Source organism: Amblyraja radiata, chromosome 1 (assembly GCF_010909765.2).
Source record: "Amblyraja radiata isolate CabotCenter1 chromosome 1, sAmbRad1.1.pri, whole genome shotgun sequence".
Taxonomy (NCBI): domain Eukaryota; kingdom Metazoa; phylum Chordata; class Chondrichthyes; order Rajiformes; family Rajidae; genus Amblyraja; species Amblyraja radiata.
This window is the reverse complement of record NC_045956.1, coordinates 77,705,809-77,777,897: the sequence shown is the minus strand read 5'-3', so window position 1 is coordinate 77,777,897 and position 72,089 is coordinate 77,705,809. Positions and strand designations below refer to the sequence as shown.

The window sequence follows — 72,089 nt, the reverse complement described above, 5'->3', positions numbered from 1 at the left end:
CAGATAAGCACCCATAGACAGGATCGAACCCGGGCCTCTGGCGCTGTAAGGCAGCAACTCTACCACTGCGCCACCATGCCGCCCCATTTGTAACACCATCCTTAAAATATATTGGTTCCTTATTTTATTTCACACCCACTTTCTCCATAAAAGTTTCTCGCATATATGAAACACGTAAGAAAATATCTAAAAGTTTTCTCAAATATTGCCATATTGTTCTTTCATGCATTTCCTCAAAGGGAAAATACCTGATAGAATACTTCAATAAACAGCAATAATTTTTATGCAATTACGCAAACAATATTGTGCTTATTTAGAATGCCTTATAATAAACAGTTTCACTGAATTTATGCGCATCTGCTTAATAATACAATGGACCTCAGTACTGAAAACGAGGAGGCTGCCGCTTCACTGTGTTTCCTGAGCAGTGATCGACTGTGACTGCTGGGAATGTTTTTCTATGCCCACAGGATTCCCATACCAGCAACAGTTTAGAAACAAGGTTTGTTAGTTTTTATGTGGCTATTTCATCTGGATATTACATGTTATAGATTTAGATTGAGGCAGCATGGTGGTGCAGCGGTAGAGTTGCTGCCTTACAGTGCCAGAGACCAGGGCTCCATCCTGACTACGGGTGCCGACTGTACAGAGTTTGTATGTTCTCCCAGTGATCAGCGTAGGTTTTTGGAGATCTTTGGTTTCCTCCCACACTCCAAAGATGTACAGGTTTGTAGGTTAATGGCTTGGTGTAAATGTAAAACTGTCCCTAGTGTAGGATAGTGTTAATGTGCGGGGATCGTTGGTCAGTGTGGACTCAGTGGGTTGAAGGGCTTGCTTCCGCGCTATATCTCTAAACTAAACTCAACTAAACTATCACACAGAACAAGCCATTCGGTCCATCCATCCATGCTGATACTCGTGCCCCTTTCCAGCCCCCTTTTATCTTTCTTCGTCCAAACCTACAGCCAAAACCCTTATTTATTGAACAGAAGGCCAGCAGAGAAACTTCAACTGCCCCACCAGTCTCGGGTGTGCTTGTACCTACAGTTACTCTGGCAGACATAAGATCAGCCGTCCTGAGAGTGACTCTGCGGAAAGCAATTGCTTTGGATGGAGTTCCCGGACGGGTCCTCGGGACTTCTGAGGACCAGCTGGCAGAGGTATTCACACACATCTTTAACCTCTCACTACCCCATTCTGGGATCCCCACCTGCTTTAAGGAGACCACTATCAGGGCCGGCCCTAGGCCGATTGGACCGATTTTTCCAAATTGGGCCCCGCGCCCAATGGGGGCCCCGCATTAATTTTCCGTATTTCATATGGAAATACAAATTCGCTATGTTAAATAAAGATTTTAAAAAAAACATTCGCCATACAGATTTTTTTACAAAACGAGCATGGATAACAAATGATGTGTTAACTGCTGCTGTAACACTTGTAAACAGGCAGTAGTTAGCAAGTAGTTAAACAATGCATTCCTAGGTAAATGCATTATATTGTGTCACTAGCTGCCGCAATAACCATAAACAAGCAACAGATGATGCTGGTTTACAAAAAACACCAAGTGCTGGAGTAACTCAGTGGGTCAGGCATCAGCATGAATGTTCTCCATCCCTGTTCTCCAGAGATGCTGCCTGACTGCAGAGGTACTCTAGCACATTGTGGGTTTTTTAGCTTGAAATAAAAGTTGCCTTAAATTACCTTGATTGCTGTGGGGAACATCATGAAATCTAAGAACTGGCGAAATAACAAGGGAATGTTCCAATGTGCTTCACAAGGTGATAGGAGATAGCTTTGCCACCTGCATGATGCCTTTGTCAGTTCAGTTTGAAGGATTTATTTACAAATCTTTCAAAGAGTCAGAAAAAGCAAGTTGTGTTGAATGGTCTCCATCTATGCTATCGTTAAAGGGATCGAGTGACATGCACGTACAGCCTTTGTGCAAAAAGCAACCTACTGCTCTTAGTGGCTTGAAGTCATGGCCCCGATCACACACAAAATGCCATCACTACCTCCCTGGTCAGCTTTGATCTACCGTTGCAAAGTTGCATGGGCACATGAAGTCCTGTACACGATGTTGGGGATGAGTGGGAAGCCCATTTTTCATCACCACAGATAAAAATGGTGACTACTATCAAGTCAAGTTCATTCGTCACATACACATTCGAGATGTGCAGTGAAATGAAAAGTGGCAATGCTTGCGGACTTTGTGCAAAAAAAAAAACAAACAAACAACCAAACAAACTATAAACACAATCATAAACACACACATATTCTTTTACATATTAAATATTGGAAGGAAAAACGTTCAGTAAAGTTAGTCCCTGGTGAGATAGGCATTTACAGTCCGAATGGCCTCTGGGAAGAAACTCCTTCTCAACCTCTCCGTTCTCACAGCATGGAAACGGAGGCGTTTGCCTGACCATAACAGCTGGAACAGTCCATTGCATGGGTGGAAGGGGTCTCCCATGATTTTATTGGCTCTGGAGTTGCACCTCCTGATGTATAGTTCCTGCAGGGGGGCGAGTGAAGTTCCCATAGTGCGTTCGGCCGAACGCACTACTCTCTGCAGAGCCTTCTTGTCCTGGGCAGAGCAATTCCCAAACCAGATAGTAATATTTCCGGACAAGATGCTTTCCACAGCCGCTGAGTAGAAGCACTGGAGGATCCTCACAAAACACCTTGGGATACCTCACCCATCCTCTTTCTTCTCAAGACAGAACGCAGTAACAAGAAGAATGGGCAGGGTTGCCAGACTCTCCTGCAGAAATACAATTACGAAACCAAAATGGGTAGAAAGAAATTGCATTTGTTCACCTCTGACCTCTCTAAGTTAACATAATTGGCACTGTTTGGAAATGCATAGATATGTAACATTGCTCGGAGGTACACAAAAAAGCTGGAAAAACTCAGCGGGTGCAGCAGCATCTATGGAGCGAAGGAAATAGGCGACGTTTCGGGCCGAAACCCTTCTTCAGACTGATAGGGGGTGGCGGGGAGAAGGAAGGAAAAAGGAGGAGGAGGAGCCCGAGGGCTGGGGGATGGGAGGAGACAGACCGAGGGCTAAGGAAGGGGAGGAGACAGCAAGGGCTAACAAAATTGGGAGAATTCAATGTTCAAGCCCGCAGGCTGCAGACTCCCCAAGCGGAATATAAGGTGCTGTTCCTCCAATTTCCGGTGTTGCTCGCTCTGGCTCTGGTAACATTGCTCAGTCGTTACACTCACCATGTCCAGCAGAGGGAACTGTTATGTTATACAGTGAACCTGAAATGTTACAATTGACATTGAAGAGGCTTTTAGATAAACACATGGAAGTGCAGGGAATAGACAGATATGGATCATGTACAGGCCAGATGAGATCCGTTTAACTTGGCAACTTGTTCAGCACCAACATTGTGACGAAGAGCCCATTCCTGTGCTGTACTGTTCTATGTTCAATGTTTAATGAAAATAATTATAAATAAATGGAAATCTGAAATAAAAACAGAAAATAATGTTAACATTCAGCAGGTCAGCGACATATGTTGAAAGAGAAATTAAAATAGAAATAATGTTTTAGGTCAAAGAACTGGTAAAGTGTCTTGAAGCTGAAACACTAAAGGGCCTGTCCCACGAGCATGCGACTCCATGCGGCAAGCACGATCTAAGCGACTCCATGCTTCTCTGTTTGACGTTCCATAGATCCTGCTTGGCTGATTAATTTTTTCCAGCATTTCTGGGTTTTGGGTTTCATTTTTGATGTTTGTTATTTATTAGTATTTAGCAAAATCGATATTTTGATTTTTATAACAAATGTCAACCAGGAGATGCATAAACTGTCACTCTTTATAAGGTTCAACTAAATTGAAATCTGTAATACTGACATCTGCCTATTTAGAGTCATGTCACCTTATTATAATTTCATCAGACATCGCACAAACAGATAGGGCTGGACAATAGTCCATATGTCCACTTTGAAACCCAATTGTGAATAGATGTGCATATTGTATTTGGTTGACTTCATTGCCTTTTTTAGATTTTACTTCGGAGATATAATGTGGAAACAGGCCCTTCGGCCCATGCCAACCAGCGATCCCTATACACTATCACTATCCTACACCCTAGGGACAATTTACAATTTTTGTACCAATGCCAATTAACCTACAAACCTGTATGTTTTTGGAGTGTGGGAGAAAACCGGAGCACCCGGAGAAAACCCACGTAGTGATGAGGAGAACTTTCAAACTCTGTACAGAGTTTTCAGGATTGAACCAGGGTCTCTGGCGCTGTAAGGCAGCAACTCTACCGCTGCGCTTCCATGCCGCCCACTCGCCAGCTTAGAGTTTTATCAATCTAAAAAATCAAAACATATCCAGGGTTTTGCTATGTTTATCAGGGTGGCGCAGTGGTGCTGTAATTGGTGCTGATGCTTCATAGCTCCAGGTACCTGAATATGACCCTGTGACAACATGCCTTTTCTCTCTGTGATCACATGGCTTTCGAATGCTCTAGTTTCCTCCCACACCCCAAAGGCGAGCAAATGTAAGTTGCCTCTTAAGTGTAAATAAGTGGCAAAGAATTAAAGGTGAGTTGATGGATAGAGAATATGTTCCAGAGAGATATGGAAATATGGATGGTTGTGTGTCTGGTGGGATTGTTGTCCTGAGAGTTAACATTGATCCCATGGGCCAATTGTCCTCCTTTTGTGTCAGAATAAGGAAATAAATACTTATTGGGTGGAGCTTGAAGAGCAGCTGCCTTATAACTCCAGCAACCCAGCTTCAGATGGCTTCTGCTGTTGTCGGTGTAGAATTTGCATGTTTTGCCTGTTACTGCCTAGGTTTCCTCTCACATCTTAAAGTTATTCACCTTGAAAGGTTCAAAGGGCATTGTAAATTGTCCCGAGTGTATAAGTGGAATCTGTGGAGAATGTGATGGGAATAAAATTGGATGAATATGGGATTAGTGTAGATGCCTGCTTGATGATTGATGTGGCCTCAGCAGCATTTCAATTTCTTTTGGGCTTACTCCTATATTTACTACACAGCAAAGTACGATGGTTGGACAGTTTAGTTGTGCAAATATTTGGAAATAGTAAAACGTCTAGAACTAGGGCTCAGTGTCAAGATATGCCATGCAAATAAATGTAAGACATTTAGAACCAAGACTGTTAAGAACTTTCTTCAATCAGGGGATATTAAAGCTACGTAATTTTCTATCCCAGAGTGATGTAGAGACTAAATCATTAAATATATTCCAGAAAGATACCGCTATATTTCTTAATGCCAGAGAGGTAAATGATATGGGGAGAAGATATGAACAGAGTACAGAAGTGGAAGATGAGCCATGATCATGTTGAATGGTGGAGCAGGCTCCTATTTCCCATGTTCCTATTTATCGTGCATGATCTCTGGTGAGTGCAAATGTGTCAGCTTTGAATCTAGTGACGTGTTCAAATGTTGCTTCAACATCACTGTTGGTGAGGGAGCTGGTGGCTGTGTGCACACATGGGGGACCCAGCATGGGGGGTCCATCGAGAGCATAGGAGGACCCGGTGTTGGGGGGCCGCCGGGAACAAGGGGAACCTGACATGGGAGGGTCACCGAGGACAAAGGGAGACCATTGGGGACTAAATGAAATGCTTGTGTAACTTTGTCGGTGCTCTTTACGGGGCGATTTTACTTCGGAGTCACGTGAGTGACTACGTGAAGAACCCGTCCAGCACGCATGCGCGACATGAGCGTTCACGCAGATGCAACAGCGACGAACGGGAGTACGGTCGCTCCCGCTACAAGCTGAAAGAACGGACCGTTAGGTAAGTACTTACCCACAGGTTAGATTTTACAAACTTTGCTCCTCTTTGTTGCTCCAGGGAAACTGGAGAGAGCAAAGCAGCACAGAGGGAAGCGGCCCCCGTTCGACTCCAGGGAAGGAGCGTTCCGTCAGTGGAGAGGGGAGAGGCGGCACCTGGACCGCACACGCTGCGGTCCACAGTCAGGGTACTGAGCCGATGCCCAGTCCGCTAGCAGCTGTCTGACCAACAGCAGTGGACTGGAGGGAAACTCAAAAACCGGCCGGTAACCCCTGCATACTCCCGACAAGGAGACTCGCCGCCCGAAAACCGCAGAAATGCCGCCTGAAAACGGCAGGCAGCCTCTAGAGCAAAGTCAGCAACCAAACCTCGGGCTGGAGACAGACACGGAAGATGCAACCGGCACTTCAAACTACCACCCGAGAGCAAGTAAGTGTCTCTTCTCCAAGCCGAGAGTAAGGTCATGGAGTAAAAAACTCCAGCGAGACTTGCCTCGGGAGCTGGGGCAAGCTCGCCAAGGGAGCTAACACTCCCGCTCCAGTGCACTAACAGCACTGGCCATCTCCCTTATCGAGGGATCGATGGCGACCAGGGCTGGGTTGGTCAAGAAGAGGGGTCACTGGCTGAACAACATCGGGAGTATGCTGGAGGTACAGGATCAGGAAGAGCTGCTGGGTGTGGCTGCTACGTGGCTACACCACGAGCGAGATGGCCTTTTCAGTCTAAACTGACGGCCAGCTAACTACCTGATCTTTCCAAAAATCCTCTCCAAAACAGGTAGTCATGAGGCGTTGGATTTCATTACGCCTCCCCAAAATCGCATTTACTCAAAGTGCCCACCATTATTGGGGGGTACATTGAGCATAGCATTTTAAAAACCCAAATATCTTAATTTGCATTTGATACCCCTGACGCCGGCTATCATTTTCGCATGCTCATTCCAGAGGGGCAGGGTAGTATGGCAAAACATCTGACCCTACAGTTCACAGTATGCTCCGCAACTTCTCGAAGGAAGTCATAAAACCTGCCCTCAACCTAAAAAATTCACAGGACTGTGAGAATGCCGACCTCACAACCACAGATCATGCTATCTGGCAAAGTTACCAAACCAAGCCTAAAAAACTGGACAAAGTGTCCAACATATTCGGCATCAAGAGGGCAGGGCCTGGAATGAGCACCACACAAAACCAGACAGCAGTACCTCCACGCGTCCACTAGTAGGAGTCTACTTAATGGTACTGGTGAAAGCTCGGGGCCCGCATGCCAGTCCCCGTAAGCCTTTTCAGGCCAGGGTCCAGAGCGGGCCCCATGGAAAATGCGCCACCCCCCAACAACACCATCCCTACAGACAAGGAACCAGAAACCGAAGAAATGAACACACCACTAAACAACAGTGAAGACAGATAAGTATGGTTCCTACCATCACATAAAAGGTGAAGGGTTTGTATTAACAGGGGGGGGGATCACACCTGGGTTGGAAGCATGAAGAACTATCACACTTGGTAGTTATATACCAAAAGTATTCAAGGATAAAAATTGAATTAAGAAACTTGCCACCAGTTCAGCATGCACCCCAAAGGGGTCTACCCTCCCACTAAAAAGAACATGAGGGACTGGCTAACTGGAGAAGATATACAAAGGGGTCATAAAGAAGTCTAATATGAATCTTTGGTACCAAAAACACAACACCATTGCCATAAGGAGATGGTGAATGTCGCACCATCATTGACTTAACCACTTGAGTATTTTCACCAGGTTACACACTTTATGGAAACTTGTAACTGCTAACCATGGATTTCCTAGTATACTTAATGGCAGACATCGTCTTAAAAGATGCATACTATTCAGTACCCATTCATAAAAGATTTTCGGAGATACCACAATTTACCTGGATGGGGTAACTATGGCAGTATAAATTTATTGACAATGGCTAATATGAGCCAAAACTGTTTCCAAATATTCAAACCAGCCCTGACACTATTAAGGAACATATCGTCATGGCATGTCTCTATGATATTAACGACAGACAAATCCATGGAAATAGCTAATCAGCAGCATTAGCTACTAAACTTATTTAGCCTGGGCTCTGTCATATAATCCAGATAAATCTACGTTGACACCATCCACAACTATTGACTCTCTGGTATTCAATTAACTCTATCCACTCATCTATAACATTGCCATAAGGAGAGTCAGCGTATGACACAACCTGTAACAATTAATGGTAACAATCAACCAACCATTCAACAAAGTGGCTAGAGTAATTGGGAGTTAGTAGCAGCATTACCAGCTACTTAACTTGAACCTTTCCATTAGAGCTAAGGTGCTAGTGTTTAAACTAAATACCTATACCCAGAACATGGTGGCAAATGGACTAATCTGGAGTCGTCATCACTATAGACACTGGGCATAAAACCTAGTTGGAAATATTGAGTACGTTCTATTGGTAAAAGCATATTGTTCAGTGGTGCACCATTTTGCATGTTCGTTTATAAATTAACAACATCACAGTGGTGGCATATACCAAACAACTTGGGCGGAATAAAATCGATATCATGTGACAATTTAGTTAACAATTGGTAACCGTATGTCGTCAAACATATTTGACCATCAGCAACTTACCTACCAGGTGAGCTAAATACTGTAAACAGACATTAAATCAAAGTATTTGCTGAAATTACAAAGCAATATGGAACACCAGATATCGATTTCCTTGTATTTCAATAGAATCACCACGTACCGATGTATGTCGCATGAAACCAAACTTTGAGGCAGCGGCAATGGATACATTCCCGCTGAACTGGGGGGGGGAATCTAACCTCTATGCTCTCCCCTTTTTTTCTACCTCATCAGTCAGGTACTACGGCCTCATCAATCGGGTACTTCGCAAAATACAGATGGACTCTGTTTCAGGTATTTTGATAGTACCCGACTAAACCCACAGTCATGGTTCCCAGTGGTCCTCGACATGGTCATTAAAACCCTAATGATTTTCCCAGTAGCCCAGACTTATCAACCCACCCAGTTGCAGGCATAAGCCACCCATGCCACGATAAATTAAACTACTGGGTTGCAGATTTGAAAAAAACTCTGCTGGGCCTGGGTTGCAGAATTGGGAAGACCACTGCTGGGCCTGGATTGTCAGACAGCACTATCGACACGATGACAGCATCCCATCGCATATCCACTAGGGAACATACTTGGCGAACATCAAGAAGTGGGAAGATACTGTTCAAATACAAGAACTACATATTCAACTACAACAAAACCTGTACTGGAGTTCCTGGCAGGTCTTTACCACAATGAAGGACTCAGCTACTGCGCCATCAACACAGCCAGAAGTGCTCTGTCAGCCTACTTAACTCGGACACCAGGACAACAGGCCATAGGGTACCACCCACTGGTGATCAAATTCAGGAGAGGTATATTCAACTCTAATCTCCCAGACCTAGGTACACCCAAATCTGGGATGTCAGTGTGGTCCTGACGTACCTTAGGGGATGGTCACCAGCCAGGTCCCTCACCCTGGAACAGCCTACCCTGAAGACGGTCATGCTGATGGCCTTGTCTCAGCACAAAGAGTCCAGTTCCTCCATCTACTACGATTGGACAGTATGGTTATAACACTAGACCGTGTCACATTTACCATTCAGGGGCTGGTCAAACAGAGCAGACCAGGAACATCAGGTCCAGTCATGGAATTCCAGACATACCCACCTGAACCACGGTTATGTGTCATGACCCACTTATTGAACTACATCGACACAATAAGAAATCCCCGAGGGAGAGAAAAAGCCTTATGGGTCAGCCACAAGAAACCTCATGGTCGGGTGACGAGCCAAACTATCTCAAGTGGCTCAAGCAGGTACTGGGAGTTGCTAGAGTAAATACTAACGTGTATAAATCTTACTCCACCAGGGCAGCATCCACATCGGTGACTAAGAGGATGGACGTGCCTATGGACCACATCCTGGCTACAGCGGGGTGGTCTAGGGAGTATACGTTCCAAACTTTTATAACAAGCCGCTGGCAGAACCTGTATCGTTTGCAGAAAAAGTATTAGAATCTGCAAATATATAATTTAAGCCCGGGGGAGCATTTTGGCCTTGTTATTGTTAATAACACCATTATTGTTTTACAAACAGATTCATGGTTGATTACAATAACATACTTCCTCCCTCGAATGACTTCGGCAGCGAGTGAAGTATGAACTGTTACACGGTTTAAAATCACAGAGCTTTAAAATCTTCACGTAGTCACTCACGTGACTCCGAAGTAAAATAGTAAGATTAAACGAGAACTTACCAGTTTGAAGTTTGATCTGTATTTTATGAGGAGTTACGATGAGGGATTACGTGCCCTCCGCTCCCACAATTATAGAGATCAACTGGTATTTTAGTTCTCCTTTTCTTTACTATGTTTATTTCAATTATTGTGTTTTCTGTGATTCCACACCGCTGCTTTGAAGTATGTCGCGCATGCGTGCTGGACGGGTTCTTCACGTAATCCCTCATCGTAACTCCTCATAAAATACAGGTCAAACTTCAAACTGGTAAGTTCTCTTTTAATCTTACTATTATTTGCATACCTTGGTTATGCAAAACAAAGAATCTCACTGTGACAATAAAGTAAAGTATCAAATATGGATCTCTTGAGGTGGAAGATGAGTTTTGAGTTGGTTCTGCTGCAAGTTTTCTTACGTAGATTACTGTGTGAGCAGCCTATTCTTGTCTGGCTTCAAGACCTGACATTATAGCATTCCATCTGTTGTACATAGTACACAGTATCAATCGTGATTCTTGTGTCTCATAAAAGGACATTGAACACACAACCCTTCTGACTCCTAAACCATATGTAGTTTCAGAAGCTACATATTGGGAAGATGAAATTCCCAACATGTTCAGTGTCAGGCTAAGTCCTGATCAGAAAACCCAAGTTAATGTGTAAGCATCCACTGTCGGAATTATTTCAGCTCAGATCTACAACTTTCCCAGACAATAGTAGGTGAGATCAAGGGTGATTTTTATAAGCATTTGGGGCTTCAGGGTGTCTTTAAACATTGCTCTAAGATTATATGATTATTAAATTATCAGGTGAACTTTATGTCTAATATAAAATAAATAAGCATGGAAAGATTACACTGCTGAAATTGCCAGAGCAATATGTAAATATAAAAACAGGTGTAATTATCCTCTCCATTCACCTTCCCATTGGCCTCTAACCTTAATCAATCATTCCTACTGGTCATGGATCCATGAATGCCAGCAGTCTTTTGATACCTTCTTCACTTGTGTGGCGCTTGATCAATACTAGTACTAGCAAGCTATTCATTTTGCAGGGGTGCATTCACAAGATATAATATTAGCCTACTTAGAGTAAAATGTTATTTAAGTGAAATGTATTCTTTCTTGAGGGAAAGACATATTGAACTGCTGTACAAAAAGGCAATGCAAGGTATTCAAACAAAGGATGTCACTGACTTGTCACATGTGACAATAAAGTATTCAATAAAGTATTCAATTCATGAGGATACATTGGTTTCTACGTAAATGAATGGACCACTGTAGGTTGTTCCTAGTTTCCAGTAACGTGATAGATCATTCTTTTCCCTCTTCAAAATCAAACCACTGCATTACTTTGGCATCTTTGGAAGTGTAAACATTTGGATGAGGTGTTGCGGCTCCATCTGCTCTCCTGAGATGAAAAAGACCGGACATTAATGATATGGCGAATACTTGAGCTCAAACAGAATGACTATAACAATATTGGATTATTATCACAGTGCTGTTTTGCGAGAGCCTGCAGTGTCCGCAGTGACTGTACACAAAAAGTACTTTGGTGTTTGTCCCGTTAATAAAAGGCAAGTGTAAGTCATATTTAGACAAAAAAAAAAAAGGACAGCAAGTGCAGGTCAGGCAGCACCTGTGAAGGACATGAATAGGTCACTTTTTGGCTCAGGACCCTTCTTCAGAGTGAAGAAGGGGAAATAAATCAGGAAGTGAGGAGGGGCAGGACAAAGCATGGCAGATAATTGGTGAAGGCAGGCAAGGGGAGGTTATTATTTAGACAAGTTGTATTTGAAACAAGTTGCAAGTTATATAAGAGACTTATTAAAATTATGTTTCCCATAAGAATGCCACTTAATTTTTCCTGGGAAAAAAATTAACACATCCACAATTGCTTCTTCATCTATTTAAAAAGTCTCATCTTGTATGTGTGTATCTGTGTGTGTGTGTGTGTGTGTGTGTGTGTGTGTGTGTGTGTGTGTGTGTGTGTGTGTGTGTGTGTGTGTGTGTGTGTTTCTTTCTACCTTTGTCAAAACACCACGTGCTAGCACAGAAATGTTCACAGATTATTAATCACATTAACCCAGTCGACAAAATAAACTGCTTCACTTCACATCTCTATAACTAAAAGTCTCATCTGGACCACTTCCTGTCTGTGCTGTATATTGATTTTAGAAAAAACGCTACCATCTATCGCTATGATTTTTTGGCCATCTTATTCACAGTCCTCTTCCGCTGAGGCGGCCCTGAGGATTTCTCCGATCTATGAAAAAATAAAAAAGTTATGAATGTTTAACAAATCTTGAGATCAGCTGATTGATCCTCTCGCCTGTCAATCACCATGATGAAGGTAACGCCCCTTCTGGGGGGGCAGGACTATAAAACACCAAATGTCTGAAAGTGAGTCAGTCACTCTGGAAGATCGCGAGGGAGAGACCACAACTGTGATTCTGTTGTGAGTCTACTGAACTGTGACCCTTAATGAGCTTTATGTGGGTTATGTGCTTTATGTGGTTATGTGCTTTACGTGGTTATGTGGTTAACCCTTTATGTGCTTGCAATAAATGATTCGGTAGCCAGCAGTGTGCTTGCAATGAATGATGATTTGTTAACCCTTAATGTACTTGCAATAAATGATTTGTTAGCCAGCAATGTGCTTGCAATGAATGATTTGTTATCCCTTAATGTGCTTGCAATAGATGATTTGTTAGCCAGCAATGTGCTTGCAATGAATTATGATTTGTTCACCCTTAATGTGCTTGAAATAAATTATTTGTTATCCCTCAACAAAATTAAATGAGTTGTTTGGCCTACCCTGTGCTTCTGCTTTTGCTTTGCCTTTGCTTTGCTTGAGCTCACCTGAAATGAAAGCAAATGGATTGTATTGTTGGCTGGCCCAGCCTGCCCTGTGCCTGACTTGACTTGACTTGACTTGAAATGGATTGACTTGACATGAAATGGATTGAATTGTTGGCCCTGCACTCACTGTGCTTGACTTGACTTGACCCACAACACCCATGCCAGTGTTCCAGAACCCCCACCACCCCACTGGCCACCAATATTAGAATTGGTGGAGAGGTGGAATATTGCATTGGGGGACCAGCCCTCCCGTGTGAACCTGGGTCCCAACGCGTCCCACTTAGTCTAGTTTCATGCTATATTTCACAAGTTATAGCATTTTAAAAAGCAAGTACGTTTATTGGCCAAGTATTCACATACAAGGAATTTGCCTTGGTTCTCTGCCCACAAGTAACAATACAGTGACAGTTACGAATGACTCAGAAAGCACTAAACATTAATAATAATAAAATATTAATGATAAAACACCATTGATCAAGCATGTGAACGAACAAAATACCAGATCAAAGGGAGGTTACAGATTTTTGGCTGTTGAGTAGAGCAACTACTCGTGGATAAAAACTGTTATTATGTCTGGCTGTGGCAGCTTTGACAGTCCGGAGTCGCCTTCCAGAGGGAAGTGATTCAAGGAGTTTGTGGCCAGGGTGAGGGGGTCAGAGATGATCTTGCCCGCTCGTTTCCTGGCCCTTGCAGTGACCCGCTTCGAGTGACATAACATGCAGCCAATAGCCTTCTCAGCTGATCGGACGATTCGCTGCATCCTCCAGGTGTCATGCTTGGTTGCTGAGCCAAACCAAACCATGATGGAGAAGATGAAAACAGACTCTACGATAGCCAAAACCTAATTTTTAAATGGCAAACGTCCTTCAACCCGCTTCGAGTGACATCACAAAGTTGGGGGGGGGGGCACCAAGGGACAGTGGGCAACCACCAGCTTCCAATGACATTGGGGGAGGGCCGCATTTAAATTAACGTTCCACTTTTTCCGACCCGGGCTTCTACCCGCGACACCCCGGCTGGGGTTTTACACGGCCATCAAGGAGACATCGAGGCCGCGGTGGTAAAGTAGAAATCGAGACCACAGCGGTGAGGCCTCGCGACAATGGGGCTGCGGCGGTGGTGAGGCATCACGACGGTGGAGCCTCGCGGCGGCAGTGGGTCATCGCAGCGGTGGTGAGGCCTCGCAGAGATGAGCAGCGGTGGCGGTAGGGGAAAGGATGGGGAAAGAGAGATGAAGGAGTGATTGGGGGGGGAGGGGAGGAGAGGGGAAAGATCCTGGGGAGGGATTGAGGGAGAGAAGGGGTAGGGAGGGTAGTTTCCACATCTACATTCCCTCTCCCTCCCCCTCTACCCTCCCCCCTCTACCACGTCCCAATCTACCCTCACTCTCACCCTCTCTCTCTCAACCCTCCCCCTCTCCCTCCTTTCTACCTCCCTCCCTTTCCCCCTCCCTCTCCCCCCTCCCTCTCTGCCCCTCTCCTCTCTACTCCCCTCCCCCTGCCTCTCTATCGCCCCCCCCCTCTCTACCCCCTCCCTCTCTACCCCATCCCCCTCCCTCTCTAACCCCTCCCTCCCTCTCTCTCTCGACACCCCATCCCTCTCTACCACCCCTTCTTCTCTACCTCCCTCTCTACTCCCCTCCTACTCTAGGGACTGAAGAGGAAGGGTGAAGAGGAGGAGGGAGTGCTGGGGGATGAGTTGCAATGAGCCGCGCCTGTGCAGTTGGGGGCTATGCATGAGTGGTGGAAACTTGTGTTGGGGGAACGCATTGCGTTGGGGAAGCGGGTGAGTGGTGGAATATTGCGTTGGGGGAGCAGATTCAACGGGTCTGCACTTGGTCTAGTAATTCATAAAAGTACATTTGAGACATGTTTTCTGTGACATACTTGGTTTAAAATGTAAACCAACCCGACTGAGCAGGAAGCAGTGAGGGTCCAAAACAAGTTGGAGGAAATGGTGGTATTGGTGAGGGGTGTCAGGATGAGGCAAAGCTGGGTAGTGGAAGAGGAAAGGGGATGGATGCTGGCATGTGGTGGGGCGTGGAGATTACAGGTATTCACAGGCGGGCCGTGCGGGCAACATTCAGCACCGGGAATCCTCAATTACACTCTACATCCGTCAAGTCACCGGTTACTAGCTGTGTCTGAGGAAGGGCATCGTCCCGAAACGTCGCCGATCTATGTTCTCCGCAGATGAGATGGTGCCTGGCCCAACATTTTTGCTTCTTAAACCAGCTTCTGCCGTGCCTTGTGTCACCTTTTATTTTCTTGGTTTCAAACCGAAGGTTGTCAGTCTGATAAACTTTCTTTGCGCGGCGCGACGCGACAGTATTTACCCGAGGTACACAAAGCTGGGGAAACTCAGCGGGCGAAGGAAATAGGCAAAGTTTCGGGCCGAACCCATATAACCATATAACCATATAACAATTACAGCACGGAAACAGGCCATCTCGACCCTTCTAGTCCGTGCCGAACACGTATTCTCCCCTAGTCCCATATACCTGCGCTCAGACCATAACCCTCCATTCCTTTCCCATCCATATAACTATCCAATTTATTTTTAAATGATAAAAACGAACCTGCCTCCACCACCTTCACTGGAAGCTCATTCCACACAGCTACCACTCTCTGAGTAAAGAAGTTCCCCCTCATGTTACCCTTAAACTTCAGTCCCTTAATTCTCAAGTCATGTCCCCTTGTTTGAATCTTCCCTACTCTCAGTGGGAAAAGCTTTTCCACGTCAACTCTGTCTATCCCTCTCATCATTTTAAAAACCTCTATCAAGTCCCCCCTTAACCTTCTGCGCTCCAAAGAATAAAGCCCTAACTTGTTCAACCTTTCTCTGTAATTTAGTTGCTGAAACCCAGGCAACATTCTAGTAAATCTCCTCTGTACTCTCTCTATTTTGTTGACATCCTTCCTATAATTAGGCGACCAAAATTGTACACCATACTCCAGAATTGGCCTCACCAATTCCTTGTACAATTTTAACATTACATCCCATCTTCTATACTCAACAATTTTAACATTACATCCCATCTTCTATACTCAACCCCTTCTTTAGACGTATGGACAGGCGTCTGAAGAAGGGTTTCGGCCCGAAACGTTGCCTTTTTCCTTCGCTCCATAGATGCTGCTGCACCCGCTGAGTTTCTCCAGCTTTTTTGTGTACCTTCGATTTTCCAGCATCTGCAGTTCCTTCTTAAACAGTATTTACCCGAGGTCCCGCTTCGCACGGCTCTGCCGGCCGGGGCGAGGGAGCCGGGAATGGGGAGAACCCGCAACAACATCGCACGCAGCGAGGGAGGGAGAAGGCACCGAGAGCGGCGGCAGCCCCAGCCCCAGCCCCCGCCCCTGCGCTCGGGAACCGGTGTCCGACACGACACGTGATGGGCTGTTTATGGCAGACTATAGAAGGCAGGGCGAGGTGTTGCAAGCGGGTGATCGTGTGCGGTGAACTCACTGATCCGGTGCGGGTGCGGGAGCTGAACAGGCGCGATGGGATCCGAGTTATTCGGCAAAGAGCGGACCCTGGAGCTGAGGCAGCGGCACATCGGGTGAGTGAGCTGGGCAGGGAGGGAGGGAGGAGGTTGTCATTGCACCTGGAGCAGAGGGATTGACATTTCGAGTGAGTGAGTGAAAGAGTCCGGCAGTGGGTAGAATGAATGCACCTGGACCTGATGCAGCGGCTGCCCGGACCCTTGGGGTGGACGTTTCTACTTGTTTCCACCACCTCCGAGGTGACTGCTGAGGTAAGGTGGCTCCCACCACAGTGGGGACTTGCTGCGCTTCTCCTGCCCTTTACATCCTATTCCCACTGAGCGGAGTTTTTGGTTCTCGTTGGGCTCTCGGATGCTCCTTTGCCATTTCAGTCGCCGTCGTGGACCAGAGATTCCCATGAGGATGCCGTGTGCTGTGTGATGAGGAGGCTTTGCGAACACGCCTGAATCCCGAACCCTCTGCGCATCTGTTAACCTGCTGCTGTGGCAGCGATCAGAGCGTCTGCTTCCTGGATTCTGGACCTTGGGAACGAAGTGGCCTAACCACGACGGCGGACTTTTCATCAGCGCTGCCAATGCATTTGGAGCACTTTGCAAAGATAGCATTGGTGCTGACTCTCAAGTGCCTTGAAATATCTGCTGTCAGTGGGCTGTTACCTTGAGGTGTACAGGAGGGAGTGGGTCACTGGTTGTATCTCTGCAGGACTTTGAGATATTTGCTGTAGGTAGCCTATGACTTTGATATGTACAGGAGGGAACAGGTCACTTGCCGGGTGGACCATGCGTTTTCCCTCACTTGCTGTGCAGTGCTGAAGGCCGTGGTGAATTTCATCATCAAAGTCTGCCTTCACCACAGGCCTTTGTTTTTGGAGGGTAATATTGTTCAAAGGGCAGTGGTGGGAAGAATTCTCTTTTTATTACAGGTCACCAAGTGCTGGAGTAATCAGTAGGTCGACAGTAACTGGGGGAATGGACAAATGATGTTTTGTGTTGGGACCATTCTCCATCGACTGTCCATTCCCTCCACTGATACACTGGTGCACTTTGTATTTGGCTAAATAATCCAGAATCTGCAATCTCTTGGTCTCTCCTTAGTTTGCAGATCATTAGCCCACTCCCATATGCGTCACTATACGTTTGACAGTACCGTCATGTTTGGCCTCCAAATATACACATATGCATGCAGGTTCTATGTTTAATTTGGAATCTGGTTTGGCACAGATCTCTTGAACCAGTCTGACCCTGTGCAGTATTTTTGCATGTTCTGGATATTGCAGCTTGATGATGGTGGTTAGAATGACGTTGGTTTTGAAAGGGTGGCGATGTACATTGAACAGTTCCTATTTGTGTTGTGTATTAGCCCTTGCCTCAGCAGGAAATTTGTTGGAGGTGGGGTGCAGGTTTGCAACAAGAAAGACTGAGTAAAGTTGTGGCAATAAAGCTGTCTTGATTCCAGGTCACCAAGAGATTGAGTCGTGGGTTAAGGTTACAATTTGCAAGCCTTCATGTGGCAGATATAGGAGAGTAACAACTTTCTGAGGATGGTCAAATTTGGAATGACACTCCACAGTTCAATTCAGTTGACGGAGTGAGAGGATTTCAGAGGTTAAAAATTACAGATTCATACAGCACAGAAACAGGGCCTTCGGTCTAATTCCTCCATGCTGACCAAGATGTCCCACCTCAGCTAGCCACATATGCCTGTATTTGGCCCATATCCCTCTAAACTTTACCCATCTATCTATCTGTCTGTATCTTTTAAGACATATGGACATATATTGTCATGTATATTGGTTGGTACCATTTCCCGGGTTGAAGGTGTCTCTCAATGGACAGATTCCACATGGAGTTTCAAAGGCCCAGCTCTTCAGACACTGGGAAAAGGATGCATGCCATGATTTCCCCTGTGATGGACACCAGAGAGGTGTTCAATGGAATCCGGTCTCTTCCTGCTTGAAAGTGGTCAATGTGAGGCCACCTAGCATGTCTTCCTCATCCCAGATGTGGAAGATGAAACAGTGAATTTGTCTGACGTTCCCCTCTGTTTAGTCGTGGAATTTCAGTAAGGCATACTGTCTGCTCCCAGGGTGTTGTTCTTTCGGTGCAGGTAGCCCCTTTGTCCAGGGAGAACAATGAGAAGATGGAAGACAATGATGACTCTTCAAGCTCTTCTTCTGATTGTCTGAAGACTGGGTGACAGTGAGAAGGTAGCGGGTGGTACCCAAATTGCACACTCTAGTATGTACAGATTACCCAGGAGGCAAGCAACATACAGACTCTCTCGCACCACCCTGTAGCCTAGAGTAGACCATCTTGGGAGTAAGAAAGGAATATTAAAGCATGTCGAGGAGTTCAGTGAAAATACATGAAATAGGGAGAATACACACTACATTAAATATCCATTTAGTACATGATTTTGAATTTTTTTACATCCCAATTTATACATGAAATGACACACAGTATTTCGGGCACCGAATAGGTGGGAAAAGAAGCAGAGCCAATGTTTCCGGTTGAAGATCCTTTGTTAGATTTGGAATAAATTAAATTTTAATTATTTATTACCTTGGAATAAATGTTACTCGACTCTGGCACCCATGCCAGCAGTCCCTGAGTCGTAGGTCTGATCTCCCCGTGAGTGGTGCTGTAAATTCGAAGATTTGTCACTTGATGCAGGCAGCAATAATTTGTTCTGAGGAGCTATTTATTCTGCAGGGACCACTGGCCCATGTTTCCTCTTGTGTGTGATTTTCACTTGACCTATCTTCAGTTTGCCAAATTGATCACATGTCCATCCCACTACCAACCACTCAACCCCACCCCCACACTCTGCTAATTGGACTTAAATAATTTACACATTCTGACTCAGTATCTCTCATTATAAACTCCCTTTGTAATTTAAACATCTCCTTCCTCTTGCCCTCTCTCAGCATAGTGGTGCTGCTGACAGAGCTGCTACCTAATGGGCCTGTTCCACTGTTGGCGAAAATTTAGCAGCGACCAGAAAGAAGCTACGACGTTTTGCGCAACTGAGGAGACTACTCCCGGCGACCACCGGCGAACATGTGGCAACAAACTAGTCACCTGTAGTTGCCTAAAAAATTGCCTAAGTGGGACAGGTCCATTACATGGTCCTCAATAGCATTTTCCTGACAGAACACCCTTGATGATCCCTGTGTCTCCCCTCCAGCCACTTGGCATCTCATCTGCTGCCAGCAAAGATTAAAAATTCTCTCTCAGGGCCCCATAGCAACCTAGGATTCATCAGGCCATGCATATTTAACCCCTTCAAACCCACTAAGACATTTAATACCTCCTTTATAATGATGTTATATTCCAAAATTTGACTGTCAACGTCCTCTATGAATTCCACAACTAAAATGGCCTTACCCTTTGTGAGCCCAGATTAGTATTCATTTACAGTAAGAACTCACATACCTGGCACCATATTGCACTTTGATCCCTAAATGGTCTCCAAAATGCTTTCCCACTGGCACTTCCCACTACCATTGCCCATCCCCAGTAGGTCTAGCTTAATACTTGCTTAAAAAAGCTCTCTTGGGCATACTTTAAAGATTCCATCCCTCTTCACCTTCCGCACTAAACCAATCCCAACTAATATTGGGGAGGTGCCCAACTACTACAGCCCAATTAGTCTTTTGCTTTTTTGCACATTATTTTCATAGCTGCTGCCATGTCTCCTATGGACGTTTAGGAGACTTGTAGTGTACTTGTAGCAGAGTGATCACTCCCTTTTATTCCAAAACTACCATATGTCCTCATTTAAAGATTTAGTATATTCTCCCTCTTTACAAGGGTAATGGATTTGCTAATCAGTATGCAGTGCTGCCTCTTCTTTTACATCCCTCTGTTAAGCCTGAAGATTCTATATACTTCTTCCTCGTGTCCGGCCATCTTCCATATCACATCTTTCCGGTCGGTCAGTGACGGTTGACGGTCGGTCGTTGCAGAATTGACTACTTCAGTCAGTCACTGTGGTACAGTTTCTGTCGTCAGCATTGCCCGGGATGCACCACGTGGAGACTTCTGCTTGCATCCCATTCTATATACAGAAATGATAAGTTGTTGGCCCTATTCGCCTTTCAGTCACGTCACTGTGATAATAATAATTCCCATGCACTGTTTAATGCTCTCACTTCCTAGTAAGACTCCTATTGAAATAGCTGCAACTTGGCCTTGATTCATTCAAATTCTTGGAAACAGTTGCATAACTGGTTTGTTTTAACAAGTTGTTTTTCCTTTAGGGACGCCACAAATACCTACCAGGAAAAGTCTCTCTTGTGTTACATGTTCATACTGATCTTTTCTTTTTTTCAAAACATTGGCAGCACTTCAACTCTTGACCACTTTTTGTTATTCAGGCCATCATGCAAAGTGTTCTTTGCAAAGGACCCACTCAAGATAATCCGTGCCCAGGGCCAGTACATGTATGATGAGAATAACAAGAAGTATTTGGACTGCATTAACAACGTGGCTCATGGTAAGTCGCCTCTTTCTGAAACTCTATATATTGCAACACTATAATATTGAGACATGATCTCCAGCTCAGTGCTGAGAACCCAGTTTAAAATTCAATGAGATAAAATGAATACACCAGATACGCTTTCAGCTCAGAACTGGTTTTGAATCTATGATTTAGTATATGAAAGCAGAAGTTGCAACACGTTGTGACTAACATGCAGTCAATTACCAGAGGGGGAAAGCAGCACCTTTTGTATTGAAATAGATGATCTTTTATCATCTTTGTGTGGGATGTGGAACAATACAACCTGTTTACTTTTGGGATTTTTGAAGCTCGGTGTGGTAAATGTTTTCAGGTAAACAGCACAGTGTTGTTGACTACACTCCTCTCCCAAAGGAATTAGATTCTGACACAATCTTTCACATTGCAAAGAGATTTATGGTGCATGGTACAGTAAACCCTCAACTTTCGCAGCGAGTGGGTCACCAGTTGCCTGGGCTGATGAGTAAATAAATTAAAAGCTCCTCAGTCTGTCAGTAAAGATGCAGCGAATCAAAAGCAAACTGGCATCTTTTAGCAAACTGAGACCTACAAGCTGAAGTTTACATGCTATTCATGGAAAGGCCATTATTGTTAGGTGAAAAAGTCCAGGTTATTTAATAGCCTCAAAAAGGCTATTAAGTGTTACAGACTTTTTTTTTAGTCATGGTATATAACAATATGGTGCACCATATTGGTGCATATACCACTATGATATACCAATTAGGGTGGCACAGCAGTAGAGTTGCTGCCTTACAGCACTTGCAGCACCAGAGAGACCTGGGTTCGATCCCGACTACTGGTGCTACTTGTACGGAGTTTGTATGTTCTCCACATGACCGGGTGGGTTTTCTCCGAGATCTTTGGTTTCCTCCCACACTCCAAAGACCTACAGGTTTGTAGGTTAATTGGCTTGGTATAAGTGTGAATTGTTCCTAGTGTATGTGTAGGGTAGTGTTAATGTGCTGAGGTCAGTGCGGACTCGGTGGGCCGAAGGGCCAGTTTCCATGCTGTATCTCTAAAATAAACCTCTATGAAGTTAAATGTCATTATTTTGTTTTCCAGCCACATGACACACATGCATATCAAAGGTGCGTACCAGCACACTTTTCTCTACAAACAAAACCACGGGTTAGTCCTGTGTTTGAAAGGCAGTCTGAAAATACTTACCCTACTGTTCGATGTAGCGAACTAAATCTTTGTTAAGCAGCAGTTTAAATAATATAAAATCCTTCATTGTAGCAAAGATTTGTTAAGTGAAATACACTCTAGGGGAAAGCTGCGCAGCAATTTTTTTCTTGCAAGAGAGGTTTAGACAATGGCGTGATTAATGAAATGTTGACAAATCTAGCGCTGGATTCCTGTAACTTAAATCGCAAGTGGGCGATTACAAACACTATTAGACATTCCGGCATTTTTTTGTACCAAAATCGAATTGCACTCTTTGTTGTTTGATTAAGTTGTTTTTGTATTTGAATAGGCTTTTATTCTTTGTTTTAGTGGGGCATTGCCATCCAACTGTGGTGCAAGCTGCTATCAAGCAGATGGAACTGCTGAACACTAACGCACGATTTCTACATGACAATCTGGTACAGTACGCCAAGCAACTCAGTGAGACCCTCCCGACTCAACTATCTGTTTGCTACTTCGTCAATTCAGGGTAATGTCATCCTCTGCATCTCCCTCTTCATTAGATTCCATAAGTACATTCTCTATTCTCGTCAGTTTTCCATGAATACATGTTATTTTGTTCTAAATAGTGTATCGTGGTTCAAACTCTTGATTAGTAGCGTAATATTGAATGGAATATTTGTCGAGGAAAAATACAATAATAATAGATCTTTGCTTACAAGCAATTTGAGGCAGTATATATTAAGATGATTTATCCTCAGGTTCTGTACATTATTGGTAATGTCAGAATCCATTGTCCATTCCTGAACATTTAAGTTAAAATTACATTTTTTTTTTTGCAATTTAAAAACACAAACACTCGCACAGACATACCCATATGGAGTTTCTACTTCCTCAATAATGCATATAAATTATATTAGCTGCAACTTCCGTTCTTGCAATACCTCTGATTGTCATTGATTGATGTGTCCTCTGCAAAAGATTGTGCAGCAGCATTAGTAAACTCAAGGGGGTGATACTAAAGAAAAACAGGCTGTAATGATGCCCGGCATTTGTACTGCTAATCAAACGTAAAGGAAATAAATATAAATTTGACAAGTTTGTATTTCCTTACAATGAAGCTAGTTAATCAAGCTCATCAATGTTTTCAAAGGTGTTCCGTACAATGAATATATTATATTTTGTTCAATCAGCTTTATGGTACATTTTCACACAAACCACTCTTGATATGCAATCAAAGATTAGGTGATTACGCAAAATAAAATGAAGTTGGCATTTAACACACCCTCTAATAAAATTGCAGAATACGTATCAGGTCAGGCAGTATCTGTGGAGATGTAAACTGAGAGTTAATCTTTCAAGTTGAAGACCTTTTGTCAGAACATGCTGATTCCTGTACTCCCAGTGTAAAATCAAACTTGAATATTTCCAGGAAACCACATTACATGTTGTCCTTTTGGTGCCCATGATCTTGGCAGCATAATGGGGCTGCATATGAGTAGTTGTGTCACACAGAGTTACCCAGAGAGTTGTGGAATCTGTGGAATTCTCTGCCACAGCAGGCAGCGGAGGCCAATTCACTGGAGGTTTTCAAGAGAGTTAGATTTAATTAGCTCTTGGGGCTAACGGAATAAATGGATTTGGGGGAAAAAGCAGGAACAGGGTACTGAATTTGGATGATCAGCCATGATCATATTGAAGGGCCGAATGGCCTACTCCTGCACCTATTTTCTGTTTCTATGTTTCTAGTATCATGTTTTAAGATCACTATTGTACACTTGCTGTATCTACTCTTCTGATCCTGTGTGTGTGTGTGTTTTTAACAGCTCTGAAGCTAATGACCTTGCTCTTCGATTGGCTCGCCAGTATACTGGTCACCATGATATCATCACCCTCGAGCAGTAAGTAGTAGGAATTAGAGAAAACGCTGAAAAGTCTTTGATTCTGGAGTTTAGAGTTACTTCATAACAGAGTGATCTGAATAGAATTCCCTGCCTCAAGGCCTGGATTGACACAAAGCTTGAGTAATTCAGCGGGACAGGCGGCATCTATGGAGAGAAGGAATGGGCCTTCTCAACATTTCAGGTTGAGGCCCTTCTTCAGACTGAAGAGTTACTCCAGCTTTTTATGTCTATCTTTGGTTTAAACCAACATCTGCAGTTCTAGGCCTCTTGGCCTGGATTGATATGCAGCCTATCATAATCCATAATTCTCCTTGTTTTGCATTTGGGCATCTCCATTAAAGGAGGTTTACATAAATGTAATCTGTTAATAGTTCCTGGTCTCCCACTTTTCTCTCTGCAAATGTTTAGCTTTTACCAAGTATCTACGTAGATCTCTGTAACTGGCAGTGCTTGGCAAGATGATACTGAGAGTATTCTATTGGGGAGCTTTGTCTTTACCGTTAAGGTTGTGTAATATTAGATGTTATGAAAGCTCATGCTGAATGTCCACGGCCCTCAATTTTGGCCCCTTGCATTTCACTAATCTTGTTACACCAATGGCGATCGTTCTCACAACGAACAAGTCCAACTCTGAAGGTCTCTCCCCAAAGGAGGAAAAGGATTGGGAGATATAGTGATTCATTCATTCATTGTTCTTTATCTCTCCACATCACCGTCTATACCTCTCGTTTCCTTTATTCCTAACCAGTCTGAAGAAGGGTCTTGACCCGAAACGTTACCCAATTTCTTCTCTCCAGAGATGCTGCCTGGCCCGCTGAGTTACTACAGCTTTTTCTGTCTATCTTCCGAGAAGTATAGGGAGATCTCTTTATTCAATGTACTTGTTTTGTTTGATACGGCACCAGTGAAACACCTGGGGGCAATTTCCTGCAGAGGCTCTGCTCTGACTGAACTATCCTAGCTTGGCACGTATTACTTTTTCAACTGCAGTTCAGCAAACCTGCTATTGAAATGCAAATTCAGTTGAAGCCAGTGAGGCAACACATTCTAGAACACATTATTGCTCAAACAATCCCACTTGGAGGCGCTGGTTGGGCAGGTTTCATTATTTAAAAGAGATCTTCCTAATCATCAGCAAGCCTAATTGATGGTAATATGTCAGTGTCATTTGAATTCAGTGTTGGCAATGTGCTGGCGAAGTTATAGCTGGCTCAGTGCATTACAAGCTGATTTTGTTATCCACATTCACATTCAGCAGATAATACCAAAACTGACGGAAGTGAAAGGAAATTTGGAAGAGCAACTTTATAACCTAGTTTCCTAGACTTCCCATGCTTCCAGAAGTCAGGAAATAAAACAGAGGAGGTCTGCCACGTGTTCTCCTCCCTCTTGCTGATGCAGTCACTTAAAGCCAGGGATATGGCTGAAAGTGCTGACATTTTAGCTGTTTCAAAACATGGACAACAAGTGGTGACAAAGCAACGAGGGTTAAGCAGCATATTAGTTCATTTACTCAGATGTCTGGATTATTGATCTGGAGACGAGTTCAAATTCCACAATAGGAGTTGTAGAGGTTATGTACAAGGAGATGAATGCATCTGGAATTAAGGAGCCAACTCCATTATTGGTGAACATCAAAATATTTGGTATTCTGAACATTGTGTGTGAGACTCCCTTACACAGACCATTGGTGCAGGTACAGGACTGAGTATTGAAATGCCGGATACTTGGGTTGAACTTTGATTTCTTTCACTCCCCACACAGTGCTTACCATGGACACGTAACATCTTTGATTGACATTAGTCCTTACAAATTCCACGAGCTTCATGCAGAATGTCAGAAGGAATTTGTGCACGTTGTGAGTATTGGTAATAGTTTACCATTCCAGCTGTTGCAAATGTGTTAGTAAATAAAAAGAGGGATAGCACATAATTCACTGTGGATATGTGGGCAATACACTTCTGGCTTTACAACAGGAGCTGGGGAGGCTTAGAGGCTTGGCGGATACCCTCATGGTTATAGCCTAGAACTGAGAGATATACTATATAGCACTTCTCTTTTACTGCGGATCTCCTAAGTAGTTGTTACAGCAACTGTGGTGCCACATTTAGGTTCAGTGTATCTGCACTGAGCAGAAGGAAACTCGTAGACCAGCTCGCATTTTATTTTCAGCCTCCTGAACAGTGAAGGAAAACGGGCTCCGGATAGAATTAGGCTTTGATTATGACTCCATAGGTTTACACATGGAGCATGATCCAGGATTTGGAGTTGGGGGGGGGGGGGGGGGGGTTGCTGCCATTAAATCCTCATGCTGGTACATTAACCAACATTTTCTGAAAAGTATTGAAGGATTATTTTTTTTTTAATGAACCAAGCTAACACAAACGTCCACCAAAATGTTATGTATTTCTTTTCAGCTAATAGCCACTGAAAACAGATCTAACAGTCGTATTACTGTTAATATTGTTAAGAAATTGGATGCCAAAACACTTGAATTTGTTTTAGATTTTAGTGCACTTGGATTAGTAAAGGGAATTTGTGCCTATCTTTCCGTAGGCACCCTCTCCAGATGTTTACAGAGGGAAGTACAGGGAGGACCATCCTGATGCAGCTTCAGCCTATGCAGGTGAAGTCAATGCACTGATTCAAGCAGCCAGAAAGAAAGGACGCAAGGTTTGTAGCCAGTCAAACAAAATGATTTGTGCTATTGTAAGATTAACAGTATCTATCTATTTTCTAGAACAGAATTCAACATTGCCTGGAGTGATTGAGATTTAAAAATCTGTCTTTTTCTTATAGCTACCAGGCCTGCTTTTGATGGCATTGATACAGAATATATAATTGAACAGAGTTTTACTTTAATTTTGTTTTGCAAAAATATTTATCCGTGCTTGTTTTGTGTCATCTGATGTTGACTTGAACCCGGTTTGAGAGCCTGAGAAAGTGAAGAGTTCAGTTGCACATATCTTTAATTTTTTTATTTAAAAATTACTGCAGAGGAAAATGCAGTTGGTACAAATGAACCAAGCTTGTGATAAGATTTTAAGGATGCAAACTTGCTGCATTTAGTGCCAATATTTCAATGTTTCATTAAATCTGTGTCTTTTAGCCTCGAGATCTTGGATCAAACTAAAATGAATATTTTAGTCCAATACAAAATCATCCTTAATTTAACACGTATTGATAAGGTTACTCGAGCAGCACCAACTTCAGTTAATGTAAAAATGGATGAAAGCAACTGTCATGATGGAAGCTCTTTTTATGAGTTTGCCAGTCAAGGCATCTCTACTCGATGTCATACTCCATTATAGTATTTTGAAGGTTAATGCTCAGAATTGAAAGCAGAGATGAAACTGGAGTATTCCCATTGCAATTTAGAGAATGATGGAAAAGAAGGAGGAAGTGGGTGGTAGGATGGAATGATTCTTCTCATCCCCCTCCCCAAATGGTTTGGCAAAAGTTTTACGTGAGCCTTCAAAATAATGGCAAAGGCCAGAGATTATTCGCTGTAGGCTTTGTACTAAATACGACATTGCCAGATGATGCATCATAACACTCAGGCCGGTTTCTTCCAAGTGCGGCTTTGACAGCACTGAAGCCAGGACAATGATATTCCAAAAACTCTGTTTGATTCATGGACTTTGAAACGTGGATAAAATAATTGGTTGTTATGTGGTAACCAGTGCCGTTGATTAGTGTTTTGAAATTACCTCAGAGCTGCTCCTTGGATTTCAGTCACACTTCCCAGCGAAGTTCCCACTTCCCACATTGTACTTCCCACTGCAGATCAGGAGAAACTCTGAGGAAATGTTTGTTTGATAACTCGATACATTGATTGTATTTAATCATGAGGCAAGTGATTTGTGGCAGTCAGTGTTTTGCCAATTGAATTGAATTGACCACTACGCAAACATTTTGATTCCTCTAGAAGTTTTCTTTACACAATGAGTAATTTTATTGGGCATTTCCTAGCCACACCAAATCACTTGTCCCCACTGTCCTTCCAAAGGATAGGTAGATTGTGACTATATATCTTTCTTCACTAATGGATAGTTTTTATTCTCTCTCTTCTTTTTCCCCTTTTGTTGGCTACTTTAATAGGTAACCAGGAAGCTGTTCAGCCACAGAGACAGTAACGACTAATTCTACGTGTGGCAGTAACATCTCTGGTGTGCACTAATGTGCGTGAAGCACCAGCTTGCTCTGTTACTCTGTAACAACCAGATCAAGGCCAGAGACGAGGTTTATTTCCAGGAGGACCAGCTGCTGTGGAACTCTGAACCTTTTGCCTGTTATTTGATAACAAATACAGACAGAGGAGTTGGGAGTCTATCTGATGTTGGAATGTGATCGTGTACAATGTGCAAGGATGGATTCTGCCAAGGAGCATCAAATGAAACAGGTTGCACATAATGTTTTTGACAAATAATAAATATTTTCCCTTTGTGGTAATGTGTGCCTAACCAGTCTGGGGTTGAAATTCCAGTATGATAACCTATGCCAATTAACAACTTTGTTGAAGCAGCACACACCAAAATTTTCCTTGGAACCATTAACTGATGTCTTGAAAGTAATAGGGATCTGTTGGATTTCAACCTCAGGGACTGCAAATTTGTTCATGACATTTTCTTTTCACAAATGGTCCTGCAAGTTTAACGAAATAGTGGAATATGGTGGTGACCAGAGTTTGCTGAAGGTTGTCAAAGCCTTTTTTCTTTTTTATATATAGTGACTCAGACTGATTAACCGTTCTATCCCCTGGTTTCTGATTGAATTACCGCTTCTTTTTATGTTGAAAGCTGGAGATGTGTGGTTTTCATATCATCTTATTTTGTGCAGATGGCTGCATTTATTGCTGAATCCATGCAGAGTTGCGGAGGTCAGATAATCCCACCACCTGGCTACTTCCAAAAAGTGGCACAGTAGGTACACAGTTTGTGTTTCTTTAAGAATAGGCTTGATATAGCTCTCTATCTATGCTGTAATTAAAATTCTCTCTTGCCTGAGAGTAAGAATGGGTGGCACTTTGAAAAAGCACCTCTCTGAGTTGTAATACACGTATTGGGTTGTGATAATTTAATAATTATAGATGATGCATAATGTATTTCGCAAGAAATGTAACCCAACTACCTCTGACAACTGGCAAGAATGTTCCAGTGGCCAATGATTTTAGATACTATGAAGTTTGAAATAGCGATAGTAGAAGAAGTGGTGAGGGTGGCAAGAGTGGTGCGTAAGAATGAAGAGCAGGGATAGACCTTCTAAACCTACAAACTTGGTCCATCATTTGTTCGATTCCGAGCCGAGCTACTGGTCTGCTGCCCAATTTCCATGCCCCTTGTGTCCTCAATTAACAGAATGTATCAATCACTCTATGACTGAGCCTCCACATTCCATGATAGACACATTGATGGAGTAACTCAGCGGGACAGGCAGTGTATCTGGAGAGAAAGAATGGGTGACATTCAGTCTGAAGAAGGGTCTCGACCTGAAACGTCACCCATTCCTTCTCTCCAGAGACGGTGCTGAGTTACTCCAGCATTTTGTGTCTTTCTTTGGTTTAAACCAGCTTCTGCAGTTCCTTCCTACACACTCTATATCCCATGCATTGATATTGCAGAGCCAGAGGGAGGGTCTCTGTGGGAGCCTCACATTAGCATTCTTAGACTTCAGTTCTAAATCTGCTGCACTGTCATCCTCAATGGTTACAACACCAATCAGTTTATAGACTAAGCATGATTATGAAATGATAATTTGAGGTAATTAACAGAGTGTTGCTATTGTAGAGGAATATTTCTGTGTATAGACTGATTATGGAAAGGATGTGTTTGCTGCCTTTTGCTTGTGTCTGTTCGAACTGGATGGCTACTTCTATTTTCAGATACGTGCATAGTGTTGGGGGAATTTTCATAGCTGACGAAGTCCAGGTTGGCTTTGGCCGTGTTGGGAAATATTTCTGGGCCTTCCAGTTGCAAGGAAAGGACTTTGTTCCAGACATTGTCACCATGGGCAAACCCATCGGAAATGGCCATCCCATGTCCTGCGTGGTTACAACCAAGGAAATTGCAGAGGCATTTGGAGCATCCGGATTTGAATATTTTAACACGGTGAGTCATTGAACGTTCTAGTTCAATTAAAATAGTAGAGCAGAGCATGTAGAACAGTAAATCAAGTCTAAAACTGATGATGAATATCCTCGAGTGCTCTGGTCCAGTATAATTAAGCAAAAAAACCTGAATAAGGGCTAATTCAAGCTTACCTGCCTTTGATTATTGTCCAAGGTTCCACTAAAGTGAAGTATACTAGAAATTAGATACTATTAAGTCCAAGGAAAAGGCCTACAAAGTTGCCAGAAATATAAATAAACTTGAAGATTGGGAAAATTTTCAAACTTGGCAAAGGGATAAAGAAATTGGTAAAGAAAGACAAGAATATGGGTCGTCTGGCAAGGAACATGAAGCTGGATTGCAAGAACTTTATATGGGGGGGGAAAGGGACAAGTGTAGGGACATTATAGGCAGACTGAAGCGTTTATAATAGGGATAATCACATAAGGCGCACAAAACTTACTGGATATATATTAGAACATCCAGAAATATGAGAACAAGAAACTAAGTATTAATCAAGAAAAGTACAGTGTATCCCTGCATTGCAGTGATGTGTACCTATGGGAGGTTTTACTCTCAATACCATTTCCCCCTCAGAACAGTTTGGCTGGCAAGATTTAGTCCATTGAATTTTTAAAGGATAAAGTATTGAGAAGTTGATTTTCCCAGCTAGAGACTCTAGAATTACTGAAGAAGGGTTTCGGCCCGAAACGTTGCCCATTTCCTTTGCTCCATAGATGCTGCCGCACCCACTGAGTTTCTCCAGCATTTTTGTCTACTCTCTAGAATTAGGACAAGTAAGGGGGGAGATTTCACTGTCTCAGGATAAAAGGTCAACTGCTTATCATCCAGATGAGAGAATTCTTCACTGAAGGGGCATGAATCTTGGGTATTCCCTCGCCGGGTCATTGACTGTATTCGAGATGGAGATCAAAAGATTTTTAGACCTAGAACCAAAAGGAAGTCGGGGTAAGCTCTGAAGGTGGGTTCAGTAGAAGAAAAGCTGACATCTAACCGAATTACAGAGTTCGTACTTCTTGTACCAACTCCCATGGATTTCTCTGATAGCATTTGATGGCACATCTCAGCTAATTGTAGCAGTAATTATAGCTCATCCACACTTAAAAGAAGCATTTATGTTATGTGCTGAAGTAAATTAAGTCCTTTTCATTTACAGATAGCATGTTTTCAGGCTCTTTCATTGTTCATCATCAGACATGGGAGCAGAAGCAGGCCATTCGGCCCATTGAATCTGCTCCACCTTTCGATTATGGCTGATCTATTCTTCCCTACCAACCCCATTCTCATGGCTTCTCTCCATAACCTTTCATGCCCTTACTAATCAAGAACCTATCAATCTCTGCTTTCAAAGTATCCAATGACCTGCCCTCCACCACTGTCTGTAGCAATGAATTCCATAGATTCACCACCCTTTAGCTAAAGAAATTCTTCCTCGTCTCCCTTCTAATGATGCATCCATTTTTCCTGAGACTGCCCTCTGATCCTAGACTCTCCCTCTACTGGATACATTGTCTCCACATTCACTCTATCTCGGCCTTTCATTATTTGGTAGGTTTCAATGAGAACTTCCCTCATCCTTCTAATTATAGATGATGCATAATGTAGCGAGTACAGGTCCAGAGCTGTCAAACGCTCCTTTCTTGCTCAAGACCACTTTTCTTCACAAAAAAATTAACTAAACGATATGGTACTAATCTCTTCCAAGGACGTAGTCTCTCCTTTTACTTCATGTGAAAGTGCGTGTGTATTGGGGAGGAAGAGAGTTGAAAAGGTCTTTCTCAATGTATTTTGTTAGTAGGTTGTAGCTCGAGTCCAGGAGCAGCTGCTACAAGGATCACTCTCCAAAATGCCCACTGTTGACCTTTAAGTGATGTGAATGCCGTTGACCTTGCATATTTACCAAATGTCCCATGCACTTGGCCAATAAATTCAGTCACAGTTTTTTTTTCCTCAGGGCCATGCATCTGAAAAGTGCTTATTTCCAGGATGAATGATTTTTATTTATTTATTTATTTCCATACTTCCAGGCCAAGTTGCATCACAACAGAAACTCAATCAGACACTATTTACCTCTGCTCCATTAGCACAATTTCCGCATCAGTTCAGCATTGTGGTCCTGCCTGGACAGTGAATATCACCTGGGAAATTGGGCCACATGATTTCGTAAAGTGGAATTATTGGTCCCTCTCAGTCATGCTTTCATGAGGCTGCTGCCTCTGCAAACTTAATGGGAGCCTCCTAAAGCAGATTCACCTGGGTCATCTTGCAGCATTCCACCCTCCACAGCCCCTAGTCCTGAACTATGAACCCAGGCAGTCTCTTCAGGTCAGACTCCAATTGGACACACTGGTGGCTGGTCCTCTTCCCCATCCACATTCCCCAGAGCCAGCCTGAGTTGCCACAGAAGGCTATGGAGGCAAAGTCAATGGTTATATTTAAGGCAGAGATAGATAGATTCTTGATTAGTACAGGCGTTAGAGGTTATGGGGGGAAGGTAGGAGAATGGAGTTAGGAGCGAGAGATAGATCAGCCCTGATTAAATGGCAGAGTAGACTTGATGGGCCGAATGGCCTAATTCTACTCCTATCACATGATCACATTAGTCTTGCCGCACAACATGCAAAGTAAAGTGCTTTGTTGCCTGACAAATTTGGACAACTATTGAAGCTACTGCAAAGGCAGATCCACAACCAAATGGCGATCAACATCCCGCACAACCGTGCTGGTGACGGCGGTGCTGATGACGGCGGGTAGATCTGCTGCCTCGCGGCTTCACAGACCCGGGTTCAATCTTAACCTCCTGTGCTCTCAGCGTGGAGTTTGCATGTTCCCCCTGTGACCACGTGGGTTTCTCCCAGTTTTATCCACATCCTGGGTCTCAATGTATTTTGTTAGTAGGTTCTAGCTCGAGTCCAGGAGCTTGAAAAGCCTAAAGGAGAATAACCTGATGGAATGAATCCGAGGTTATTGAGAGGGGCAAAATAAGAGATTTAAGGGGTCTTGAATAAGATTTTTCTATCCTTTCCAGTGTCCCAGAGGACTGGAGAACAGACACTGCTCTTCCTTTGTTTAAGATGGGAAGTAGAGATAATCCAGGAAATTATAAGCTGGTGAACCTCATGTCTGGCAGGGAAGCAATTGGAGAGGATTATTTGAGATATAATTTACTTGCAAATGGACGAGAATAGGATAATTAGTGACTGCATGGCTCCTTCAGTGGCAGGTCATGGTTTACTAATTTGATTGAGTTTTGAGGAGCTGACAAAGATGATTGAGGATAGGGCAGCGGAAGTTGTCTACATGGATTTTTGAAAAGCAATTGAAATAAAACATAGTAAAGTCCCTCAAGGTAAGCTGATCACAAAGATTACTATACATGAGATCCATGGTGACTTGGTAATTTGGATTTAGAACTGGCTTATCCATGGAAGAATAATGGTGGAAGGGTGATATTTGGGCTGGAGGTTTGCGACTAGTGGAGTTCCACAGGGATCTATGCTGGGATCTCTATTTGTGATATATAAATGATGGATATAAATGTAGGTTAGTAAATTTGCAGATGACACCAAAATTGTTGGAGTTATGGACAGTAAGGAAAGCTATCAAAGAATATAGATCACTTACAGATATGAGCAGAGGAATTGAAGATGGAGATTCAACCGAGCAAGTGTGGAGTGTTGTGCTTTTAGAGGTCGAATGTAAGGGGAAAGTATACAGTTAATGACAAGACCCTTAACAGCACTGATGTATAGAGGAATCTTGAGGTCAAGTCGATTACCTCTTTGAAAATGGCACACAAGTGGATAGAGTGGTATAGAAGGAGTATAATATGCTTCATCGATCAGGGCATTGAGTGAAAGAGTCAGGAAGTCGAGTGGCAGCTTTAGAAAGTTTTGGTTAGGCCACATTTAGAGTATTGTGTGCAGTTGTGGCTGCCTCATTACAGCAAGGAAGAAGAGGCCTTGGAGAAGGTGCAAAAGAGGTTTATCAGAATGTTCCCTTTCTTAGAGGTATTACCTGTATGGAGAAACTCTGTTTTTATGGAGTTGAGGGGAGACCTGATAGAAGTATATAAAATTATGAGAGGCATTGATAAGTAGATAGTCAGAACCTTTCTCCCAGGGTGGAATTATCAACGATGAGGGCATAGCTTTCTGGTCAGAGGAAGAAAGTTTAAAGGAGATGTGTGTGGCAAGGTTTTTACACGGAGTGCAGGAATTGTGCTGCCACGAGTGGTGATGGAAATGGATATGACAGTGGCGCAGGGATATGCAGGGATAGGAATCATGTGCAGGCAGAGGTGTATGTTTGGCACAGACATTGTGGGCTGATTGGTCAATTCCTGTGCATTACTGTTCTATGTTCTAGTGTAAATGGGTATTGGTGGTTATTGATGGCCTAAAGGACCTGCTTCTGCGCTGTCTGACAGATTCCATGACATATCGCACCGTATTAATGACAACGACGAGCTTCTCGCCCAGCAATTGTTCTGGAGCTTATTCTTTGTTGCCTGACAAATTTGAATCACAGTAAAAAGTCAAAATCCAGTCAAGAAACGGTGCTTTCTATAGTTTACTAAACAGATTCACCAAGTTAAAGCAATTGGCTTTCAAATGAATCAACATCCCCCAACCACAAATAACAAACATTTAGAACGAACAAAAGGCTGAGAAATTAGCTAAAGTTTTCACACCTCGTGGTGTTCAAGCACTTTGGTGCATTATTACACCATTTGGGACAACATCCTTCCTCTCTAGTGAAAGCAACCATTTTCAGAGAAGATATAAAGTGCACTTGTTAGCTTATGATTATTTTTTTTAAATAAAAAGCTATTTTGTACCCAATATACTGTTTGACTTGAGGTGGAGATTCTGTGGTTCTGATCTTGCTATCCCATGTTTCAGTTTGGAGGTAACCCAGTCTCCTGTGCCATCGGTCTGGCGGTACTGAGCGTCATTGAGGAAGAGGATCTGCAAGGCAATGCCACAAGAGTAGGAAATTACCTGATGGATTTACTGAGAGAACAGCAAGCCAAGCATCAGCTTATTGGCGATGTGAGGTAATGTTTGCTAGCAATAGCTTGGCAACACTAACTTCCATACAAAATGACATGTAAGAAGTAACGGGTTATGGTGGTGACCAGTCAGAGACTCCAATGGCAGAACAATGCTCATTGGCTTATGGGAACACTGAGAATGAAGATATTTGAGGAGAACCTATGCTATAGGGTTTCCCTCTCATCACACTCTATCTTTGACCCACCCAGAGGCAGAACATGTAAATCTGATTTGCCATTCATGGCATATTTGATAATGTATTATTGTGAGTACGGTAATTAAATAAACCCTGACACACATTTGGAACTCTGTTTCATGCATATTACTCTGCAAATGGCCACATTAAGAACCCATGTAAATATATTACATTTATTCACTCTGGTCACCCTGCAACCACCACCTCCCGACTCCCTCGATGTAAATATGAGGGCCAATGGTGCTGCCTTCTGCTCTTGTCATATCACAAATCACATTACTGGGGTAGGGGAGACGTACCCACTGTCCCACCCCACTGCCCCTTTCCAGTAGGCTTTAGAAACCGTTTGGCATAAACACAACCCAATGCTTAGAACCCCATAAAGTGTTTGGGAATTTGCTGGATTTCAGCTGCTAAAACTGTGCAACCCTCCAGTCCACAGCACTGAGCTTACCAGTGGTTGTCCTGCAGCGGCAGCACAGATTGGGGTCAGTGCTGGCACCATTGGAGTAAGTTTGGCTGTTCAGTGTGCTGCCAATATCACAGTTGCTCATCCTTGGGGGTTAAGGTGACTGGTCTGGGATTGCATTTTCAGTAAACTTGGTAAGCTGTTGCTGAGCATCCATTTGCCAAAAGCTGGAACCCCAGTTGTAAGATTTGAATACTGAGCCCTGCTGTAGAGATGAGGCTGAAGCTGGTGCTCTGTCCTGAAAGCAGCAACGTTTCATTGCAGCTGTGTCGATCCAGGCGAATGGTGATAATACTGACCTGGCTCTTGTAGATAGCAGCAAATCACGACTTGGCCTAGTTCTATTGGCAAGCTTCTGGCTTGTGCTCCCCCAAGATTCTGATGTTAAAGGAGCGCAGTGACAAAACTGCCATTAAATTCGGTTTTTGTTGTGGTAGATGGTACTGGATGTCTATTATCACAATGGATGTAAATACCAGAATCATCACTGTACAGCCCAATTTGTGGCTTTTTGACTAGATTATTGAAGCTGCTGAATACCCCGAAGCAAATGTCCTGTGATTGTGTTGATGATGAGGGCCCACCAGTAACTAGAAACCTGCTGACACCGGCTTTGTTTACCATCCCTGTTTCAAGGTGGATAAACTGCAATGCCTATAGCCCTACACCAATTCTATTCTACATACTAGGGACAAAATTACAGAGGGCCAATTGATCTACAAATTTGCACTTTCAAATGTCTTTGGAATGAGGGAGGAAACAGGAGCCCCTAGAGGAAACCCACGCGGTTACAGGAAGAATGTACAATCTCCATACAGACGTGGCACCCGAGTCAGGATCGAACCGGGTCTCAACCGTTGCGCTATTGTGCCGCCCCTTTATATTTGTTTTTAATACCTTGTGTGAAAACTAATTTTTACACAGCTTACACTTCGGTACATAATTCTGTAAACAATGGCACGCTTGGCGTAAGTGCAAAGCTTCACTATTTTCTGGTTGGTATTAAAACTGAGTTGGTGAATGATGACCTCAACACCACTTGGAAGGCATATCAAAAATATCGATGGATCTTGGCAGTGAATGTCTGATAGATCTGCTGTTGTGCAGCTGGTTAAATGTTCTACTTCTCCGATGAGCTTATTATTCTTCTCCCTCCAGAGGTGTGGGCTTGTTTATTGGAGTTGACCTGGTTAAAGACCGTAGGAAGCGAACACCAGCCAAGGCAGAAGCACAGCACATAATTTACAGGTAACAAGCCAAAGTTCTCTGTACTGTTTACTGCAAATTGAAAACCCAGAAACAAGTTTTGATGCCTGGAGGAATTCCAGGAAAATACCATGCTTAAAAGGCGCAGTCAGCAGAGTTTAATTGATCTTTCAGTTGTTGTCAGCATTGGGTGACAATTTCATTATATGTTTTCCATGCAGTATGTTGTCAGAGATGTTTTTAAAAACTCAATGGTTGGCGTGGGGACAAGATGAAAAACACAACTTCTTTGTGACGTTGGTGGGAAGCTCGTCTTGATACTTGTAGAAAAGGGACTGCAAAAAAAGACAACGTTCTGGAGTAACTCAGCAGACCAGGCAGCATCTCTGGAGAACATGGATAGATGACATCTTGGGTTGGGACCCTTCTTCAGTCTGAACTGAAGAAGGGTCCTGACCTGAAAGGTCACCTATCCATATTCTCCAGAGATGCTGCCTGACCCGATGGGTTACTCCAGCATTTTGTGCCTCTTCATGGTGCATGCCAAAATCAAATTTGACTCAGAATCTCCACTGGTGCAGCCAAACAGCAGAGCTCAATAGGAGCCCCTCCAGAACCTTCAGTAGGGAGGGGATTCTGCCTGATCTGAGCCAACTTAGCTAGGCATGGATCTCGGAGAAGTCTCAAGCAAGCCACTGATAGACTGGGTTCCTGTTTTGAGCTGCAGAGGTGAGTGTGACCAGTAATTGGTTACCGGGTCTCTTGTATGTTTAGTGATAGGAGGAACCAAATACAGAGTCCTCCCTCAACACCTCCATTACCACGTGGAGAGTCAGCTGTCAGTGACACAACATGAGATGCAGCCTCCACAACAAATCAGGTGAACCCCCAGGAGCAGTTGGCGGATATATTCTGAATGGTTCTCTGATACTGCATCCCAGCGATGCACGAGGGAGGGGAGCTGTTCCACCTCATCTAGAATGGAGGTCCATCAGCCGTGTGGGTTAGAGGAAGCACACGGACATAAGGATGCCTGAAGTACCTGATGGATTTTGAAATTCTTTATGGACATAGGGCCTTCGTGCATCTGAAATGGATTGAGTTCTACCAAACGAGTTCCATGCTCATTGAGTAGAACTCAACTCCATGTAGAGAGAGAGAGAGAGAGAGAGAGGGAGAGAGAGAGAGAGAGAGGAGAGAGAGAGTGAAGAGAGAGAGAGAGTGAAGAGAGAGAGAGAGATGAGAGAGAGAGTCTCTCTCATCTCTCTAGCTCTCTCATCTCTCTCTCTCTCCTCTCTCTCTCTCTCTCTCTCTACTCATCTTCTCTCTCTCCTCTCTCTCTCTCTCTCCTCTCTCTCTCTCTCTCTCTCTCTCTCTCTCTCTCTCTCCTCTCTCTCTCTCTCTCTTCTCTCTCTCTCTCTCTCTCTCTCTCTCTCTCTCTCTCTCTCTCTCTCTCTCTCTCTCTCTCTCTCTCTCTCTCTCTCTCTCTCTCTCTCTCTCTCTCGGAGAGAGAGAGATTTTTTTTTTCTGCCTCACCACCACAGTTGGCTGCCCTTTGTGAGGTGATTGGAGACCCAATAACATTCCATATATTTGCTTTTATATAGCAATCCTGCTGCTCATTTGTTACGTCGAAAGTTGTATTTACTTTCAAGGTGGGAACTGGAAGATAGGGACAGAGATGCTGTGCATGCGTGGTTTAAGATTTTTTTTAAAAGCCGTCTGACTGTCATATTACTCACGACACGTGACTCATTTATAATTATTTATTTATATTTCTATGAAATTTTTTTCCCAATTGGGCCCCGCACCTCCTAAGGCCGGCCCAGCATAATTCATCACACTTGCTAACATAGCTGAAGGGGAGGTGGATTTAAAAAGATGCTTGTTTGAGGGAAGCAAGCAGGAGTTAGATTACCTTCCAGAAATACTGGGGTGTTTTGAGGATTTTTTTGAGTTTTGAAGCATTATGATGTTGTCTAACCACATGTTTAGCTGGGCAAACCAGATTTGAGTTGGGTGTAGTCAGCGCGTACACCTCAGGCAAAAATGCGAGCTTGGTGAAAACAAAGTAGCTTGGTTTAGCTGGGAGCAAGTCTGTAACAGCTGGTAATGAGAATACAAAATTAGTGCCTCTTCCTGTCCAACGCTGTAAACTGACTTGTTTTATATTTACCACCACAGGCTGAAGGAGCATAATATATTATTGAGTGCTGATGGGCCACATCGGAATGTTCTGAAGTTCAAGCCACCAATGTGTTTCACTAAGGAGGATGCCAAGTCTGCGGTCGAGAAAATAGATGAAATTCTTACAGGTACACTATCCTATCAGAATACCGCTACAGTTAACCAATCTGGTGTACGGTGGTGGGGTGGAGCGAGCGGAGGGTGGGTGGATGCTGCCATTGACACCTGCACTTCTGATGGTATCCAACCTGATGGAGCTTTCAGCAAGATCATGGGCAATGTGTTTTGGAAACTGCTCCATCTGCTTGGCTCATTCCAATTTTTTTATTTTATTTATTTTTGATGTTGAATTTTCTTTGAGGTTAAATCACAGCTGCCAGTTTCTTCATTCGGGAACATAAACTCTGACTGGCATCCAGCTACAGGGTATAAGATTAGTGCAGGTGCCCCAGTATGCTTGACTCTCTTCTGGCTCATGCCTGCATAGCCACCCCAGACCTAGTGTGTAGAAAGGAACTGCAGATTCTGGTTTATACCAAAGATAGACACAAAGTGCTGGAATACCTCAGTGGGTCAGCATGTCTGGAGCAAAAGGATGGGCCATGTTTCAGTCCTACCTCCAGTTCTCTCCCCTCCACTTTCAGTCTGAAGAAGAGTTCCGACCCAAAATGTCACCCATCCCTTTTCTCCAGAGATGCTGCCTGACCCATTTGGGTTACTCTAGCACTCTAGTGTGTCCACCCCAAACAGGGCAGGAGTGCATGGGCAGGCTTTTCCCTTTTTATTTGCAGTGTCTGTCATCAACAAAATCTCACAAACTATCTTTTTACTGCATTATAAAAAAATATACTGCATTCATAACAAGAGGATTTCAGTATAGGAGTAAAGAGGTTCTTCTGCAGTTGTATAGGGCTCTGGTGAGACCACATCTGGAGTATTGTGTACAGTTTTGGTCTCCTAATTTGAGGAAGGACATCCTTGTGATTGAGGCAGTGCAGCGTAGGTTCACGAGATTGATCCCTGGGATGGCGGGACTGTCATATGAGGAAAGATTGAAAAGACTTGGATTGCATTCACTGGCGTTTAGAAGGATGAGGGGGATTTTATAGAAACATATAAAATTATAAAAGGACTGGACAAGCTAGATGCAGGAAAAATGTTCCCAATGTTGAGCGAGTCCAGAACCAGGGGCCACAGTCTTAGAATAAAGGGGAGGTCATTTAAGACTGAGGTGAGAAAAAACATTTTCACCCAGAGAGTTGTGAATTTATGGAATTCCCTGCCACAGAGGGCAGTGGAGGCCAAGTCACTGGATGAATTTAAGAGAGAGTTAGATAGAGCTCTAGGGGCTAGTGGAGCGAGGGATATGGGGAGAAGGCAGGCATGGGTTATTGATAGTGGACGATCAGCCATGATCACAATGAATGGCGGTGCTGGCTCGAAGGGCCAAATGGCATCCTCCTGCACCTCTCATAATTGTAGCAAATTACAAAATTCAATTACTAGATCTCAACATTTCTTAAGAATAGATTAACATTTTTAAATAGCCTAAGTGTCCAAATAACATTCACACAAGAATTCACAATATAACATAATTTTTTTATCTCATTGTCATGGATTTATAGGCCAAATGGAAGGAATTTAATGTTTAATACCTGTAAATTAATGGCCATTTAAATCATCTTGCGAGTGGGTTTTTCTGGAACGCGATCATTTGGAACGTTGCAGTTTGCGGTGAATTTAAACTCCATATCAGCAGAAAAAATACTGCCGGTTTGGATGGGGACTAAATCACCGTTTCGCAACTTAAAATGTGAATTAAAGGCATCTTAAGGACCACTTTTATATATAAAATAAACGGCTTTCGTTTACCTGTCCCGTACCTGAAATCCGTCGGCGTTGACGGCTTTAGAATCTGATTTTAAAGTTACTCCAGCGCTGAACTTGTTGGGCGATTTTTAAAAAAAAAAAAAAAAAAAAAAAAAAAAAATTTAAAACATAAAAAATACACAGAACGCCTGTCGGAACGATTCTTCAGCAAAAGCTTGCACTCCAACCAAATATATTCCAGGACAAGGTAGGAAAAAACCATGTTTTAACCCGGCCCCCCCTCAAAGGCGCCAAAATTGCGCACACGGCCAGTGGCAGAATTGCAGTGCCGCTGAAGGTAAGTACTGTAACATACCTACCTGTCAGGAACCTGGCAGGTACCCGGAATTATATCCAGTTAAATCGAAAAGTTACCAGAGCAAGATGAAAAAAGCTTGTTATGTTCAGTTCCAAGTTAGTAGAGGCAGTGATCTAAGCTAAAGGATCCAGTGCAAGTCTTTGAAGGGTATTGGTACATGACCAGCATAACTGGGCAAATATCCTTTGATCAGAAAAAAAAAGTTCCCTAATTATTTCCTCCCAAGAGATGCATGGAATGCACCTTTCCAGGATGCCTTGATGAACCAGCTTCCCCCCCCCCCATGTTTGTAAACTAGATGATCTTGTCTTCTCTTCGTGGTTACAGATCTTGAGCAAAAGACCAGTACAAGAGTTCAAAATGGGAAGTCATATCCGGTGGATAATACAGTCTCCGTGACACTCAGGGGCAGCAAGAGAAAGGCAAGTACAAGGTCATTTGGAAAACCTTCTCAGGTTTTGGTACAAAGTGAATTTAAATTCTAACATAACTGTTTTGGACATTGTTGGACATTGCCAGAAGGTCCAAATCAATCACTTTCAATCTTGTTGTAGACACTAGATAAAAGATGTTTAGAATGCCATTTTATCTCCTTGCCGATAAAGATTGCATCCTGAGTTATCTCGGTTACAGGGTTTCGTTTCCTTGCATGGCTTGGAATTCAGCTACAATCTGTATGATGCAACAAAAAGCACACACTGGAAATTATAGGTTCTATCATTGGACCTGCGAAGCCGTCCACTCCTTCATATTGACTGAGTTGTTTAGAGATACAGAATGGAAACATTCCCTTCAGACCACCAAATCCACGCTGACCATCGATCACACGTTCACACTAGTTGTATGCAATCGCACTTTCTCATCCGCTCCCTACACACATGGAGCAATTCTACATTGGTCTGGACACAGTTAAGGGAATAAATTGCACTCTTGAGTTAGGAAAAGTGGCTGTAACTGGAGACCCCATTAGCCACACTCTCCTCCACCCAGTCCACCCTCCCTCAAAATGAACCCTCACATCAGGAATGACCCTGTGTGCCGGCTCACTTCTCTGTTTCAGCAATGATGCTGTGATACCTCACTCTTTTGACTCGCTTAGAAACATAGAAAATAGGTGCAGGAGTAGGCCATTCAGCCCTTCTAGCCAGCACCGCCATTCAATATGATTGAAACATAGAAAATAGGTGCAGGAGGAGGGCATTCGGGCCTTCAAGCCAGAATGCCTTGATTCCACTAGCCCCTAGAGCTCTATCTTACTCTCTCTTAAATCCAACCAGTGACTTGGTCTCCACTGCCCTCTGTGGCAGGGAATTCCACAAATTCACAACTCTCTGGGTGGAAAAAGTTTTTTTTCTCACCTCAGTCGTAAATGGCCTCCCCTTTATTCTAAGGCTGTGGCCCCTGGTTCTGGACTCGCCCAACATTGGGAACATTTTTCCTGCATCTAGCTTGTCCAGTCCCTTTATAATTTTATATGTTTCTATAAGATTCCCCCTCATCCTTCTAAACTCCAGTGAATACAAGCCTAGTCTTTTCAATCTTTCCTCGTATGACAGTGCTGCCATCCCAGGGATCAATCTTGTGAACCTGCGCTGCACTGCCTCAATCACAAGGATGTCCTTCCCCCAATTAAGAGACCAAAACTGGTACAATACTCTAGATATGGTCTTACCAGAGCCCTATACAACTGCAACTTTACTCCTATACTGAAATCCTCTTGTTATGAAGGCCAACATTCCATTAGCTTTCTTCACTGCCTGCTCTACCTGCACGCCAACTTTCAGTGACTGGTGTACAAGGACACCGAGGTCTTGCTGCACCTCCCCCTTACCTAACCTAACAACATTGAGATAATAATCTGCCCCCTTGTTTTTCTGCCAAAGTGGATAACCTCACATTTATCTATATTATACTGCATCTGCCATGCATCTGCCCACTCACTCAACCTGTCCAGGTCACCCTGCAACCTCCTAACATCCTCTTCACAGTTCACGCTGCCACCCAGCTTTGTGCCATCCGCAAACTTGCTAGTGTTGCTCCTAATTCCCTCTTCCAAATCATTAATATATATGGTAAACAGTTGCGGCCCCAACACCGAGCCTTGCGGCACTCCACTCGCCACTGCCTACCTTTCTGAAAAGGACCCGTTCACACATGGCTGATCATCCAAAATCAGTACCCTGTTCCTGCTTTACCCCTATCCCTTGATTCAGTTCGCTCTAAGAGCTGTATCTAACTCTCTCTTGAAAACATCCAGTGAATTGGCCTCCACTGCCTTCTGTGGCAGAGAATTAAAACAGATTCACTGGGTAAAAAGGTTTTTCCTCATCTCAGTCCTAAATGGCGTACCCTTTATTCAGTGCTTAGCGCACTGTGTGATTTCTCACTCGCCTGCATAACCTTTCCCCACAAAATGTGTCTCCCTTCTGGTGGGGCATTTGGGGTTTAATTCCTCTCCAGTGTTATTCTTGCATATCTTCTCGTGCCCCCAAGTAAACTGTGGAGAAATTAAAACGTGCTTGCCGGCTTGTGCTTTAACAACAGATGGCTCCTGCCAGCGTTCCTGAGGTAAGCAGCAGATACAGAAGTGAGCTGGAGGGAACGAAGACCTCACCGAGTGAAGAGTGTCCAGATGGAGACAGTGGCCATTTTAAGAGATCCGCTTGCAGACAAGAACCGAGTTCCTGTCAGGACAAAGGATTAGGAAGCAATCTGCTCGCCTCTCTATCTTAATGAGCCCCCACCACCACCTTTTGTCACAGTCAGGTTGCACATTATATTTTTGCACAATTCAGTCACGTTTAGATTGAATATCTGTAATCTCCCGGGTTTAAAAAAAGGTTTTATTTTAATTAATCTGTAATGTTGCCTATTATCTATTCAAAATCTCTTAATGGTTGTTCCCATTAGTCAGCCTTCACATGGTATTCTAGCCTTCTGCCACTGTCAACGCCACTATGGATCATGTGCAGGCAGATGAGATTAACTTTATCTTGGTATAATGTTCAGCACAGATGTGAGCTGAAGGGCCTTTTCCTGGACTGTACTGTTCTATGTTCCATTAACCTCCCTTGGCCTCCTCTGCACCAAGGAAAATAAGCCCAGGTCCATCCAGTCTTTCCTCACAGCTGAAACGTTCCTTCCCAGGGTACATCCTGGTGGATCTCATCTGCACCCTCTCTTACTGACTTGGTCAGAGCCCCAAGCAGTAGATAAACCTGGGCTCTGCTCCTCTGCAGATATAAGATCTAAGTAGGTTCTCCATTTGTACTTCCAAGGGCACCTTTTCTGAAATTGCCATACCGGCTGGAAAATTCTTTAACATGTTGGTTGGAGTGGGCAAGTTGGGCCGAAGGGCCTGTTTCCACGCTGTATAACTCTATGACTTTATTGCTGATATTCCACCAGCAGTTGTTAAAATGGGTTACATGCCACTCTTGCAAGTTCATCTGACTATTCCCTCAATTCCATTTGTTGACTTAACATCTTTGTCATTTGTGGAATTTGGATGGGAAGATTTTCTAAGCACCTACATGAATCGTTGACAGTATCCAATATACAAATTAACTAGAAACATGAATGTTTATGCATGTTCACTGAGGCTCTATTGCACACAACTCCATGACATACTCATCACAAACGTCTGATCATTTTGCAGTAATGCTATTGAATTACTGGATCACTGTCATGTCTGTTCCTTCTAATCAAGTAGATGACATTGTGGGTTTGGGATGTGCCAGTCACTGACAAGATCAACATTTATTTTCCATCTAATTAGCCGTTGACTGACAGGCCTGCTCTAGAGTTTAAGGCAACGTGGATATGAAAAGAAGATTCCCTTTCCCAAAGGACACAAGTAATTCAGAACATTTTTAACATCAATCTAGTAGTTGCATTGTCACCATCCATGATATTGGCATTTATTAGTCGAGATATATTTGATAATTTGAATTTTCTGGATGCCATGTTTGAAATTGAAATCATTGATTCAGATCTTTAGATTACTGATCCAATAAAGTAGCCACCCTGCTACACAGTGTAAAGACATTTTGCATTCAAATGGAAATGTTAAATTTTAAAACCTATTAACTGATTTCAAATTATTCAAGGCCCAAATTATTCAAGGCCCAGTTGTTTATTAATAACTTTGACTTTTTCTGCTTTTAATTTAAAAATAAATCCTTTCTCAATAAAGCTTCAGATTGCCACGGAACATCCATTTGGATTTTCTAAAAATTGTTGGTTTTAAAGATAATCCAGATTATTGTGATTCCTAGACTGCTACTTGAGTCAAGTTTCTTGACACCTTTATGAGTTTGCTTTTGATTCCAAGTTAAGAAGTACTTTTAAAGTTTTGAAAACGAAATAATGGATTATGATTTTTAAAGATTGCGTGTGTTTTCTAAATGTTCACATTTTTACAGAAACTATAGCTCAAGTGTTGGGGGAAATTAACCAACACTTGTGTCAAATTAGAACTTTAAAAAAATCGAAAACAAAATTTCTATTCTCCATGACACAAGCAAATAAGATGCCCAGATAAAGACCTGGAATAACGATTTAGCCAGTTCATTGGCTATATTTAAGAGGGAGTTAGATGTGGCTAAAGGGATCAGGGGGTATGGAGAGAAGGCAGGTACAGGATACTGAGTTGGATGATCAGCCATGATCATATTGAATGGCGGTGCAGGCTCGAAGGGCCGAATGGCCTACTCCTGCACCTATTTTCTATGTTTCTATGATTTACCGCAAAACGAAGCTAATATTCATTTTTTTCATTTTGTCCTGGCTGTAAACATTTGTTAACACAGAGAAAATGTAATCTTCCAAACACAAAGGTAGACAAAAATGCTGGAGAAACTCAGCGGGTGAGGCAGCATCTATGGAGAAAAGGAATAGGCGACGTTTCGGGTCGAGACCCTTCTTCAGACACAATGTCACATCTCCTATTAATTTATATAACAGAAAAATGTGTTTCCTGTTTAGTAAATTCTAAAACAGCCTGCAAAGATTGTGGGCTTGTGCTTGCTTGCGATTGGAGTGGTTGAGTATATTCTGCTGTTAATTGATTTAAATATGTAGTTCACAAATATGCTTATCATTTTCCTATTTTGACAAAGGGTCATATTTATCTAGTATCTCTGAATGTTAATGCTTGTATCATTTATTGACCAGGAAGTACATGAATTCTATTGATAAAGTAATCTTGAACTACAGAGCAAGAACACACATTTATAAAGAAAATGTGTAATAATTGGGGCTACAACACCGATGCTATTTTTTTTAGCAAATCATGCCTGTTCACAAACAAAATTGAGGGAATTGCACAGAATGGCCAGAAGCAAAATGTTGCACAAAATTGTTCCAGGGACGCTGTCCCAAAAGTTACGATGCTGCTAAAGTTATGATTGCACTCTCTCTATTCCACCCGCTGTCGTCTAATTTCCTGGGCGTGGCAAAGTAAACCAAAAAGCCACAACAAATCCGAAAAATATAATGTTTAAAATTCCTCTGCAACCACTCAATCAAAATGCGTTCCAGGCGATCACATCAACCACACGATATATTATCCACTGTCACGTGCATTTTGTGCACAGAGATAATGGTCATGTCCAGCTGGTCAAGATGTTGCCACATGAACTGCAAACTAGTTTTAAACGATGACTACTATAACAAAAATTCCTCACGTCAACTAATCCTGCTCAGTGTTTAAATACTTTATATCGACATTGCCTCATTTATCCTAACCAATCTAGTTCAAATCATCTGCCCACATGGGTAACAGTGTAGTTTCTAGAATAAAATGACACTTTTCCATGGTAAAACAACCCATCTTTGGGAATTCCACTCACCTGCTTTGGAATCTTTTCTTGGCCTCTGCGTTAATTAACTTTCACATAAGTGGCTAGCTACTTCAGTGGGCTGGAATACAATATTATGCTTGTTGATTTACAATATTCATGTTTAATATCACTACTACCTCGATTAAATTTAAATAATAGGAGCTTTGAGAAAGCAGTTACATTGTCTTTTTGTGTGAAATTATAAATGATTGTTTTAATTTTCTCAGATACGGTGCTATAATATTATAACTTTCCTGGGATTGTTTCTCCTCACTTTACGATGGCAATAGCATGAAACTAATTTGTACAAATGAAATAAAATATTTAATTCCTTTGACTTGCATCTACTTAAATATAGTTACTGAACAGTTTTTCTCTCACTAATGTCTTCAGAAACAAAACTAGCAATTAGTTATGCTGTTTTGTTTTGTTGGTGTGATGACACAGGTTTAATATTTTCAACATGTGTCTTTGGTCCTTTGAATGTGGTCATCACTTAAAAGCAGGGTTGTGCTATGAATTAGACAGAAGTGGGTTTAAAAGTTCCCAAGCTTATTCCAGTAAAGGCCTGTACACTTGACTGAGGAGAAGCATTTGTCTGCATTTGCAGAATTTGCACTTGGGTTTCAAGATAAAAGTACGGGGCATTTTATGATCATTAACAGCCTTGGGTTGGTTATCATACTGTAACCATAAAAATGCAATGAACTAATTCTAACTGGGATGGGGTTAGTAAATAATTCAACATCTGAAGAGAAGACTTTGAAGAAACATTCAGTCAACATGCAAGCCAATTGGCGTTAGAAAGGAGAATTTAGATAGAAATAAATCTTTACACGTGCTGGAATTGAAGTAACAGACCATTTGTATCCCTCGCACAATTTTTTGTTTCCTTCGTACTTGGAATATAGAACAGGTGGTTGAACACTGTTGACAATTTCTGACTCCGGGCTCCAGATGGCACCCATAATTTAAAACAAAAAGCCAAATTCTTCACATACACAACATGGTTAGAAAAACCAAAAAAAGATTAGAAACACTCAGCAGGTAAAGCAACTTCAGGAAATATGAAAGTTACTAAAGTTCTGATGGAGAAATACCATTCAATGCATAAACTAGTCTGTTCTCCCCACAGATGCTGTTTGAAAAACAGTATCTCTCCCAACATTTTCTCTTCTTGTCTTACAAAGAATAGTAGAGAACATGAATGGACCCTATCTACTTGTGCTGCCATGTTTAGTGACCTATGAAGTTGGTCTCCAAGAACCCTCTGCACATCAATGTTGTTAAGGGTCATGCCATTAACTGTATGCTCTCTCCTTGCATTCAACCTTCCAAAGTGTAACACCTCACACTTGCTCAGTTTAAATTCCATCTGCCATTTTTCACCCATTTCTGCAATTGATCTATATCCCACTGTATCTTCTGGCAGCCTTCCTCGCGTTCTAAACTCCTCCAATTTTGGTGTTGTCAGCAAACATATTCACCACCCCATTTACATTTAAATGTTGGTCATTTATATATATATATATATATATATATAAATGACCAACATTTAAATGTAAATGGGGTGGTGAGTATGTTTGCTGACAACACCAAAATTGGAGGAGTTTAGAACGCATATATATGCTGTGACCTCTGCTGTTTGTGATATATATATATCACAAACAGCAGAGGTCACAGCACAGATCCCTGTGAAACTCCACTGGTCACAGACCTCCAGCCAGAATATCTACCTTCCACCACAAACCACTGTCTTCTATGAATAAGCCAGTTATGAATCCATAGGACCAAGTCATCATGAATCCGTATATCTTCTGGATCAGCCTACCATGATGGACCTTATCAAAACCCTTAGTAAAATCCATGTATACAACATCCACCACCCTACCTTCATCAATCTCCTTTGTCACCTCCTCAAACAAACTCCACTCAAGTTAGTGAGACACAACCTGCCATGTACAAAGCATGCTGGTTATCCCTAATTAGCACAACTTTTTACATGGGAGTATATCCTATCTCAAATAATTTCCCATTAGTTTCCCTACCGCTGATGTGTGGCCTGTAGTTCCCTGGATTCTCTCTGCTTCCATTCTTCCAACAAAAGAACAACATTGGCCACTCTCCAGTCCTCCGGGACCTCGTCTGTAGCTAGAGAAGAAACAGAAATCTCGTTAAAACCCACCCAATCTCCTCTCTTGCCTCTCTCAATAACCCAGGATTGATCCCATCAGGCCCTGGGACTTATCCACTACCAGGATAATGTTCTTCAAGACCCTCACCACTACCACCTCCACCATCTCAAACTGCCTTACCATATTTGTTATCTGTAAACTGATATCACTGTCCTCCAAGTCCTTGTCCTCAGTAAATACAGATGCAAAGGACTCGTTTAGCACATCACCTACATCCGACTCCACGCATAGATTCCCTCCTTTACCTTTGTGCGGACCTACCTTCTCCCTGGTCACCCTCTTATTTTTAACGTACGTATAAAAAGCCTTGGGATTTCACATAGTCCTTGTTAATGATATATCATGGCTTCTTATAGCCAGTCCAATCGCCTGCTTGAGCTCTTTCCTTCTTGCTTTTTAATTCCTCATTATTCCTAAACTTGACATACACTTCCTTTTTCTTCCTGACCAAATTTACAACCTCCTTGGTCATCCATGGTTCCCTTTGCTTGCTATCATTATCCCTCCTCCTTACTGGAATAAGCCAATCCTGCACTGAGATCAGCTGGCCTTTCAACGACTTCCGCATGTCATCTGTGGACTTAATAAATTGCAAACGATCCCCATCCATGCTCCCTAAACCCTGCCTAACGACGTTGTAATCTGCCTTGCCCAACATTCAGACCTGTCTCTATTCAAACCAATCTTATAACCTATGGAGCTGTGATAACTATCCTAAAATTCTTCTTCCACCTTGACGAGTCACCTGGCCAGGTTCATTTCCCAAAACAAGGTCCAATATGGTCCCTCCCCGAGTCAGACAATTCACAAACTATTTAAGGAAACCCTCTTGGATGCACCTAACAAATTCTGCCCATTCTAAACCACTTGCCCTGAGTAACTTTGAGAAGAACCGCAAGCAAACTGAGTCGAAGAGAATGATTTAGTCTACTAAATATAACATATTCATTTTTCAGAAAATAGTTAATATTTGTCTTTAATGTGTTTCACAGACACATACAGAAGTAGAACCTCCACACTGCTAACTTCCATACAAAAAAATACACAAAGTGCTGGAGTAACTCAGCGGGTCAGGCAACATCTCTGGGGAATATGAATAGTTGTCATTTTGGGTCGGGACCCTTCTTCAGATGCCAGGGTTGCTGCCTGACCAGTTGAGATACTCCAGCACTTTGTGTCTTTTTTTGTAAATCAGCATCTGCTATTCCTTATATCTCTAACCTCCATATGACCGTAACAGGTCTATAAATAGCTTCTTGCTGTGCAGCAAACTGCTGAAGCTTAGAAATGAAATCCAGAAGGCGAACCTAAAACTGCTGATTATCTCTGTTACAGGATGACGTTGACATTGAGCCATGTGTTTACCATCAGGGCCAAGATCTGCAACATAGATTTCATGAAGAAGCTGCACTTTGCTGCAGCTGTTAAACTATAGCATTGTATTTGTTTCTACACATACAGTTCCTGCTGTACTGCAACTTCAAAACTTCTTTCGAGACCGTTTTCATAAAACTAAAACAAAAGGTCACCAGGAGTGTCAGATAACTGCAACGAGTGTCAATTAATGGCCAAAGGCTGCTGCCAGGAGAGCTTGGTTATAACGTGCCAAATATCATGCTAAAAGCCACACTCTTGATTGATATCTTGACATCTTTAGCTCAGCCAAGTTATGTTTGAAACCTGTGAGTGTTTGTCCATTTCAAGGTGCAGTCCATGGACTCTTGCTTTTTAGAATGAGGCAAGAGACAAGTTACTCACTTTTCTCTCTGACCCAGGGATTTTCAGTTGCCTTAATAGCCTTCTACGTGATTCAATGCTCAATTCTGTCCAACGTGATCTGGTGACTTGGGTGATTTAGTGCATTAAGAACCACATAAATAGCTCAATTATTTTAATATTTAATCAGAAACATAACACTGCTGGTATTGGCCTAAGTTAAAAGGCTCCAAGCCTTGGGTAAACCTTGAACACACAACCATTCAAGTGTCAGGTTGAGCCACACCAACATTATAAAGCGTACATTTCAAATATCTGCACTCTAATGTGCACAGGACATTGAGTTTCTGCAATATCATTCATCTCTTTTCAACCTTTGACCCTGTCTACCTGCGTTCATTCCTGACTACTGGTGCTGACTGTACGGAATTTGTACGTTCTCCCTGTGACCGTGTGGGTTTTCCCGGTGTGCTCCGGTTTCCTCCCACACTCCAAGGACGTGCAGGTTCATTGCCTTCAGTTGTTCCTAGTGTGTAGTATAGTACTGGTGTACAGGGTTATTGCTGGTTGGTGTGGAATCGGTGGACCGAAGGGCCTGTTCCCACGCTGTACTTATAAAGTCTAAAGTCTAATTAGATTAATCAGTTCCACCGCATCAGCGCTCGCATTTCCATCTGAGTGTGCAGGGGAAAGGGAAAAGCTGGAGTTGTGTGAAGCATGTCACAAACCCACTGAGTGCCCCTGACAAGGAGCAAGGGGTTTACTGGTGTTGTAATTCTGTGGGGAACAGGTGTACCACTCAGTAAGAAATTCAACTCCATTAAATTGAGCACGAAATTTCTACTTCAGTCCAGTACTGAGGGGGTGCTTTACGTCAGATGCTACCTTTGAAAGCTCCTAAGAACCTGAAATGATGTAAAAGATCCTGTAGTTCTTATTTTGGAGATGTCAAAAGATTTCCCAGAATCCGGATCAATAACTAAACCCAGTCAGCCATATTTTCAGTTTAGTTTTCAGTTTAGATTTTTTTATTGCGTGCTAACCAGTCATCGGAAAGACAATACATGATTACAATTGATCCATTTACAGTGTATAGATACATGATAAGGGAATAACGTTTAGTGCAAGGTAAAGCCAGCAAAGTCTGATCAATGATAGTCTGAGGGTCACCAAAGAGGTAGATAGTAGTTCAGCACTGCTCCCTGGTTGTGGTAGGATGATTCATTTGCCTGATAACAGCTGGAAAGAAACTGTCCCTGAAACTGGTGGTGTGCGTTTTCTTGATTATGTCCTTGATTATGCTGCTGGCCTTGCCGAGACAGCATGAGGTATAAGTGGAGTCAATAGAAGGGAGGTTGGTTTGTGTGATAGTCTGGGCTGCATCCACAATGCGCTGCAATTTCTTGCGGTCTTGAATGGAGCTGTTCCCAAACCAAGCTGTGATGCATCCTGATAAAATGCTTTCTCTGGTGCATCTGTAGAAGTTGGTGAGGGGGACATGCTAAGCTTTCTAAGGGAGTGGAGGCGTTGGTGTGCTTTCTTGGTCATTGCGTCAATATGAGTGTCCAGGAGAAGTTGATGATGTTGACTCTGGAATTTGAAGTTTTCAACCATCTCTACTTCGGCGCCGTCAATGCAAACGGGTATGTGTACTGCTTCACTTCCTGAAGTCGATCACTATCTCCTTGGTCTTGCTCACATTGAGAGAAAGTTGTTGGCTTGACACCAGGACACGAGGTTCTCAATCTCCTCCCTGTACTCCGTCTCATCATTATTTGATATCTGGCTCACAATGGTGGTGCCGCCTGCGAATTTGAAAATTGAATTAGATTTTACATGGCAGCACAGTCGTGGGTGTACAAGGAGTAAAGAAGAGGGCTGAGAATGCATCCTTGCAGAGCCCCCATGTTGAGGATTATTGTGGAGGATAATTTGTCCCATAGCCTCACTGCTTGAGGTCTGTTGGTCAGGAAGTCTGGTGGTCAATAACAGATTAAGGTAAAAAGAAACTCCAGATTTTTGAAATCCAAAACAAAAGCAAAAAAATGCAGGAAGGAGGTCAGACAGGATCCACAGAAGCAATATTTCAAGCCAAGGACCTTCATCTGAAATGAAAAATTGAGAAGCCAGGTTGCAGAGAATTATGTTTTGAAAGTTGTTACTTAGAGACAGAAGAAAAGTACAAGCAGAAAGCTACATCCAAGTCAATGGAAAGGGAGAAGAGGAAAGGGTGGTTGTTTGAAATTGTCCATTAAGTCCCAAAGGCTGCAGTATGCCAACATGGAAGATGAGCTGTTGTTCCTCAAGCTTACATTGGATATTGTTGATCAAAACAATACGGGGCTGGCATGGTGGTGCAGCGCTAGAGTTGCTGTCTTACAGCGCCAGAGACCTCGGTTTGATCCTGACTATGGGTGCTGTCTGTACGGAGTTTGCACGTTCACCCGTGACCACATGTGCTTACCCAGGGTGATCCGATTTACTCCCACACCCCAAAGACGTTCAGGTTTGTTGGTTATTTGGCTTCGGTAAAGATTGTAAATTGTCCCTAGTGCGTAGGATAGTGCTGGTGTATGGGAATCAATGGTCAGCGATGAGTATGTGGGCCGAATGGCCTGTTTCCGCGCTGTACCTCTAAACTAAACTGTTTCTCCAAACTATACAAACTTAAGGCACACGGTATTGGGGGTTCAGTATTGATGTGGATAGAGAACTGGCTGGCAGACAGGAAGCAAAGAGTAGGAGTAAACAGGTCCTTTTCACAATGGCAGGCAGTGACTAGTGGGATACCACAAGGCTCAGTGCTGGGACCCCAGCTATTTACGATATATATTAATGATTTGGACGAGGGAATTGAATGCAACATCTCCAAGTTTGCGGATGACACGAAGCTGGGGGGCAGTGTTAGCTGTGTGGAGGATGCTAGGAGGCTGCAAGGTGACTTGGATAGGCTGGGTGAGTGGGCAAATGCATGGCAGATGCAGTATAATGTGGATAAATGTGAGGTTATCCACTTTGGTGGCAAAAACAGGAAAGTAGACTATTATCTGAATGGTGGCCGATTAGGAAAGGGGGAGATGCAACGAGACCTGGGTGTCATGGTACACCAGTCATTAAAAGTAGGCATGCAGGTGCAGCAGGCAGTGAAGAAGGCGAATGGTATGTTAGCATTCATAGCAAAAGGATTTGAGTATAGGAGCAGGGAGGTTCTACTGCAGTTGTACAGGGTCTTGGTGAGACCACACCTGGAGTATTGCGTACAGTTTTGGTCTCCTAATCTGAGGAAAGACATTCTTGCCATAGAGGGAGTACAGAGAAGGTTCACCAGACTGATTCCTGGGATGTCAGGACTTTCATATGAAGAAAGACTGGATAGACTCGGTTTGTACTCACTAGAATTTAGAAGATTGAGGGCGGATCTTATAGAAACTTACAAAATTCTTAAGGGGTTGGACAGGCTAGATGCAGGAAGATTGTTCCCGATGTTGGGGAAGTCCAGAACTAGGGGTCACAGTTTAAGGATAAGGGGGAAATCTTTTAGGACCGAGATGAGGAAAACATTTTTCACACAGAGTGGTGAATCTCTGGAATTCTCTGCCACAGAAGGTAGTTGAGGCCAGTTCATTGGCTATATTTAAGAGGGGGTTAGATGTGGCCCTTGTGGCTAAAGGGATCAGGGGGTATGGAGAGAAGGCAGGTACAGGATACTGAGTTGGATGATCAGCCATGATCATATTGAATGGCGGTGCAGGCTCGAAGGGCCGAATGGCCTACTCCTGCACCTATTTTCTATGTTTCTATGTTTCTATGTTTCTATGTAAACTGTATCTCTAAACTATGTATCTCTAAACTATGTATCTCTAAACTAAACTAAAAAACAGACAATTTGATCAAGATTTCATTGCAGTATTGCGTGTGGAATTGAATGCTGCATTTCCTCCATTTCTGTATTGAATCCACTTCAGAAATTAATTGTTGGTTTTAAAGGATTACATTAAATCATATATTTCCCTTTATGAGGTCTTGATTACTTCCTTTACCATCCAGACAATGCAGAAAACCCAGAGAGGATGAAACCCTGGTAACTAGATCCAGTACAACTACTGTATGTGCAGGGAGGAACTGCAGATGCTGGTTTGTACCGAAGTTAGACACAAAATGCTGGAGTAATGAAAGAATGAATGAATGAATAAGTTTATTGGCTAAGTATTTACATACAAGGAATTTCCAGGTTCTTCCCCACAGCCATCAAACACAACTTCAAACAAACTCTGAACTATAACAGCCTATTGCACTTTATCTGTTTATTTATGTGTGTATATATATATTCTATGGTATATGGACACACTGATCTGTTCTGTATTTATGCCTACAATATTCTGTTGTGCAGCAGCAAGCAAGAATTTCATTGTCCTATCTGGGACACATGACAATAAACTCTTTTGACTTGACTTGACTTGACAACATGACATACAGTAACTCAGCGGGTTAGACTGCATCTCTGGAGAAAAAGAATAGGTGACTTTTTGGGTTGGAACCCTTCTTCAGCCTGAAAGATAGAGAAGGCCAGAACAAAACAGAGCCAGCATCAGATGACCTTTGCTGGCCGGGGAAGATGTGCTAATGACAGGGATACAAGGATGTGGACAGTGGAACAAGTAGGACGAGTAGAGTCTATACAGCACAATTATGTCTACATTGTAAACAAGAACTGCACATCCCCAGGCAGATTTAGGAAATAACACTGATGAAGAAATCCTGAGTCACTCCAGAGAAAACCAGTTGCAACAGCTGTGACCTGTCAGGTGAAGCTCTCTCTTCTCTGTGCCTCCAGGTCATCAGCAGTGTTGCAGTGCTCATTTTTTAGGTGCCGGAGCTTGTCAAACAGGGTTGTCATTTCAGGTTTTGCTTGGGGAGGGGGAGGGGGGGGGGGCAAGCTAGTCTCCCAAGAGGGTCAAACAAGTTAATAGCCTACCACTACATCCCAGTGTATGAATAATACAATAAATCAATACAATTTAATAATATAACAAAATATTGCACGGCTGCACTCACTAATTATCATGAAATATAATTATCAAGCAAGTAAAGAAAAAGACGGTAATCATGTATTTTACCAATTTACAAGTAATTACCTACTTACCAAATGCCACTAATAAGAAGTTTCACAATAATTTCCACAAAGGGTCAGGCGTAATATGTGTCCGGGGGTCTGAAGCAAATCTTATCCTTGTGTCTTCTCCTGATCTGTGGTACCGCAGCCAGGCTGTGATGTACGGTTCAGGATTCCACAAAACCAGAGGAGGTCCGTTCTGTGACAGACATTTTCACAGATTCACAACTCTCTGGGTGAATGAATCATTGAATGGTTAGAGCAAAGATGGAGGCCATTCGGCACGTTGAGTCCCTGTAGGCTCTCCAGCTGAGCAGTTGTTTACTTCCCCCACTGGTACCTTTTCCTCAGCATCTATTTATCCAATTCCCTCCCAAAGGTCACAGTGGAACCTGCCTCCACCACATCTGCAGGCAGAGTATTCCAGAGTCTAACTAAATGCTGCATTAAAAAGGTTTTACTCACTATCTCTTAATCCTATAGTCATGGAGTCATGGAGAGCACTGAAACAGGCCCTTCAGCCCATCAAATCTGCACTTACCATCAAGCACCTATTTTCTTTACTAATCCTATTCTATCCTTATTTAATTCTCTGCCCTTTTATTTTAGACTTCAGTTTCTCAACCCTTCCACCAAAGGGAACATCAAATGATGAGGAGTCTGACAGTCCATATCATGTACTACTGTCAAATGTTTACTAAATCTTCTTCACTGAAGAACATAACCAGAGAATCTTGAATCTACCCTTGAAACTGCCGTCACTCACTCCTGGAACCATTCATATCAATTGGTTTTGGACCCATTCTAAGCATCACATCAGCTTATATTGTGGTGACCAGAATTGAACTCAATACTCATATTGAGGTTGGACCAGTAAAGCTATACTCTGACCTCTCTGCTTCTATTCTTGGTGCATTTATCAATAAAGTCTACAACTGTATATGTCTTAACTGTTTTCTTAATCTGTCAAGCCACTTTCAATAACTTGTGCACAAACCCTTCTGATCTGTCTTCATTCTTCGTACCAACATGCATCACGTGACATATCTTCACATTAAACTGCATCTGCCATGCATCTGCACATTCCACCGGCCATTATCACCATCCTCTTTTCAGTTCACAACAATGTCATGTTTAATATCATGCACAAATTTAGGAATTGTGTTTTGTCCCCTAGGTCTGGGTCATTATTTCTTTCGTTTTAGAGATACACTGCGGACTTCCGGTGGCATTATGCTGCAGTAAAAGCATGCGCCAGTTAGCTCCACGCTGAATCTGACGAAAAACGGGAGAAAAACGGGACTGACCTGTTGAAAACTCACCAACAGCCCGTGTCGAGGGTGAGTGACGTCATCAGACTGCGACTCCAGTGGTTTAATGTCGATACAGCGCACTCCCCCAAAAGGACAGGCAAAGCAACCCGGTCGGGATAAACTACCCGAAGTAGGCCTGACTGAAGCCTCGGGCTCAATTTCAGCGTCGTCCCAAGAGGACGTTTCAAATCAGGTCCAGAAGATAAAGACTAAAAAATCTGAAATGAAGGACCTTCGTACTTTTATTTCAAGAGAAATTTCAAGTATAAAAGAAGAACTGAAAAACTTCAAAGAAGAAATTTCAGCCTCAGTTCAGACTGTTCGAGAAGAATTGTTTACCTGGAAGGAAGAAATGTCTGAAAAATTAAATCAACAAATGGAAGAGGTAAACGTTAAACTTAATTTGATGGAATCTAACTTTAACTCTAGGTTGGATCCCATTGTTGATACAGTAAATCAGCACACTGCAGCTATTACTGAATTAGTCAATTGCCGACACAAGTGCTGAAACTACAAAAAGAATTCTGTCCGAGACCAAGCGTTTAACAGATTTATTGAATAAAGTGACTGAAAAATGTATTGACTAGGAGGGACGTCAGAAACGCCAGAATCTAAGAATTGTTGGTGTTAGAGAGGGCAAAGAGAGAAATAAAAACCTTCGCGACTTTGCTGCAGATCTTTCACAAAAAGTTTTAAATTTAGATAAAAAGCCTCTATTAGGTCGGGCACACAGAGCATTGAGACCTCGTACGAGTGCTAGAACCCCCCCCCCCCCCCCCCCACACCCCCCCCCCCCCCCCCCCCACACACCCCCCCCCCCCCACACCCCCCCCCCCCAAGACAGCTGATACTGAAGGTGCATTATGACCACATTTTGGAAGACATCTTGACAAAAATTGCTGGCAACAGAAATCTTTCATTTGAAGGCGACAGGATCAGTATTTTCAGAGACTATCCTGTAGAGGTCATTAAAAGAAGAGCGCTTTAAATGAGACAAGAGGAATCCTTAAGAAGATACCAAATTTGAGATATGGGCTGATGTACCCTGCAAAACTGAGAGTCACCTACAAGCAGAAGGAACATTTCTTCACCGATTACAAGAAAGCACTGGAGTTCGCCCAGGATATTGAGAAATCGACTGATGATTGAACATTATCCCCACGGTGTCATCACTTGGCTGAGAACAAATGGAACTTTAAATTGTTATACTCAAGGACTAATGATAGTTGATAATGATAGCTGAGCAAGTTATCTTGCTATTGATTTACAACCTTTATTATTTAGTACTAATCACTACTAATTATTACTAACTATTATTAACAAGATATTCTTAGAGTTAGTTATAAATAAGAACTGTAAATAATGTTTGATTTAGATATTTTATTAATAAAATGTGTTTTTTTATATTTGACTAATATTTGACTAATATTTTTTAGAAGAATAAAAACTCCCTACTACTGGATTACAAATTCTTTGGACCTAAAAATGTTTCTCCCCCCCTCCCTTTTATAAATTGCTTTTATTGAAATTTTCTTTTTTCTTAAAGCACGGAGCTAGTATTATTTTTCTGTAAGGCTACGGAAGTCTTTAGAGGGTTAGCCACGCTAGTGTGGCTATCACTAACTACACTGATTGTAGATGTAGTTTTCTTATTTTCTTTGCACTCTTCTAACCATCTATTTTTCTACTTTTTCTACTTTTTTTTAAATTACAACTTAAATATTAAATTTAATTATAAGTTATTTTTAAGGAGATATGTTCGGGATGAAGACGTATTAAATCTAGAATTCATCTATCCTGTGTTCGGTTGGAATGTCAGGTTTAGTGTGTTGAACCATTTGCTCTTTTGTAGACCACCCTACCCATAAGATGCAAGACGTTAATCTGAAAATTGGGGGTGAAGGAATTACATTTTGTAGTTGGAACGTCAAGGGTATTAATGAACCAATCAAGAGAGGTAAAGTATTAGCACACTTAAAATCACTCAAAGCTGATATAATGTTTCTCCTAGAAAATCATCTGAAAAATGAAGCGCAACATAGATTGAAAGCAAAATGAATTGCTAAAACGTATAACTCCTCATTCTCTCATAAGTCTAGAGGGGTTGCAATTTAATCCGTAAGGGTATACCTTTTAAACATATATCAACTATTGCGGATATTGATGGTAGATATATTATACTGGTGGGTGAATTATATTTTTTTAAAGTGATCTTCCTCAACGTTTATGGACCAAATTTTGCAGCCCATTGTTCTTCAAGAAAATATTTAACACTATTCCGGAACTTACACAATATAATATGATAGTTGGTGGAGACTTAAATTGTACATTAGATTCTTATCTAGATAGATCATCAAGACAAAGGAAAATAAAAACCAAGGCAAGTGAATTATTAAATTCATACATTAATACTGCCAATATCAAAGATGTCTGAAGAATAGAAAATCCATCCGGACGAGAATATTCATTTTACTCACCGGTACATAAAACTTATTCAAGAATCGACAATTTTTTAGTGGACTCTAAACTTATCCCATATACTTATAATTCGAGATATCATAATATTATAATTTCGGATCATGCACCTTTAACATTCATGATTAAACTAAATGGAATGACCGAGAAACAGACACAATGGAGACTTCACCCTTAAATTTTAAATGATAAAGCATGCTGCGAATATCTTATAACAAAGATTAATATGTTTTTCGAGACGAATGACCGCCCTGAAACATCTGTCTCCCTTCTTTGGGAAACATTCAAAGCATTTGTACGAGGAGCATTAATCTCCTCTCAAGCATTCCATAATAAAAATAATTGAGCTAAACAACATGTATTAGAAATGGAAATAAGGCAATTAGATATAATAATAATAATAATAATAATAATAATAATAATAATAATAATAATAATAATAATAATAATAATAATAATAATAATAATAATAATAATAATAATAATAATAAACTTTATTACGGACTCAAGGCCCAGACAAGGGGCAACATTACATTAAAAATGCATTGCATATCATATATCATAAATACATATAAAATCATGGTATATCACATAAAAACATCATAATTTATATATTTTTAAAAACCCACAATACTTAAGTTAAAAATCCAGATTAAAAGATGATCAATGTCCTACAACGAGACAACGATACCAGTGTCTCCACAGCTGGGATTCGTAGCGTGTAGTGCTAACCCTTATGTTTGTCAAGGCCACAATAAGCACATTTTTAGAGTCATTTATCCTGCAAATGAATTTATACATGTGGTGTCTTAGGATAGCTTCTAAAGTACTGACTCCTGCAGCCACAAACATATTACTGGCACTACACCATCTAGGTTGCCTTAGCAGTGTTCTCATGGCATCGTTATATGCCACCTTTAGTCTCTGCATACTTGTCTTTAAATAGTTCGACCACAGGTGCGCAGTGTAGAGTGGTGTGCAGTATGCTCTAAATAGCAACATCTTCACCACATCTGCACACGCACCAAATTTACGCAAGAGGATATTCGCCTGTACATACAGCATGCGTCGTTGCCTATAAATATCCTCATCATCTGTCATTTGTTCTGTAATAATATCCTAGATATTTTATCTTATTACAGACACTAAGATTGTTGTCAGACAATTTAAAATCAGGATATTTTAGGCATTTATCCTCTTTGGTTCTACAGACCATAACAGCACTCTTACTAGCATTATATTTAATGTCATGTTCCACACCATACACAGAACATATAGTAAGGAGCTGCTGGAGACCAGCGCTAGATGGACTAAAGACCACAAGATCATCTGCATACATAATATGGTTCACTAAAATATTACCAATCACGCATCCAGTGTTACAGGCTTTCAATTGTTTAGACAGATCATCAATATATAGATTAAAAAGGACTGGGGACAAAATTCCCTCTTGTCTAACACCATTGCTAACCCCAAATGGGGCTGAGACCCTATTGCCCCATTTTATTTGCATAGTCTGGTGGGCATACCAGTAGGCCAGAATTCTAACAATGTATTCAGGCACCCCTCTTTGACTCATTTTACCCAACAGCTTTCTGTGATTAACACGGTCAAAGGCTTTGGAAGCATCAATAAAGCGCATAAGGATTGAAGAGTTTTTGCCTCTATATTTGTTTACAATCTCCTTTAGGGCATATATGCATAAGTCAGTGCCATGTTTAGCTTTAAAGCCAAACTGGTTATCTGTGGAGTTAACAAACTCATTTATTCTATCCAGCAGAACTCTTTCTAAAACATTTGACAATATGCTGGCTAAAGCTATGGGCCTGTAATTATTTAGGCTGCCTACTTTACCAGCTTTGTCCTTAATGACCGGCACTAACAGGACAGACAACATTGAGTCTGGTAACAAGATATGAATCATAAAGCCAGTAAAACAAATAGCTAGGAGAGGAGCTATCCTCATACTCGCATACTTAAGATGTTCAGCAGAGATATGATCCAAGCCACTTGCTTTGTTGTTGGACAGCTTGTTCATGGCATGATACACCTCATGTGACATAATCACCATCGAGTCATTACTCTCAATATTGTCCACCCTATACAAGTCACCTTGGACACAGTTGAATAAAGTGCTATAATGTTGTCGCCATAACTCCGCGATATTAGCTGTTCCGGAGATTCCATCTACAGTACATGGTAGAGATGTTTTGCAACTGCTAAGAGCTCTCACTTCCTTCCAAAAATCTGTAGCATTGTTACTTAGCAGCTTCTTAGCCATGGAATCAGCCCTCATAGCTTGCTCATTTTTACAGATTAAGCGAACAGCATATTTATACCTTGCATTAGTGAGCTTCTTGTGCTCAAACACAGGCCCCTGTCTGTGTCTACCTGCCATAGCCCATGATTTGGTGGCTTCACGGGCTTCAGTATGGTACTCAGCTACATACTTATTCCAGCCAGGTCTGATGTTATGTGTCTTATTTTTATGCTTGCAGTAGGGCTTACTGCCTACATATAAGGCGCTTACTATATCATTATACATGGAGCAGATATCTCTCCTATGCTTCATATCTTTACAATTAACATTACTACATTACTACATATTATTGCATCTTTGGGTAGATGAATATTGCTTAAGGATTTATCTGTATGGGCATAATAGGCTAGGATGTCTTCCTTTGTAAGCGTTGACCAGTCCAGTTTTCTGTATTAGAGCTATTTCTATCTCTGGATACCACAGGTATGTGTTCAACATTTATTGTCATAGCAACAGGTATATGATCAGTCATTGCTGCCCCGTACAGAATGCTCATACACCCCAATGAGGCATGTGCATCAGCTGTACTAATACAGTGGTCCAGCCATGATGTGGTGTGCCAGGCCTCACTAATATAAGTATAGCTATCTGTAGGTAAAAGCACTTTTTTAAACTTGATTCTATTGTTACAAGTTTTATTTGGGATTAAAAGAACCATAGAATAAGTAATAAGTAATAAGTAAAAAACAAAAACCCATATCTCACCTGATGATATCACAAACCATCTCAACTCCACCTTGTCTACCTCCCTTAACACTATGGCCCCCCTCAAAACAAGAACCGTAACTTTCAACACATCTTCACCCTGGTACACACCTGCACTTCGTAAACTGAAACAGACTGGTCGCTGACTTGAACGACTCACAAATAAATCATCTCTCACAGACCACCTTGAAGCTTACAAACTCCACCTCACTGACTACAAAGATGCCCTCATTGCTGCAAAATCTGCCTACCTCTTCTCCATATTCACCGATCCCTGCCTAAACCACAGAACCCTCTTCTCCACAGTGGGCAACCTCCTCAAGCCTCGAGCCAACACTCTCCCTACCTCTACTCCGGATCTCTGCAACTCATTCCTACACTTTTTCGCTGATAAAATCAGCACCATCTATCAATCTTTATCCCCTGTACCCGACTCCCCAGCATCTACTCCACCACCTACCAAGACCCCTCCTTTCAACATTTCCACTGACCTCCTTACCCCTCCTCCACACTGCTTCCTCTACCAGTTTGACCTGGTCACCCCTACTGAAATCTCCAAACTCATCAGCTCTTCCAAACCCACTACCTGCTCCCTCGACCCTCTCCCCACTCCCCTGCTGAAGTCCTGCCTCCCCGTTCTCTGCCCCTACCTCGCTAATCTCTTCAACTCCTCATTGTCCCAAGGAATTGTCCCCTCCGCTTTCAAAACTGCTGCTGTCACTCCAATCTTAAAGAAACTTGGTCTTGATCCCTCCTCTCTCATTAACTACCGCCCAATCTCAAACCTCCCCTTTCTTTCAAAAACCCTGGAGCGTATCGTTGCGTCGCAACTTCATTCCCACCTCCTTGCGTATAACCTACTTGAACCCCTCCAATCTGGCTTTCGGCCCCTCCATAGCACAGAAACTGCTCTCCTCAAAGTCCTCTACGACCTCCTCACCTCTGCTGACACTGGTTCCCTCAACATCCTCATCCTCCTCGACCTGAGCGCAGCCTTCGATACAGTGAACCATAACATCCTGCTCACCAGACTCAAGGACCTCGGCATTGAAGGCTCTGCACTCAGCTGGCTCCGTTCCTACCTTTCCAACAGATCCCACTTCATCTCTCTCCACAACCACACCTCTGCTACAGCCACAGTCACTCAAGGCATTCCCCAAGGCTCCGTACTCGGCCCCCTCCTCTTCATCATCTACATCCTCCCCCTTGGTCAGATACTCCGCCACTTCAACTTGGACTTCCACTGTTACGCCGATAACACCCAGATCTACCTCGGCACCAAATCCCCCCACAACCCCCCCCCCCCCCCCCATCTCCCATATCAACTCCTGTTTGTCAGCTATAAAAACCTGGATGCAACATAACTTCCTCAAACTCAACAGCGATAAGACAGAATTCCTCCTCATAGGCTCCAAAGCCACACTCAGCAAAATCAATAACCCCACTCTCACCATCGACGGCACCACTGTCTCCCCATCTCCCCAGGCCCGCAACCTTGGCGTGATCTTTGATTCCACCCTCTCCCTTGAGCCTCACATCCGCCATGTCATTAAAACCTCCTTCTTTCATCTCCGCAACATCGCCAAACTCAGACTCTCTCTCACACCTCCCGCTGCTGAAAGACTCATCCATGCCTTCATCTCCTCCCGACTGGACTATTGCAACACACTTCTCCTTGGCATCAGCTCCACCTACATCAACCGACCAACTGGTCCAGAACGCAGCCGCCCGGCTCATCACCCACACCAAATCCTGGCATCACATCACTCCAGTCCTCAAACAACTTCACTGGCTTCCCATCTCCCACCGGATCACCTACAAAATCCTGATCCTCACCTACAAAGCCCTCCACCATCTGCCCCCACCATATCTCACTGACCTCCTCTCCCCCTACCAACCCACACAGTCCCTCAGATCCACATCAGCCGGTCTCCTCTCCATCCATGTCCAACCTCCGCAGTTTTGGGGACAGAGCCTTCTCCAGGGCAGCTCCCAGGCTCTGGAACTCCCTCCCCCAACTGATCCGCAATTCCGTGTCCCTCACCATCTTCCAGTCCCGCCTCAAGACCCATCTCTTCACCTCTGCCTATCCTTAGCCCCACGTCCCCCTCCCTTTTCATCTGTGCATTAATTGCCTCATATTGTGTTTTGAATTGAATTCTGTCTTTACTTTGTGTACTAGTCATGTCTCTACTATTTATTTCATTCCCCTTACATGTTTTTCCTCTACCTGCTAAATTTTTGTAAGGTGTCCTTGAGACTCTTGAAAGGCGCCCATAAATAAAATGTATTATTATTATGTAAATCCAAGATGAATTGAGGCCTTACAAAATTTTTATTTTTATTTTTGGGCAGTTAATATTAAAAATATGACCTTCTTGTTGGAAGATATGGATCAACAACCAGACTGGTTAAAGATGGAAAAGGAAGATTGTTTACCTTTTGAAATTAGCTCGATCTTGTTAACCCCTACAAAATTGAATTAAAAAACTTATAGTGAAAATCCGATAATACAGTTGTAACTTGGAAACAATTAAAAATGACTTTAAAATTGGATAATTTATCACTCCTCCTCCCCATTGTAAATAATCCTTCATTTAAACCTTCTGTGTTGGATAAAGGTTTTGTACAATGGAAAAACCATTGAATTAAAAAGGTGGGACACCTTTACCGAAAATGTATTTTTCTTTCATTTCAGTAGTTACAACAGAATTATGGACTACACTCAAATAATTTTTTTAGATATTTACAATTTAGAGATTATGTTAAATCGCACACACAAGAATATAGAATTAGGGAGCCAGAAATCCTTGTCAAATGTTTGAATAAACATCCTAACACAGATAAATTAAAATCTCACATCTATAATATCCTTTTAGATAGTGAGGTCGCGTCGACGGAACTACATAGACTAGCATGGGGAAATGAATTGGCTCAACCTATAATGAAAGATATATGGGGTGAAAGTTTACAACATATATATCAATGCTCGTTAAATGCCAGACACTCCTTAATACAATTTAAAGTACTACACTATTCTACACTCTGCACTAGTACTGCACTATCCTTAAACAAAATTAAACAGAATTTTTCCAAATATCTCTCCTATCTGTGACAAATGTCAATATTTGGAAGCTAATTTAACTCATACTTTTGTAAACTGTATAAAAATTAAAACATTTTGGACGGATATTTTTTAAATTATTTCTGAAGTTGTTAATATCCAATTGGATCCTGATCCAAAACTAATAATATTAGGAATATCAGAACAAATCAAAACTTACAATAAACCAAAGAAATTTCATTGTTTATAGTATAATAACTAGACTAAGTGGGACCCGTTGGGTCCCATGTTCACACGGGAGGGCTGGTCCCCCGATGCAATATTCCACCTCTCTACCAATTCCAATATTGGTGGCCAGTGGGGGGGCTTTCTGGAGCGCTGGTATGGGTTCTTGGGGTGGCAGCTCAGTCCCTCAAGCCTGATCTGCTGGCAGCTCACTCACGGCTGGTGGGCTGGCAGTTGACTCATGGCTATTCCTTGAAATTCCATTTCAAGCAGGGTGCAAGGCCACCAAATTCAAATCCATTTTCCTACCATTTCAGGCAGGGTGCAACGCCACCAAATTCAAGTGCAGTTTCCTACCACTTCAAGCAGGGTGCAAGGCCACCAAATTCAAGTGCAGTTTCCAACCACTTCAAGCAGGGTGCAAGGCCACCGAATTCAAGTGCAGTTTCATACCACATCAAGGCCACCGAATTCAAGTGCAGTTTCATACCACATCAAGGCCACCAAATTCAAGTGCAGTTTCATACCACTTTCAGCAGGGTGCAAGGCCACCAAATTCAGTGCAGTTTCATGCCACTTCAAGCAGGGTGCAAGGCCGCCAAATTCAATTGCAGTTTCGTTCCACTTCTAGCAGGGTGCAAGACCACCAAATTCAAGTGCAGTTTCATTCCATTTCAAGCAGGATGCAAGGCCACCAAATTCAAATGCAACTTCATACCATTTCATGCAGGGTGAAACCACCATAAAACCACACAAAACACCACACTCACAGTTCAGTAGACATTCAGTGTGTTCAGTTGATTCACAGCTCAGACAGAGTAGTGACCTCTCCCTCCCCCATCATGCAGAGACTGAGCCACACCCACACTTCCGGGTTTTATAACCCATCCCCCACCCACCGGAAAAGGTGTGTCCTTCATGGCGTGATTGACAGGAGAGAGATTCTCAACATTTTTTAAACACTAATAACACTTTTATTTTTCATTGATGGGAAGAATTCTCTGCACCTGCTGAGTGGAGGGGGACTGAGTAAGATGGCCAAAAATCACAGCTGTAAGTGGTAGCGTTTTATCTAAAATCAATATACAGTGCAAACAGGAAGTAAGTGCATTTGCAGTAGTGCCTTTTAACTTCAAGCCAAAGCACCCAAACCACCATTTGCAGTAGTGCCTTTTTACTTCAACCCAAAGCACCCAAACAACTATTTGCAGGCAGTGCCTTTTTACTTCAAACCAACCATATTTTCTTTTTCAAACCACATTAAGGGGACTCACAGTTGAGTAGACATGTGTTCAGTGTTATTCAGAGCTCAGAGAGATGTGGCCCTCTGGCTTCCTCCATCTTGCAGAGACTGAGTGAGGCACACCACTTCCTGGTTTTATCGTCCCTCCCCCTCCCTCCAGCAGGGGCAGCAGAGAGAATGGCTATTTATTTTAAATATCTCTCTGATTTTTCATCGATGTGATAAAGCCTCCAGTCCAGGAAGGCGGACATGGGCTCTGAGCGAGGTGGCCAAAATTGACGGCCATAGGTGGCGGCGTTCTCTCGGAAATCGCACCACAGTGGGCCAAAAGCAGTCAAGATCAGACTTTTAGTAATATAGATTAGGAAAAAATTAATATTAAAATTTGGGAAAAACCCAACAACGCCCACAATTAAAATGTGGATTATGGAAATGTCTGAGACCTTACATTTGGAAAAAATTAGACTTGTCTTAATTGACAAATCAGAACTATTTGCTAGAATATGGTCTCCATTTATTGATTTTCTGAAAGGATAAATTTGTTCAGAACGGAAGCCTGACTGAAACTTGAATCCAGGACTGGATGAATAATTACACTCTATAATCTATGGACCTACCTCCAAAATTGTGTTATTGGCCCTCTCTACTAGCTTATAGTTTCCTTTTTCTCTTCCCTTATTTCTTTTCTCTCTATAGCTCTATCTTTCAAAAAAATCTATAAAAAATAAACGGAGGCTGTGTTAATATGTAACTGGTAAACAAATCGTATTTTGGTTATGATATGTATATGCTTCTAATAAAAATATATATTTTTAAAAAGAGATACAGTGCGGAAACAAGCCCCATCGGCCCATTGAGTCCACCCCGACCAGCGATCCCTGAGCATTAACACTATCCTCCACACACTAGAGACAATTTTACATTTATACTATTATACCAAGCCAATTAATCTACAAACCTGTACGTCTTTGAAGTGTGGGAGGAAACCAAATATCTCGGAGAAAACCCACGCAGGTCGCGGGGAGAACGTACAGACAGCGCCCGTAGTCAGAATCTCTGGCGCTTTAAGGCAGCTGCTCTACTGCCACACCACCGTGCCGCCCTATAATATAATATATTAATATAAACCGGAAAAAGTTATGGCCCCATCACTGACTCTTGGGGAACACTACTGCTCACGATACTCCAGTCCAGGAAACAATCATTCAACAGGACCTCCTGCTATCTGTGACTTAGCCGGGGAATTTAACTAGCTGTTAAATTCCCCACTAGTTAAAATTCCCCGCTGTTTATTTTGGCTTTTTTACAGAGGTGCCGGATCGGTGCTCCAGTGAGCTCCAGCAGCACTGCATCCCCCCCTGCTCATCAGTGACTCTGCAGCCTGTGTGTTTGCCGGCCTCTGCGCTGTTCTGAGAGAAACAAAGAGACTGGACCATCTCAAATGCTCCCAAGTTTCAAAGTGCATAGAACATAGAAAAGTACTACAAAGGAACAGGCCCTTCGGCCCACAACGTCCATGTCAAACATGATGCCAACTTAAACTAATCTCTGCCAGCACATTATCCACATCATTCCATTGCCTGCATATCCTTGCGCCCATCTAAAAGTCTCTTGAATGCCACCATCATATCTGCTTCCACCACTACCCCTGTCAGTGCGTCCCAGGGCCCCAAACACTGGCGCCAGCAATGGCTGCCTCGCCAACAGTCTGTCTGTCCCTTCCTTCTTGTGTTTAAATAGTATGTGTTAAATGTATGTTTTTAGTGTTATTTAGCTTGTTTTATATGGGGTGTGGGGGGGAGTTGGGGGAAACTTTTTCTAACCTCTTACCTCGACGGAGATGTGATTTTTTTTCCATATGGTATCTCTGACCGCACTGCAGCCTAACATCGAGGAGTTGGAGGCCTTTGCTGGAGATCATCCGGGAGCTCCATCATGGGGAGCCTGCAGGACTTTAACATCGCGGAGCTCGCGGTCTCTGGTTAGAGACTGATTTCGGGGAACTCCAAGCTGCAGGAGCTTCCATCGCCCCGACACGGGAACTTCAATCACCACGTTGTGGGAGCTATGATCCCCCCGACACAGGAGGTTCGACAACCCCGACACGGGAACTTCAATCACCACGTTGTGGGAGCTATGATCCCCCCGACACAGGAGGTTCGACAACCCCGACGCGGGAACGTTGATCGCCACTACGCGGGCGCTATGATCTCCCCAACATACGAGCATTGACCGCATCGACGCGGGAACTTCGATTGCCCCGTCATGGGAGCTATGATCGCCCCGACGCATGGGTTTCGACCGCCGGCTGCGGGAGCTTCGATCGCCCCGACTGCGGATGGTTCGACCGCCTTGACCGCGGGAGAATAAAGAGAAAGAAGATTGGACTTTTTTGCCTTCCATCACAATTAGGAATGTGGGGAATCCGCTGTGGTGGATGTTTATGTTAACTTTTATGTAGTTGTGTGTCTTTTTGCTTTTTTTTATATAGCTGTATGGTAATTTGCATATCATTGTAACTTAATTGGTACACATGACAATAAAAGACCTTTGAAACCTTTGAAAAAAACTTGCCCCGCACATCTCCTTTAAACTTTTCTCCTCTGATCTTAAAGCTATGCCCTCTAGTATTTGACATTTCCACCTTGGGGGTAAAAGGTTCTGACTGTCTACCCTATCAATGCCTTCATTGTTGTAAATACTTCTCTCAGGTGTAAATACCCCTCAGCCTCTGATGTTCCACATAAACAATCCAAGTGCTGACCATTCATGAGCAACTGGAGCAGAATTTGCAATGGTTTCTCTAGGGTTTGGGAAGCTGAAAGGATACCTGATAGTAGTATATACAATTATTGCAGGCATAGATAGGGTGGAGAGTAAGAACCTTTTTCCCAGGGTGAAAATGTCATAGGTTTATGGTGACAGGGACAAAGAGATGTGGTAAGCAAGTTTTTTTACACGGAGAGTGGTGGGTGCCTGGAACATACTGCCGGGTGGTGGTGGAGGCAGATATATTGTGGCAATTATAGATAGGCACGTGGATAGGCAGGAATGGAAGAATATAGATCACATCCAGGCACCGGAGATTAGTTTAACCATCATTTGCCATCATGTTTGGAAAGAACATTATGAGCTGAAGAACCTGAATTTGTGCTGTACTGTTCTATATTTCTTCTTCCCGCACCAATTCCTTTATGAACCAGGTGCAAAATACTGGCAAAATTATTTTCAGTGAGTGCCACGTTAGAACATGTTTCCACCTGGGAATTGTGTCCATGAAAAATAAATGTGAAATTGGATTAAAATGTTTCCCATAAGATCTTGGAAAAGGCCCCTTTCCTCCCAATTTCAACGCTGGATTCGAGCCCAGGTTCGAGCTCAGAGGCGAAAAAAACCCAGAGCATTGACCTATTGTACAATCAAATGAGAATTTGTCCTTGCATCTTATCATTGTTTGTTTGCATTTGGGATGGCAATCACGTCGGGTTTCTGAATGGAAAAGAAACTTTTCATGGAAACGGTTAAGTAAAAAAGCCTGCAGGTCCTTCTTCCTTGGGTATGGCGTGCACAGTCTAAAGATGTAGGCCAACTTGTTCTATTTGATCTTGTTTGTGCACGTTAGGTTGATTGCATTATTCAAAACAGGGTGAACCATGTGAAGGTTGCAATCTCCCACCCCCCTGCAGGTCCTGTAACTGTTATAAAAACAGAAAATGCTGGAGATACTCAGCAGATCAGACCGCAATTGTTGAGAAAAGAGAAATGCTGAAACTGAGAACTGTGTCTCACAGATCTAGTATTTGTTTTTTAGTCTTCTCTGTCTTAATTCACCTTTCATTTCGATAGATCAGCTGTGATTAAGGAAAAGTGCTTGATCCAAGAAAAGTTCACGCTATAAATCAGATATTCCAGCGAAATTGCAAAATAAATATAAAAATCCAAGGATAAATGCAAAGCTGGTGCATAACTGGTGCATATTCACAATTAATTATACCACTCCTTGATTTCATGATAATTTAGTTGCTTTTCCTACTTCCTATTAATATTTCAGCTTGTTTACCTATGTGTGTTATTTGTACGCGTGACTTCATCAAGATTCAAGATTCAAGATTCAGGATTCAATTTAATTGTCACATGTACCATAAGGTACAGTGAAACTTGAGTTACCATACAGCCATAATAAATAAAAAACAAAAATACGCACAGAACATAAAATAAAGTTTAACATAAACATCCACCACAGTGGAATCAACATTCCTCACTGTGATGGAAGGCAATAAAGTTCAGTCATCTCCCTCCTTTGTTCACCCGTGGTCGGGGCCTTTGAACGGGGCCATAGCAGATGGTCCACTGTTCAAGCCCTCTCGTCAAGATGATCGAAACTCCGGCGTCGGGACGGGACGGAACATGAAGCTCCCGAGTCGGCCGCACCTTACCGGAAACCGCTGCTTCACGGT

General features: G+C 42.6%; 1 protein-coding gene across 1 annotated transcript; it reads left to right on the top strand.

The window, feature by feature from the left end:
* Positions 1-16,308: 16,308 nt before the first annotated feature.
* etnppl (ethanolamine-phosphate phospho-lyase) lies at positions 16,309-47,600 on the top strand. The gene is made up of 14 exons (XM_033025302.1): positions 16,309-16,492; positions 20,815-20,933; positions 22,455-22,614; positions 23,912-23,986; positions 25,754-25,847; positions 26,546-26,662; positions 28,829-28,911; positions 29,871-30,096; positions 35,022-35,176; positions 36,998-37,087; positions 39,230-39,360; positions 41,748-41,842; positions 43,965-44,186; positions 46,294-47,600. The coding sequence occupies exons 1-13, from the start codon at positions 16,434-16,436 to the stop codon at positions 44,151-44,153; spliced, it is 1,593 nt and encodes a 530-aa protein (XP_032881193.1). The 5' UTR covers positions 16,309-16,433; the 3' UTR covers positions 44,154-44,186; positions 46,294-47,600.
* The last annotated feature ends 24,489 nt before the right edge of the window (positions 47,601-72,089 follow it).

What these genes read in the sequence shown, in the direction of transcription:
- etnppl (XM_033025302.1), top strand. Translation starts at nt 16,434, where the DNA reads ATGGGATCCGAGTTATTCGGCAAAGAGCGGACCCTGGAGCTGAGGCAG. An exon ending in CAGCTTATTGGCGATGTGAG is followed by an intron (nt 35,177 to 36,997) that starts GTAATGTTTGCT and finishes TTCTCCCTCCAG; the next exon opens with AGGTGTGGGCTTGTTTATTG. An exon ending in GCACAGCACATAATTTACAG is followed by an intron (nt 37,088 to 39,229) that starts GTAACAAGCCAA and finishes TTACCACCACAG; the next exon opens with GCTGAAGGAGCATAATATAT.